The following is a 71239-nucleotide window of genomic DNA, read 5'->3' as shown; positions in this document are numbered from 1 at the left end:
TTTCCATAATATTCCCCATGGCAACAAATGAACCTCACATACTGGGGACCCAAACATCTGATTATGTTTGATATTAGGTTTACTCTCTCTATAAACTCCCTATGACATACATGCACAATCACGCTATGTGGGTGTATTTGATGATGTGAATACTTGAATGTTTTTCGGCACTGTCCTGTCATCTCAGCTTAAATGTGTTGGTGGGAGTGAGGGACTTGTTGGTTGAAATGTTAGTGTTGTACAACAGAATAAGGATTACAGATCAGCATGTTTCATACATACTGGAGGGAGAGGTAATAAACGATAAGGTAAATGTAGTTCAGGGCATTAAATGCCCATTTAAGCCATCAGTCAATAGTCAGTAACCCTGCATTTTATGACGTTACACTTAAAATTTAGCCTTACTTTATTTTTTTACTTTTTTGTCATTGTAGGCACCAAAACTGTCAATTTTTCTGTAAAACATCTGGCATATCGAAGTAATTATATTCTAGATATACTTGTCCAGTTTCGTCTGGAATGCGGCCCAGACCACCTCCTAAAGTGGTTTGAGCAATCGGATTTATATCCGTCTCAACTGCGTTTTGGAGGGCATTTACACCTGGCCTTTTCATGATTGGATAGCTATCTGATCAGACTAAACGCATGAAGTGACCAGGTGTAAACAGGCCCTACAAGCGTGATTGAAATGACTTTCTGGAAGAAACAATCCATATGCAAAGATTCCCAAATCAAAATTTCATGTTCTGCCAGGATGAGAAACTGAGCAGAGCGTGCATAATTTATATAACCACAGAAAAGCAATTAAAAGATTTAATTTTAACAGTGAAATTAGACTCCCTTCTCCCTTACCCCTTCTAATTTAACCCCAGGTCCCAATGGTCCCGCTATGAAAAAATTAGGTCTGAAATTGTTATAAATTTCCCGTGTGACAAATTACAGAGTAAACTAATTAATGTACCTGTTGGTCACCGGAAGGTTTTTTTTAAAGGTCAGATTCCTAACAAACACATCTGGAGTGCCTTTCTTTCCTGCTGACATTCACATGCCATTGTTCCTTGCTTTTCTTTTTTGTTTTCCATGCGAGATCAAGCCATGTGATAATTTGGTTAATTCAGCTGAATGTGACAGTAGCAGTGTAGCAGTTCTCTCCCACAGGGCTAGAAATAGCACAACCATTACAAAATCCACATCTCAAGGGAACTGAGTGGTCACAGTAACAAACACCTCATTTTGTGGACCCTGCATTAAGAATTGCTTTGGGAGTTGTCTGTAACACAGGACTACCTCAAAGTTTAAAGCATTTAAACTCTCTAGGACCACCAGTACTGCGTGTGAAAATGACTACAAAACAGTAAAGAGATGAGAAGAGGTACATCCCAAAGTAGATCAAGGCAGTTAAGAGGACAAATATTAATGTGATGTCTGTATGTGCTATTATGTAGCCTGTATATGCCAAAGGATATGAAACCGTTTGTGAAGAACTAAAAGACTCTGACCACTAGTGAAAATGCTACTGTTCTACATTTTAATATTAAGATTTCTTTATCAGTATAATCATTTGAGTGGAAATTTAAATAGAAAAATAATCATGAATTTCAGTTTTTCTGTTTGTCCCTTTTGCTTTATTGACAGCAGCATTTAGGCTGATCAGTGTCACAAATTTGATATTTTATTTATTTATTTACAAATGCAATAGAAATAGTGCAGACAATTACAATAACATTTCTTTATATATCTATATTTCTTTATATAACATTTCTTTATTTCTTTATATTATAGATATTTCTTTTTTAATTTCTGTTTTTTTATTTAAATGAGATTTTGGTAACACTTGAAGAGTTTATTTGCAAAAACAGATCATTTTCAAAAATCATGTTTTTTTTTATTATGTTATCATGTTTGTATTGTGTTTCATTGTGTTAGTAGTATTTTTAGTTATTTTTTACCTAATCAAAATAACCCAACTGCAGTTTGATTGAGATTAATTGGAATGCACAATGAAAAAACATCATTTTAGAAAACTATTAAAAACAGAGTTATCTGTTTTTGCAAATGAACTCTTTACTTTCTTTTACAGTGTCCTTGTTGCTTATAGTAATAAGACTAAAGTATGCATAATTACATGCAGAGCTGGGTAGGGTAACACTTTATTTTAAGGTGTCCTTGTTTCACGTTATGTACTTACTATTATAATAACAATAAATTATGCATAATTACATGCAAGTAACCCTAAGCCAAACCCTAATCCTAACCCTAACCATATAGTAAGTACATGTAGTTAATTGCTATTACTCAGTACTTAAATGTACTGAGTAACACTGTAACAGGGACACCTTAAAGTAAACTGTAACCCTGGGTAGTTACTGATTACATGTAATCTGGATAACATAATCCGATTTTACAAAAAGTTAAATACTTTTAATTTGATTAAATAACATTTTAAAATACTCATAATCAGACTACAGTTACTTTTTTAATGGATTACTTGATAACATATTATTTACACAATAGCAATAAATTATTCAATTATTAATTTCCCTAATTCCTCTTTTTCATCTTTTAAGTTTTCCTTTCTAAAATAGCCTACTGCTCATATACACTTAGAGAGTCTACCAGTTTTGAGGACATACACACAGAGATCAGTCATAAGTCAGGTGGCAACACATTAAAATGCACAAATTCATGAATCCACAAATTCACAAACTTTTTTGTCATCAGATTCTCTTCCACCTAATATATTTACTTGAAGTACACATATTAAGAATAATTAAGGATCACATTTGCATGTTCATTGGTTCTCTGACATTGGTTATGGACACATGAAATGCAGGTAAACAAATATAACAATATTTAATTTTCTTAGTAAGTTTTTTATTTTGATTGATTTTAAAATTATTTATTTTAATTTAACATTTTTTATTTAATTAATTATTAGCTTTTCATTAAACTCATAAACCCCCCTGCAGTTCCTTCACAAACCCCAGTTTGGGAAACCTTGATGTAATATAATGTTTAATGCACATCATGTTGTTAATAACAACAAAAATGGAATATATTTTCTTACTCTTTGTATTTTATGCTAATATGGTATGAGATTATCTTATTTAAATCAATCTGACAAACAAGTCATTTCAATAGTAATCTAAAAGTAGTCTGATTACCTAAAATGTAATATAATGGATTACGTTACTAACTACAATTTTTGTCATGTAATTTGGAATCAGTTCACAGATTAAAATCTGTAAGTAATCAGCCCAGCTCTGATTACATGCAACTACCACTAAACCTAATATTTAATATATATTTAATTCTATATTTAAGTAGGGGATTATGCATGGATAGCTGTGCATTAAATGATTTTAATGAACGACGTTGAGGCCAAGAACCACTCGATGCGAAGTGGAGTTCATTAATTTCGTTTAATGCACAGCTAGCCATGCATTATCCTGCTTATACCATGGTCATTTGCCAGGATTTAAAAGTTAAAGCTGTTAATGATGTTTCGCAGTGCAATATTTGACCGGAATGGTAAAAATGACGGTTATTTTTGTCAGCTACGGCTCGTTAGCTCTACCATTCTGCCCGCTTCAAATCACACACAGAGATGAAATAGTGCAGTAAGATCACATTTATTTGAATTAATTATTTATCGATCGATCGAGAGAGAGAGAGAGAGAGAGAGAGAGAGAGAGAGTTGTGTGAGCCTACCTGCGTCTGTGCGTCTTTCTAAACAAGCTGTACTTCAAAAACAGCTATTTTTTTCACCTCGTTGCTGAGGAATGTAATGTAGCAATCTAGTATCTAGGCCATTTTATTAAAAAAAGTCGCAGGGCAGCATTGACAACATGTTTGTGTGTGTGTGCAGTGCAATCTGCGAATGCGATCCCCGACCTCTCTCTCTCTCTCTCTCTCTCTCTCTCTCTCTCTCTGTGTGTGTGTGTGTGTGTGTGTTTGTGTGTATAAATTAAATATAGAACGGTGATTAAACTGTCTTGGAACTACCTGTGCATTAAACGGTTTTACTGCATACCTGCCAACCAATCAGAATCCAGTATTCAGACAGACCATGGTATAATTATTATTATTCAATACTTAATTCATTTTATAATAATTCATTTTATAGTTACACTATAACAAGGACACTTTAAAATAAAATACATTATTTTACACTGTCCTTGTTACAGTGCAACTGTACATTTAAATACTGAGTAATATTAATTAACAACATGTAGTGTTAAGAATAGGGCTTGGTTTAGGGTTATTACATGTAATTATGCATAATTTACTATAGTAAGCCGATGTGGTGTCTGTAACAAGGACACTGTAAAATAAAGTGTTACCAAATAAAGTATAACCAAGATTTTAATCTGACAATTTCACTGTTTTCAAACTTTTGGATCTCACTGCTTATCTTGAGCCTTTTTATGACATTTATATGAAAAACGCAAAAAAGGAAGCACCTACCTTAGTGTAAACCCCCCAGGACAGTTCAGTCTCTGTTACCATGACAACGATCCCAAACATACCGAATATGAGGGCATAGTCACTAAGCCGCTTGCGCTTCTCAAAAAGTGCCCTCCTGTGGCCCAACTTGTAGCCAATATCTTTATTTTTTTTCTGTGGTGCGTTGCCACTCTCTCGGACCAGGCTCTCATTGGACGCCTTGCTGGGGTCCTCGCCAACACCCTTCGATCGATCGAGAGAGAGAGAGAGAGAGAGAGAGAGAGAGAGAGTTGTGTGAGCCTACCTGCGTCTGTGCGTCTTTCTAAACAAGCTGTACTTCAAAAACAGCTATTTTTTTCACCTCGTTGCTGAGGAATGTAATGTAGCAATCTAGTATCTAGGCCATTTTATTAAAAAAAGTCGCAGGGCAGCATTGACAACATGTTTGTGTGTGTGTGCAGTGCAATCTGCGAATGCGATCCCCGACCTCTCTCTCTCTCTCTCTCTCTCTCTCTCTCTCTCTCTGTGTGTGTGTGTGTGTGTGTGTTTGTGTGTATAAATTAAATATAGAACGGTGATTAAACTGTCTTGGAACTACCTGTGCATTAAACGGTTTTACTGCATACCTGCCAACCAATCAGAATCCAGTATTCAGACAGACCATGGTATAATTATTATTATTCAATACTTAATTCATTTTATAATAATTCATTTTATAGTTACACTATAACAAGGACACTTTAAAATAAAATACATTATTTTACACTGTCCTTGTTACAGTGCAACTGTACATTTAAATACTGAGTAATATTAATTAACAACATGTAGTGTTAAGAATAGGGCTTGGTTTAGGGTTATTACATGTAATTATGCATAATTTACTATAGTAAGCCGATGTGGTGTCTGTAACAAGGACACTGTAAAATAAAGTGTTACCAAATAAAGTATAACCAAGATTTTAATCTGACAATTTCACTGTTTTCAAACTTTTGGATCTCACTGCTTATCTTGAGCCTTTTTATGACATTTATATGAAAAACGCAAAAAAGGAAGCACCTACCTTAGTGTAAACCCCCCAGGACAGTTCAGTCTCTGTTACCATGACAACGATCCCAAACATACCGAATATGAGGGCATAGTCACTAAGCCGCTTGCGCTTCTCAAAAAGTGCCCTCCTGTGGCCCAACTTGTAGCCAATATCTTTATTTTTTTTCTGTGGTGCGTTGCCACTCTCTCGGACCAGGCTCTCATTGGACGCCTTGCTGGGGTCCTCGCCAACACCCTTAGAGACGACCACTTCCAGGCCGGAGCTGTGAAGAGTCTGGAGCGGCTGGGTCTCAGAGTCATGCTCTGCTAGGTTGCGTCGTGATGCCGCCAGGCTGCCCAGTGGTCTTACCACTCCTCCATTGTACTTGCAGCTGTTCATGGCTATCTGAGGGAGTGAGTGAATGCTCTCGGTGAGGGAGGGCTTGGATCCAGCATGGCTCAGCTTTGTTCGCTCAGCATGTGCCTGTCAGCAAAAATCACATGCAGACAAACAGGTGTCAGCAGCATATACACTGAAACCCAGCATTAATCTACTCTGTTGGCCCTGCTCCATGACCAGAGTGACCCAAGGCACATTTCATCAGAAAACCTACTGTAGCATCTTCACACCACAGTTTAGCAATGACTAAATCCTAATTGTACAGTAAACAATCAATTGATGAATAAAGCCTACATTTATACATATAGTATTATATTAATCTTCTACTATCATCAAACTGTGAGGTCTGCTAAACAGTCATGGGGGGAAAAAACAAATAGAAAAGTTAGGATACTAATAAAAAGAATAGTATTTCGGTAACACTTTATTTTAAGGTGTCCTTGTTACATGTTACATGTACTTGCTATTATAGTAACACTTAATTGTGCATAATTACATGCAAGTAACCCTAAGCCAAACCCTAACCATATAGTAAGTACATGTAGTTAATTCATATTACTCAGTACATAAATGTATAATTACACTGTAACATGGTCACCTTAAAATAAAAGTGTAACCAGTATTCCTTTTTAGTTCATTACTCTGAAAGAATGCGATGGCAGAAATTACCCACACAAAACAGATGTGCAGCAATCGTGATGATTTGCGGCCTAAATATCCCGATATGGGGAGGTATAATGACATTTGGATGTGTCACTGTTTGCCTGGAGTGAGGAGTGGGCTTTCTGAAAACCCAGAGTGGAACTAAAATGTTTGGAATACTTTCAATTAGGTCTGATGAGATCATGATTTTGCGCTGATGATTAGTTGTCATACAAATAGTTGTGATTAATGATTTAATTGTCTGTTTTGTTAATGTCACTTACAGTGTAAGACTAATACATTATGGCCCGGTTTCACAAACGGGGCTTAGCTTAAGCCAGGACTAGACCATAGTTAATTTAAGATATTTAAGCAACTTTTACAAAAATGCCTTAGAAGAAAACATTACAGGTGTGCATCTTGACACAGAACAATGACACTGACATATTTTAAGATATGTCAGAGCAAGATATTTTCAGTTGAGACAGCTCAAACACGCATTTTAGTCTGGGACTAGCTTAAGCCCTGTCTGTGAAACCGGGGGTATATTTTTATATTTTAGACAATCTGGAATCATATAATTAAAAAGGATCTCATGAATTACTTTAGTGCTGTGAAAATTAATATATATATATATATATATATATATATATTCTCTTTTGGTTCAACTTTAATCTTCTTGGTCCTCTTTATATTCAAACTGTAGCCAAGCAAAACTGTGTGTAATATAATATAAATATAATATTCTTCTGTCTCCACAGAAATAAAATCAACAACTCATCTCCTCACCCAGTGACAACGTCATTAAAAACTGTAAGGACAAAAAATGTATAGCTTTGTGCGAATTATTACATTGCTTTACATGCTTAAATTTCCCTGAAAAATTATCACAATCTAAAATAATTGTGCAGATAATTAATCAATAATCGCAAAAGGCCTACTCCTTTTTTATATAGAAGCAATATCAAGGCTGCACTGATATTACAATTCTGACTAATACTTTTAAATATTTTAATATCATGACAGATAAATGATATATGGCTGATAGGCCTATTAAAATTATGTACTATTTCTCATAAATAAAATGATCACTAAAAAATAAAAATCAATAATCTGAAATGCTATACATGATTTTAGGCATTAAAACAAGAAAAGTAATATTTTGGAGTTGAGACTCGCTAAAGATCACATTACATTTTAAAAAATTAACATCAGTGTTAGATGATGGCAAATGTAATATAAATGTAAGTGAGTTTAACAACTTCGTCTTACATACACTCTTAAAAATAAAGGTGCTTCACGATGCCATAGAAGAACCTTTTTGTCAAAATGGTTCCATAAAAAACCTTAAACATCTGAAGAACCTTTCTGTTTGACAAAAGGTTCTTTGTGGCGAAAGAAGGTTCTTCAGATTACAAAAAGGTAAGAAAGAAATGGTTCTTTAAAGAACCTTTGACTGAATGCTTCTTCTATGGCATCGCTTGAAGACCCTTTTGAAGCACCTTTATTTTTAAGAGTGTACAACTGTCATTTCATAGCACTTCTTTCCTAAATGTTCTGAACTTAATACAACTCCACATTCCAAACAGCCCATCAGCTAATGTAAGTTTGAGTGTGTCAAATTTTTAAAGTCAGTACTATTAATAGTAGGCTCTGAACACAGAAGAGGCCACTTTGAAATTGATGGTATTAAAATCACTGCAATCGCTGCAGCGTTGGTGACAGGAGAATATGCCAACAGAATCATCTACCTTTGTATGAAAGCTATAATGCAAAAACACATCACTAGTAGGCACGTCTTCAAAAAGGATACATTTTGTACCGGAGGATGAGGAGAGGGTACTTGCAGTGCATTATACAAATTCACACCATTCTCTGTGCTTAGATGCGTTACACAACCTTGCAGTGTTTCCTTCTAAAGCAACTAGGACTGACCTGGTAAGATCACATTCATAAAGTATTTATTGTTGAAAAAAATAAATCAAGTGTACAGAATACAAATCTTGATACAATTTGTAACATTTTGATTTCAGGTTTAATCACTTTTTTATGTACTTTTCAAGACGTCTCCGTATCTTGATATTTGCATATTTAAGGGGGTGTTTACACAACACTATTTCCAACTAAAAACTGAAAACTTTTTATGTGTTTTGGCCGTGCCTTTACACAACAATGGCATTTTGGGGGTATAAAAAGGCAAATCTTTAAAAACGGGTTTCAAAGTGCAAGTTTTTGAAAATAATACCGTTATCATCTCCATGTAAACTACAAGAACACGAAATTTGTAAAAACAGTGACGGCATGCAGATTACGTGTTTAGTCTACAGGCAGGTGTGTAGTGTTTCTGTATAAAGTGGCATCGCCACCTACTAGCCTGGCATGCATAATACAGCGTTATTCTTTAGTCGTTTTCACAGATCCATGTGAACGGGGATTATTTTGACAACATTGTCGTCTGCATGAGAAATTTTCCAAAAGCGCAAAGGAAATTTTTTTCTGTTTTTAGTACAATGCCGTCATTTAATGGCATCCTTAAAGGGGATCATATGATGTTGCTAAAAAGAACATTATTTTGTGTATTTGGTGTAATGAAATGTGTTTATGCGGTTTAAAGTTCAAAAAACATTATTTTCCACATACTGTACATTATTGTTTCTCCTGTATGCCCCGCCTTTCTGAAACGCGTCGATTTTTACAAAGCTCATCGGTCTGAAAAGCAAGGTGTGCTCTGATTGGCCAGCTATCCAGTGCGTTGTGATTGGCCGAATACCTCAAGCGTGTGACGGAAATGTTACGCCCCTTACCATACTGTCAGGCCATGTTGTTGTCAGGCCGGATTATAATGACTGTCTTATACTGTCTTTTTACGCATTGTGTTGCATCGCGCCGCGTAAACATAAAACCATGTCTGCATTTGTGATCGGAAAAATGACAAACAAGCGCTACTCTAGCCTACACTGCTCAAAACTCGTGTTTGAATCATCAGTGGCAAATCTTTTAAATGAAAACGTACTTACAGTCTGTGAGTAAGAACAGCCGGCATTGTAGTCTACTCTCCCAGGATCAGTTGGAAGACCAAACAAAGTAGTTTCACTTTCTCAACTAAACACACGGGGGGCTAGAGTGAGCAGCGGCCGGCGGCCTAGAGTGAGGAACGGCCGGCGGGCTGAGTGAGCAGCGTCGGGCGGGCTTGATAACGGCGCGGCCGGCAGAATGGATTTGACGAAGGAGCGGCCGGCAGGCTTGCGGCAATCACATGTGACGACCCCGGGCTGGACTTTGCTTCGTCCACGGTGAAAGCCGATCCGGAGTTCCACAACAAAAAAATTATAAAAAAAAAATAGTTTCTGATCGCTGCTGAGGTGAAATGTTTTCTCATACCCCGTGTAACACATAACTTGTTATCACAATGGCATTTTGAATATTAGATATCAGAATGAAAAGTAATAATTCCGTTTTCACCAGGCTCATTCATATGTTTTTTTATACAATCGCCAGCGGGGTCAGCTGAGATAAAACTACACATTTCCTGACATGATTCTGTGATGCTGGACATTATTATGTCACACAAAGAAACAAAACACGGAGAATGTGGCCACTGGCCAAAGACACTGAACGCCTTTGTGATTATTTTCTGTACGATGGGCTGTTGTGGCTGAATGCCCTTCATGAAACCTTTAGAGCAAACTGATCCCATTTAAACGGACCTTTTAGTCTGGGAGGAAATGAGGTGGCTTGGAAGAGAAAGAAAGAAAGAAGATGGGACCTTTAAAGGGTTAAAGATAGCCCTTTCCTCTTCTTCCTTCTTATAAATGTCTTCCTGAAGCCGTCTTTTCTGGCTTTTTGAACAACAGCATTAAACCCTGAGGTGGTATGACCCTTAATAAACAGGAAAACCTCTGTGAGAAATGCTGCGGCTCTCTAATATATCAAAGACACATGCTGCTATAATGAGAATATTCATTAACATTTTCTTCTGATATCTCACTCTCTCTCTCTTTTTTACATACACTAAAGATGTCACAAATAATGCAGGGAACTGCACAACTATTTTCTTTTGACAAAGAGAAGCCATGGCAGTAAAACAGGTTTAGACATTTGTGCCCAATCGTATCAAACACTGCTTCTAGACTTCAGTTTGATATCAGTAACATTGTGTTAATACAGAGATAGGGCTGATGTGACACAAAATTGCTGATTGTTTTCTTTCAGGTCTTTAATTTTTCATCATATAATCTATTAATTAATTATATTAGAGAGGTTTATCAGATGTTTCGCATGACATTACTTCAACACCAGAGCAAGGATCACTGAGCAAGCAAAGAAAGGCCAGCCAAAAGGAAACTCTAAACACTGCGAAGGAAGAATGAAAAAGTATTTACAAGTAAAGCACAGAAGTATATGTTAAGCTTTTCAGAGCACAATGTCTGCACTTGTGGAACTGTGGATCACACAGGCCACAATAGCAAACTACTATTAAGTTTCAGTTTGTGTCACAGGATATTGTAACTGATCGGTTTTAAATGCATGCAATTTAACAAGCACACAAAACGTGCTATTAAATGTCCGATTAAAAAAAGAACTATACATGAAGTCTTCCCTCTTTTTTCTGTTGGGAAAACTGCCAGTGTGTCTGCAGAGTACAGCTGGACACATCTTGAGTGGAGCAATCATGATCTAAGGATCAATGCTTCATTTAATGATACAATTAAATGAAATGGAGCATAAATAAACGGACGTGTGGGACAGATATTGAAGGTTATTTGTTGCAGTTCCTCAGATGAAAAATAATGGATAGTTTATGTATTCCAAAAGTTTTATTATTTGCGTTACCGGAGCAACATGTCTTCCTTAAAAGGGGTCATATGATGCGATTTAAATTTGTCCTTTCTCTTTGGAGTGTTACAAGCTCTTGGTGCATAAAGAAGATCTGTAAAGTTGCAAAGACAAAAGTCTCAAATCCAAAGAGATATTCTTTATAAAGGTTAAGAGTCAGCCACACCTACCAAAAACGGCTCATTCTAACACGCCACCACATACCTACGTCACTATGTGGGAAGATTTGCATAACGCCGCCCAAATGTTCACGCAAAGAAAGAAGGCGTAACTTTGATTCTCGCTGTAGTATTGTTGCCGCCGCCGCATGTCGTGAAGACGCTGTGTGTTTCGTTGTGAAAGCGAAACTACTTTCTTTGGCCTTCCAAAAGAGGACGATATCTGCTTCATCATGCCTGGAGCTGATCGGTGCTGGTCGCTGAGGAAATACTTCAACTTCGCGCTGTGGATCGCCGGATCGGCTTTCACCGTGGACGAAGCAGAGTCCAGCCCGGGGTCATCACATGTGGTTGCCGCAGGCATCACAATATGGTAAGGGACGTAACATTTCCGTCACATGCTTGAGGAATTTGGCCAATCACAACGCACTGGATAGCTGGCCAATCAGAGCACACCTCGCTTTTTCAGCTTTGTAAAAATCGACGCGTTTCAGAAAGGTGGGGCATAGAGGAGATAGAGGAAAATAATGTGTTTTTTGAACCTTAAACCGCATAAACACATTTCATTACACCAAATACACAAAATAATGTTCTTTTTAGCAGCATCATATGACCCCTTTAACAAAGCTTGTACACAATAGAGCACAGTATTCAGAAATACTAAAGGTCTCTGACTCCACCTTGCCCGCTATATTCTGCCCAACTGATAAGACTCTCTGTCTAAATGAATTTTCTTTGACTGTATACTCTCATTAGTATACTTCCTTTCAACTATCTAGCATCAGATATCAAGAGTTTTTTTTTTTCTTTCTTTGAAAAGGTCAGTTTATTTTTCTTCCTTTGTTAGCTTTCTTCCTGCCGTACCGGTGCTGCACTTGGGTTAAATCCAACCTTGAAACCCAAAAACAGTGTGTTTGGAGTGATTGGTGAACCATACTAAAACATATTAGTGAAAGGTGCAGTGTGTGTAACTTGTTGAGGAAACTCATTTTGACTTTTCTTTTCATGTACTTTTCTGTATTATTTTTATATTTTACAAATCCATTTGGTGACACTGGTGCACAAATTACACTCTTTAAGGTCAATTATTAACCACGATGTAGAAAGAAAAGAATCTAAACAAGGAAAGGTGATTTGCTTTACAGATATCTGTGATAAAGTGTGTTTTACTGAAGGGGCATTGTTTCCTGATAAAGAACGATGATAAAGACTACTGCAGGAAATGGATTTGTGCTGATTTTGATCTTATCCACATTTTAATCACCACATTATTTGTCTATATATTCTATACGTATAAAGCCTTACTCTATGGGACTTGGCTACTACCACCCACTGTGATCGACCTAATAAAGGTATTTCAGCACCTGAGAAAGAGCAAGATAATGAAGACCTGAATGGAGCCTCGGTGAGTGGCATCAGATAACAGGGTCAGAAAAATAAATGGAGCCCTGGGAGCTGTTCGAGTCTTTTGAATGATCTGCAGATGAAGGCACTGGCGCAACAAATAATGAGGGCATCGTTTGGGCACACTGTAAAAGTGGCACAAGTGTAAAAGAGTCATGCAACACAGTTATCTGCAGTACACTGTAAAAATTATTTCTTGAAGTTAAAGATTACTGGAGTGCTTTTTCCTCTTTCTTTCTACTTCAAAATTTCATGTTAATTTTAATGTGTTACTTACTGTTTCTTTAATTAACTGAAATTTACTAGCAATTTCTGAGTGAAAATTGTTTCTACACCACATTTGTTTCAGCGTAGTTTCACTTTGCTTTAATTGTGTCCAAGTAAGAAGAGATTCAAGTGTGTTTTTATTTTTTTATACAAATGCAAAACTGAAGTAACTGAGTACGATATCATAACTTAGTTACGAGCGAAACTGGATCTCATTTTAGACTATGTTCTGTCCTGTGACAGACGGGTGCTCAGAGGAAAGGAAGAGTGAAAATTGATATCAAATCCATCAAAATTCAATCACAAACCTTTGAGCCTTTTTCTACAATTTCAGTACTGCATTACTTACTGCATCTCTTTGCCTTAGTATGGCTGTAAAGATTAGTTGAAATTAATTTTTAAGAATTTAATTTAAGACTTATATTAAATTGTTGAATTTTCAAGTGGCAATAATGATGACCAACCTTTCTATATTTGCTTTTTTTTCACTTGAATTGTCATGTTTAACTATTTTAATTCTCGTTTGGGCACTGCAATAAGACCCTTCATAAGAAGACAAATATCAAGTTTTCGTATGCCCTACGTTGTCAAATTAAATGTCTAAGTGTTTGTGTCTGTGTGTGCGTGTGAGATGGAAAGAGAGAGAGATGTGAAAAGCAGTGGGTTTTTATGTCCGCGTGAGCGTATGGATGAGATGCAGTGTGCTTGATGTCATCGTGTTGATAGGCTGCATTCGAATACATGTTTTAGCAAATCAAATTAGCTTAACATGACGATTAGCTATTCATTTCACACAGAACAACAACATACGACAGGCGTGGCCGCATAAAACGCAGCCGCGTATATTCTATATGAGTGACATATTGAAAGATGTGCTAGTGGCCATACATAAATAACCCACCTTGTGTTTGCCTGCGCGATTTTTCCTGTCCTCCTTGTCGTGGGGCTCTGGCCACAGTTGACTGCTGGAGCCGTACGGGGGGCTGCTGTTTTCACTGCTCGACACAGACGAGTTCCTCTCTAGCGCTCGCTCGCATCGATACAGCTGGCAGAGTGCGGTTTTCCCCTCCTGGTATCTGCTGCTGCCGCCGCTGCTGCTGTCTCTGTCACTCCGCTGATGCTGATGCTGATGCTGCGACAGCAGCTCCTGCTTGTTTCTGCACACTTGCCCCGATCCGCCGATGCAGTAGTTGATGGGCAAGCTGCTGCCCAACAGTAACTGAGCCTGAGGCTCAATTAATTGCCTCTCCTCCTCGGCTTCCTCGCGTGCATTTATCTGTCCTTGACCAGAGTTTGGCAAGAGTGGCTCAAAGGAGGGGTCCCTTTGTTGATTATAACAGGGTTGCTGCAGCAACTGGTTTTGGTCTCGACGCCCCCCCTCCCCGACGCGACGCTGTACGATGTCTTGTTTGTAATTAGCACTCTTTTGGCGCGTATCCCGCGTATTAGAAATGCGCGAAGGCAGAGGCGGCGGCGGCGGCAGATCTGATGGGGAGGGCTGCGGGGAAACGGAAGATCTGTGCTGAGGAGAATGGCTGCTCTGCGAGAGCCCCTCCAAATGGCACTGAGAGGCAGATGAGGCCCCTGGAAACGGATGCGGCTGACGGTCACCGTGGCCGGTCAAAGGCAGGCACTCGGCGTTCCTGGCGCCGCTGTCCGGACAGGACTGTGCATGTCGGCTGTGATGTGAGGAGGTGGATCGCTCCTTTATCGATGGCGGTGGGGGCGGCAGACTAAAGAGCGGGGCGACTGGACGAGATCCTTCCTTTTGACTGTCACGAGCGTCCGCGTCGTTGCTTTGCAGCTGCTGGTGGACAGCTCCCGCGTGCCGATGCCGCATCCCCTCAATATCCGCGTCTTGTTGTGGTCGCTCCTTTGCCTTGAAAAGCACCGACACCCATTCATTGCGATGTGCCCCAAAAGAACCGAGCTGCCTCGTCTCATTGGTGGACTCGAGCGAGCGAGACCTGCCTCGTGACGTCATCGCCGAGATGAACACCGCCCTCGTGTGAAAACCGCTTTATGTTTACAGTTGATAAGATTAAACCTGAGATGCGAATTGGGCATTAGCAAGGTCATGCACGCGGCGAAAGATGGATGTCTTGGCGGGATTGACTTTTTCATGCCTGTGGCACTGAATGACGATATTAAAAAAGAACAAGCATCAAACACTTCAGGGGACAGGTGCACCTCTTTGATAAATTGCTTTATGTTGTTATTATTATGGCGTAATGTACGTCCAAGCCTGCGCGTACATACAATGGTAACCGAGTGTTGAGTGGAAGCTTAGGCGATAGTTAAGCAACAGGCCTATCACAGGAGCATATTCAGTCTGATAGTGAAGTGTTCAAATGATCACGTTTTATGGACAAGGATTAAAACAATGAGTGAATCATTCAGACATCGTCTGTGAATCAGTTTGACCAAGTGTAGAAAAATTTGCTCACAAAGATCATTAGCAAGAGGGTATTAGCCAACAAAAATATCCATTTAACTGAATAATAGTATAGACTATTCATTACAGAAATGTATAGGCTATGTAGGCTATTTTTCATTTTACTATCCCTACATTCACTGATATTTCCAGGTTTTCCATGACTGCGGGAACTTATAGCCTAATTCTAAAACGTACTTTTTAGACAAAAATTTTACTCTAAAAGACAACACTGCTTAAAAAAACTGCTGCTCACTACTCTGCACTGCTCACGTCTAGAATGCCATGAAAAGAAGACTGATACAGTGCTGTTATTCCAAATCAATAAACCGGAACTGGCTGTTGTATAATGTGGAATAAACACACTTGAAAAATACAAGGACGACTAATGAAGAATGGATCTTCCATTTAAACACAAGGTGCTCCGTCCTTGACTGAAACACACTTATCAGAAACACTTTAGTGGTTCATTCTAGAATAAAGGTATTATGCTGTCCTCAAGTAGTTCGTTTTTCATAAAACAAAAGATAATGCATATTCCAATACCAAAAATGCATTAAAGAGTTGGACACTGCAAAATTATGAAGCTTTTATCTGATTCACTGCTGTCATATACCACAGAAACATTTTCAGTCAGAATCATTTATGTGCATGCGATTGTTAAATATTGCTCAACAAGTGCAGACAAACAGTTCTTTAAAATAAAGAAAAAAATAATAATTTAGTATTTTTGAATAAATTCTCCACCTACGCACACTCCAGCTTGTACAATAAGAGGTCTCGGTATAATTTTCAATCTGTAATCACAGAATGCCAATTCATCATTTAATTTCTGTGTGATAAAAGTCTACATTTTACATGTTAGAGATGAAAGACTTCAAGCATTTGTGAACGCACAGATATAAATAACTTTCTTCATTAATAGCAATGATAGTTTACTGAGGACATCCTATTATTCTGGATGATTATGAGAATGGAGATGAGTGTTGGAAAGAATGAGGATAAAGACGCTCTCTCTTTGGTCCTGAAATAACCACAACCATGAGAGCTGTGGATCAGGTATTGCTTACATTGTGCGGACTAAATAGCCACAAGGATAGTGAAACCTGCAAATCACCTTCAATCCTGGGACTAACTGTCACCACATGAAAAAAAAAACAGCTTAATAAAACAACATAAGAAATAAATTTAAATTAAATTCTATAAATACAGAAAGATTTGTGTGGCATTTAGGGTAATGGAACAGAATTTGCAGTAAAAAAAGAAAACAGATGTCATAGAAAGCCCCAACAGAACAAAAAATGTGGTTTAACATGGCTGTTATTTTAGAATCCTTTTAAAATTCAGGCCAAATTACTTATTTTATCAACCTAATTATTATATGATATATTATTATATGATTGTATGATAACAGAGCATTTCAGAAACTAATTTCTGGCATGCAGTTATTTGACCATCTAATTAAAATGAATTTTTTTTTTAATTATTTGCTCCTATAAGTGGGTGAGCAAAAGTCATAAAGTCTGACCATTTATTACTAGAATAAAGCGACTAAATAGAAATATCAATACTGATTATATCAACAAACTATAAAATAAGAAGTTACCATTTTTAACTGTTGTAATATTTCGATACATAATATATCCTAATATTTATCATATTTGAAGATTTTGAGTAAAAACTAAATGTTCAAATCCCGTTATTTCATATAGGTCGAGGTTTAGTCACAGTGTATGTTAGATGGCATGTGCACAGTAAATGTCAAGGCATTTTGCAATCCTGTCTATAATTTTTGATAGATTCACACTCCGTTATTGTATAACATGCAGTGTTATACACACTGTTATCAAAATTATCAGTAAAAAACAGCTGTGAAGTTTTGTATCGTATTTTTCTCAAATATGGATAGAGAAGAATTGATCAGCGAAGGTCGATTTACTGTAGTGCATCCCAAAATGAAGTACGACAGCCTGCTTGCATGAAAACGTAAACTGAATCTCTCTCTCTCACACACACACACACAGACACACACACATATGTAATGCTTCAAATGCCTCTAATTTGAATAAGAATCAGGCAGACATTGCTGTCAGAGTTTGCAATGGACGGTATGCACAATTCAATATGCAGCATACAGTTCCTCATATCTGATTGACTGAGAGACATTGCCTCTGAAACACGCATCACAGGGCAATACAATCTATGGAATGTAATGAGAATGATATGACAAATCAGCTTTCACATACAAGGATATTTTAAGGGGAACTGAAGGAGCTGAACCGAGCTGACAGAAGTCGTGATCCACAAAGATTATTATAAATGCCTAGTGGGAGAGGACGAGGACCAGACTTAATACGCCAGACATGTTTGCTTGTCAAAACAGAAATTGCATTCAGTTTGCTCAAGCACATATTAAAATTGTACATTTTATGCCAATATACAAAAAAAGCAAGAAATTACAAGTTGAAAGATTTGTTTTTTAAAAACAGACAGCCTTGATGTATTTGCATTGTAGCTTGAATCATGCAAGACCCGTTCAGTTCTATCCCTCACACTGGATAAGAAATGTATTTTTTTATTTTATTCATTTACAAATTCATTTTGCTTTTTGCTGCTTTGTTAATGTTGCAGTTGTCAAGAACGATGAGGAGAGAATATTTTCATACTGATCAGCTTGCTATGTGAAATAGATTTAGCTAGTAATGCCACTATAGTTTCAAAACTAAATAAGGCCATAACTTAAAAGGATATAAAAACACAAATTAAAAAATAAATAAAGTATGGGGGGGGGGAGATAATCACATCACCAAATGTGATTATAAAACAAATGTACTAAAAGGCACTTGGATGCATGGAGGGTGTCACATATTTTCCATCTTCCCTGACAAAGGTTGTCTGTATAAATGAAAGGGCAACATTAAGATAGGTCAGAATAAATCATCACAAAGATATGCTTCAAAGGCCTGGAGAAACCTTCTTTCATCACTTCTGGTCTGCCATTTTAAGGCTAATACTAACAGAGGGAACCACATGAAATACCAAATGTGAGGCGGTGAGCTGTGGCATTAAAACTTAAATGTCCAGTAAGTTACAGAATCTCCACTTTCTTACCTTACACTTTACACATCTTCATTCAGATCCTTTTGAACGCTCTTGACAATGACATCAGCACAATAAATAAGATGATATGAAATAAATACATATATATACCGGTTCAAAATAATAAGCGGTCGCAGTTTTTCACGAGTAAAAAAGGTAGTCCACACCGACACAATTCCTCGTTGTCCTGTGTGGACAGATTCTCGGTCTAGTGACGGGCATGCCCTCCAGCGCGTGAATATGCATGCGACCGATGGCGCGAGCGCTCTCCGTGTCTCCTCTTCACTTTCATCTCCAGAAATTACATTAAAACTTAAATGTCCAGTAAGTTACAGAATCTCCACTTTCTTACCTTACACTTTACACATCTTCATTCAGATCCTTTTGAACGCTCTTGACAATGACATCAGCACAATAAATAAGATGATATGAAATAAATACATATATATATACCGGTTCAAAATAATAAGCGGTCGCAGTTTTTCACGAGTAAAAAAGGTAGTCCACACCGACACAATTCCTCGTTGTCCTGTGTGGACAGATTCTCGGTCTAGTGACGGGCATGCCCTCCAGCGCGTGAATATGCATGCGACCGATGGCGCGAGCGCTCTCCGTGTCTCCTCTTCACTTTCATCTCCAGAAATTGAACGTTTGCTTCTTGAAAGGTACCGTATCTCAGACCGGAGTATAAAAGAAAACACTTCCCCCGCAGCTAATTAGGCTATACACGTCGTGACTAATTGAGGAAAAAAGCACAAATCCACGCGAACGTGTGCTTCACCCGCAGCAACTAGAATATTGGTCGCGAGATCCACACTGGACCGTCACGCCGTAGTATTGATCGAGGATCGTGAGAGGAGGGTTATATGACCTTGTGACGTGTTGTAAATTGATGGGGGGATCCCTGCTCTATTTTTAGATCTTGGTTGTTGAGAGACTAGCGGGGGTGGATGAATAGGGTGGGGGCTCGGGGGTTCCCGTGCACGCACGAACCGCAGCAAAATTGATCATAGAATGATACTCATGCAGCTTTCGGAATAAAAGGATTCTACATATGGACGCACCATTGATGGAGACACCATTTTGCTGTTCTCTGATAAGAACTGTTGTTGCCTTTACATCTTCATGGTTTCTATAAATGCATTGAGCAAATTGTAAAACAAATACATTTTTGTAGCACGTGGATAAGCATGTTTCAGCATGTTTGATGGCTTTTTAACAAAGCAATGAGGGTTGTATTCAATCCTGGGTTATCATGTTGTTATTTTTATTGTGCATAACATGCTTATTATGTTTTAATTCCTGTCACATTTTTGAGTATCATTATAATGTGAATCTTTGCTGATACATCACATCCTGTGTAGATTTATACACATTGCTGCAGCTGGAGTCTGTATTACTGGCGCATATGCGCAGTGCAGGAGTGTATGTCACAGAATGACGGACATTTTGCATTTGTTTGCAGCCTGACAGTATATTTAATCTGGAAGACTACTTTAGTATGGAACATCAGTTCAATGGCATGTGAACTGTTTTACTGGAAATTGTCAAGTCAAGTACAGGCCCATCACAATATTTTGTCTGCAGTGTATCTTTCAACAATTTCTGCAATTTGTAAGTTGAGAATGCATTTCAGCCCAATATTACACAATACAACTGTAGCCGATATAGTTAAGGTGCATCAGAGTCGAGAGTAAAGCATGACTCTTTTTTCAATTATCTTTAAGAGGATTAGGAACATTTGTGCATGAGGTTTGCCCAGGGGCCATTATTTGACATTCGAGCAGCCTGTCACTTAAATTGCAGTCTCCTTTCACTGAAGACATACCATAGCAAGGATACAGTGACTTATATGTATGTCTAGCCTTGATTATCTGCAATGCATAGTGGGACAGAGAAAGACCATATGCATGATTTTGACACAGAGTTGGGCAGGTTCTTTTCAGTGTCATGGTTGGTGTTCTTTTCTTGTTAGAGTTATACCCTCATTCTCCGCACATAAAGCCTAGGCATCAGTAATACTCTCATTTTTGGAGTGAAATCTGCTTTCACAGAAGATTATGTGTACTCTGCAGGAATTTATGATGTCCTAATTAAGCCCTCTCCGTGACTTTCACAGCTGCACACCTGAAGGAGAATGAGAGTCAGTCATCTTAAAATTCACCTCACTGCAGTGAAAGCCAGAACATATCTGATATCATTCAATGTCTTTTCATGAACTATTGACAGAGATCCTGATTTACTATTGTAGACGTTCTAGATATAACCAAGATAGTTAAAAGGATAGTTCAACAAACCATAAAAGTTCTGTCATAATTTACTCACCTTCATGTTATTCTCAACCTTTAGGACTTTCTTTCTTCTGTGAAACACAAAATAATATATTTTGAACTGTTTTTCATTGTCCGTACATTGAAAGTCAATGAGGTCCAAAACAACATTTTGGAAGTCATTGAACCTTCATTATACAAACTAAAACACTGACTATTTTCAGAGCAAAGAAAGTTATACAGGTTTGGAACAACTTGACTTTAGGAGTAAAGGATGACAAAATTATCCTTTTCAGGTGAACTATTCTTTTAAAATAAAGCATTTGATGGGTAAATACTTGTAAAACCTGCAAACTGTAAAAATATAAATCAGTCATTGCAATTCCAGGGCCTGTAAGAGTGCATTTCACCAATTTTCTTGTTGAAATGCAATACAAGGTAAAAATCATGTTCAAATCTCAGGCTATTTTTGTTTATTTAATTTTTTTGGTCATTTTGGAGACTTTTCACTTTCAATATACATATATATTGTATAAACCTCATGTAAACCCAGCTGATGTATCAAAAGAAATCCTCCCTAGCAATCTCTATATAATGACTCTACGAATACTTATTCAGTAATCATGAACAACTAGAAAAGCTGTGTTCAATTCATTGGTCTAATGCTAACTGTACAAAGATTTTCTTGAAAAAAATGTATGATAAAAGTCAGCTGCATTGAGGTCTATTTTTCCTTTTATTTTACAGAAAAACGTGTATCCTTGGCAGCAATTCGAAGAGTCATAGCAGGTTATAGCTGAGGAAATAATATTCAGCACTGTACCGCAGTAGCTTACTGCGCTAATCTATAACATATGCATGCAAGACAGCATTCAATTAATATTAATGGATTGTGTTCTCTTTGATTGCTGAGAGGGACCACACGTGGTGATCAAGTCTCAGTAGTGAAGCAGAGCCTATTAAGAGATCTCCTGCGAGGACATCCCTCACAGTGTGTGCACTATATCATTGCAAGTAGTACTTGTTAGGATGTCAGGCAGTGAGCCAGTTTGTGTATACAATCAAAATCTTTGTTGAATTCAGTGAGCTGTATTTCCTGCATTAAATAGCAACAACCTAAACTGGGCTCAGTACAGTTAATAAGCATACTGCTTACTCACCGAGCAGCTACTGAGGGAATACATGTGTGAAACGGGGATTTCTGTTGCTCTGGTGTTTTACACGGTCACTTGTGAGGCATGAACATTGCAGCGGCCTGTAGTGGCGTTGCAGCTCAGCACCACTGCAGTACACCTCCACTGCAGCCTTAATTATGCATGGCAGCTGTAGTGAGAACGCCCACTCACTCACAGGGGAAGTGCAGGGGCAGGAAAGCAGATAAGAGGAGTGTAGAGTGGGAGTGGGTGAAGTCTGTTTGCACTGCCGATGGGATGTAAGACTTGAAAAAACAGAGACTGTATATGCTGATAAGCTCTTTCAAATACAGTAATCAGGTTTTCACAAGATGTCTTCTTTCTTTAATAAATGAGGCTAAACAGGGCTCCATACTAATATGAGAGCAGTAGAACCGGTGCCACCAAAACTCGCACCAGCCCCCGATTTGGTAGCACCGGTGGAGGGGGAGGAGACAAACTAATAATAATCACAATATTACTATTGTATTTCATAAAAAAACTAATATTTGTCTCGTGAAAATTGCACTGCCGATGGGATGTAAGACTTGGAAAAACAGAGACTGTATATGCTGATAAGCTCTTTCAAATACAGTAATCAGGTTTTCACAAGATGTCTTCTTTCTTTAATAAATGAGGCTAAACAGGGCTCCATACTAATATGAGAGCAGTAGAACCGGTGCCACCAAAACTCGCACCAGCACCCGATTTGGTAGCACCGGTGGAGGGGGAGGAGACAAACTAATAATAATCACAATATTACTATTGTATTTCATAAAAAAAACTAATATTTGTCTCGTGAAAATTGATTTTTGACAGTAAAGCACTGAGTTTGAGTTGGGATGCTTGTAATTTTACCTATTTATAACAGTAACATCTTTACGAATGTAAAAACATTAAAAAAATTAAATGTTTTAACACATGCGAGTAGAGACTGTACAGATTGATTCTGCTTTGTTTTTGACTTTCCACAGGTAAAACTATGCATGGCTACTATATTGTACAAAAATTATATGTTCTATAAAACTATATATACATGTTCTATTTAACTTTTAAAACTATTTCTAGGAAAAATATAACTGCAGAAAACTGCCATAGCTTATTAAAATTACTGTAAATGCCATGACTCCTGTAATATATTTAATACAAAATACATGACTATATTAATATCATCATTCAACATGAATACCACATTTCGGCCAAAACAACATGGTTACAGTAGTGTGACTACAGTAAATCAATAGTAAATGTCAAAGTCTAGTCGCAAATGTGACCATTTGCAGTCTGGGCACTGCTGAAGGATTTTTAATTTAGCAATTTAGGGGTAAAAGGTGAAAAGTATTAAAATAGTTATTAAAAAAAAAAAATTTCGCTTCAGACATTTTGCTACCTAAATTATAATAGTCATATCATAATAATCATAATCATAATAGGCCTAACCTTACCTGAAACAAAGCGCTCTGATGATACTTGTGTGTTTCACGGTGAAACTGGATATTTCTGAGATTACAGAATTATAGCTAATTATACATTAATCATGGCCAGATTTACCTGATGATTTCAGAAAACAATAATTCACAGCATCTGCAATTAATTTATACAGATATATCCCTCTAAGGTACATCACAAGTCCCTTATCTTCATTTGTCCTGGACTCTTGAATAAATGACAGAGGCCCAGAGGAGGAAGATGAAGACGTGCTATCAAGAGCAGCTGTGGCACAGCAGCTGGTCTGACAATGTGTATGTGGCCTGAATACACATCTCCTCATCTAAGGTGCCAGAAGAAGGTCACTGCTTGTGTGTGTGCAAACATGTTAGCATTGATTATTTATGAAACTATATCATAGACATTTTTAAACAGCGTCCATCGATTTTTGTTTTGCTTAAGTTTCCTGTTGCCTTATTTTAAGCAAACTACTTTGATTTAAATGTGTTGAATGATTTAGTTCACTGTAAACAGCAAAACGTTCTTTTGATGCATTTTTATAAAGTTTAAAGTAGAAAGTGATTTTGACGTAGGCTAATGCTTTTACTACTAGTGGTACCCCCTCTAGCGGTAAGTTTGTAATAAGGCATATTGAGCTACTACAGTTTTCAGACAAATTACACCTGCATAATTCATTTGCATTCCACAGTGATCAAATAATTAGATGTTATTTTCTATGTTAAAAATATAGTGCACCATTTACTATTTGAATTCTGAGAGTTTATTTTTGTTGCTATTGATCAATACATTGATCATAGCCTGCAAGTTCACAAAAATGTAATTTTTCAAAGATTATACCGGACACTGTCTTTGACTCTTTTGATTTATTGCACAAAAGTCCCTGTCCTACTAAAATAATTCACCAATCAAATATCACCAGTCTACCAGTCTATGATTTCTGTATATATATATACATATATACAGTAGATAGATAGATAGTCACTATAGATAGTCATCTCAAATATATAACCAGCTTTAGTATAAAGTATGAAATAACACTATTTTCATTCAATTACATATATATATATAAATCTTCTACCAACAATAATAATGATGGTAACATTTTACAGTCATTCTCATTTGTGCATTAACACACAATATATACAGTAGATAGATAGATAGTCACTATAGATAGTCATCTCAAATATATAACCAGCTTTAGTATAAAGTATGAAATAACACTATTTTCATTCAATTACATATATATATAAATCTTCTACCAACAATAATAATGATGGTAACATTTTACAGTCATTCTCATTTGTGCATTAACACACATTGAGAAATACATTTGTTACAATATTTATTAATCTTTGTTAACATTAGTTAATAAAAATACTGTTCTTTTTTTAGTTCATGTTAGCTCAGGTCTGTTAAATCGTAGCCTACATTAACAGTTACAGCTTTTTGATTATAATAGTGTATTGGTGAATGCTAAAATTCACTTTTAACTTAAAATTAACAAGATTAGTTCATGTTAGGTACCTAATGTTAACAAATGAAGCCATGTTACCATAATGGTAACTTAGATACAATGTTTAATGAAGCATAATTGAATGTACCACATGCAGCTTTAGGGCAGAAGACATCTGAGCTCAATATCCGTCCTTAGCAGTATTGAATCAGTTCACTCATGGTACATCCTGAAGTACAGCAGACGCCCGCTGGCCCGACATCACGGCGGGTCCTGGAGGACATGCTGAGATCCTGCACAGTGGTGGAGTGTTCCAGAAGCTCTGCTGGGGGGCTTGTGTGCTGATGGTGGGCTGGACGCTCTGTCACGCTCTCAGGGGAGTCATGCTCCCTCCACTGCTTATCCTCAGCAGTCAGGCTCCCTTTCTGGTGCGCAACGAGATCCCTGTCGAGCCAGTTTTGTAGATTCCCTGAAAAAGGATATGGTGTATCAACATGAGATGTTTCAACACAGATAATAAACAAAAATAAAAGGTTAATGAATTGATAACTACATGCATGTCTGAAGAAGGCAAATCTACTATGAGGGTTTGCAAAGTGAAGGTCTGAATCAGGCGCGTTCCGTTTGAGTCGCGAGCTTCCACACGATGTGACCACCATCCGAATGAACTCACGCCCACAAAGCTTCACTCGTGCATCTTGACCCTCAGTCTTGGAAGTCTCGAGAAGAATTAAAAAAGCTAAAGATGCAAACCACTTCATGTTCATGGTGTTTCATGGGGTGATCAAATTGGAATGCACATTCAAGTGTGTTCAGGAACTGCAGGCTACTTACCAAACCAATTTGGGGGGTTTTTATACCACCCCATCAGACCTTTGGCATGCATGGCTCTACAAGCATCTATCTGGCCTTGCATGAAGAAAATCATGTTCTGATCTTCGAGACCTTCAAGCTGGAACGTATTTCAGATAAAACATGTCAGCTGTGATATATTGTATTGCCTCAAGGAAAGTTCAAGGAAAATTGTGATAGCTGGTCACATTTTTCGTATTTACTTCTAATATCTCTTTTATGAGTTTTCAGAAATGCGTCAATGAAATGCTTTTAAATATTATATATGGGCAAGTTGCTTCCATATTAACCAATACATATCACTAAATCTCGAATACATTTATTGAATGGTTATGATCATATTAATATGCACCTTATATCTGAAGATCAACATTTGTGAGATTTAAACAGTTCCAATTCTTTAGATAACAATGATTTGTGAATTTATTGTTGGATATTGATTGCATTTAATGTCTATTTGTTAATGGAATGTATTAGTGGACACGTTCATTCATTTGGATTGCTAGGGTAAATATTTTTTAAAATATGTAAATATAGATGTACGTTTTTGACTCTACTAAAGCATAAAAATACCATAATATGCTTGCAGATATTTAAAAAACATGCTAAGGTAACGTAATGGTTTATCTGAAAAACAATGCAGTCAGTTTTTTCCTTTGAAAATGTGCGTTGCTGGGCCGGAATGTCGGTCTGTTTTGGTTTGTGAAACCCGCCCACTGCCAGTTTACTCAATTGTATTTCGGCACCCCGGGTTGCCAGTAAGCGGAAAACACAGCGTATTTACTTTCAATCATGGTCAAGTGCGCTCGTGACTGTTGGTGTCGTCAATCTGGCAACCTGCGTGTGCGTCAAGTCTGAGGAGGAGGAGGAGGGGCCGGGTGAAAAAAAACCCTCTCCAATATTTTGAATTTGGACTGCAATACCTAGTTCAACCACTCGGTGTCAATCTTACATACAGCACCTTTAAGTGAAAAGGAAATGGGACAGAAGCCGCCTAGTGGAATGTTGTTGCTAGTGTTTTTCTTATTATGTATTTTGATCATTATTATAATGAATGTAGTTATTATCAGTGTTGGGGAGTAACTAGTTACATGTAACGGTGTTACATAATTTAATTACAGAATAAATGTAACTGTAATCTGTTACAGTTCATATGTAATTAAATTACAGTTACTTATGAAAATGTTAATGATTACAAAGGAGGGTTACATCCGAATATTTTCACACACATACAGATTTGATTGATTTCTTTAATACCAATGTTTCAGGAGTTTAGAACACAGAATAGGACACATGTTTATTTGACAACTGTTTATGTACAATATATGCTTTATTTTTTAAGAATAACAGTTTTTTTCCCAAGGCATTGTTAGATGCCAGTGTCATAGCTATGCAAAGATTTGATTTCAAAAACTGTATCATAACCAAACGATATCTTATGATTTTAAATCTGTATTTAACCTCAAAACAATCTCAAAGTTAAAAGAGGTGCTAAAGTCTGATTTTGTGGTAGCTGTGCTATAAAATGAAATTATTATAATCTTAATTCAAGTGATGAAGGATTTTGATAGTCTTCCGTGTTGTTGAGTACTGTAAGGTTAACCCTGCCTGCTTTAAATGTTAATTATTAATAAAAAATGATTAATAGATTAGACATTTTTTGGAAAAAATTTGAAATATAAATTTAGAAACGTAATCAAATGTAATTAGTTACATTACATTAATAATGTAATTGAAATAGTTATACTACTTATTACATTTTAAGTAGGGTAATCTGTAACCTATACATTTCTAAAGTAACATTCCTAATGTTATTTAATAATTTTGTGAATTAGACATTTCAAACATCTTGACATTCATTATCAACTTTAGGCCAGTTGAATGGAATCATTTATTATTTCCCTTATAATATATTGTGATATACAGTATGCATCTTCTTTAATCTTTAAGTTATCTTTAAATGTTTGAATTTAACAGGAAATTTACACTGTGGGCATCTTACCTCGTCTTCTCACTTTTACATATCAAGATCCTTAAAATGATTATGCTAAACAATATGGCTTCAGGGCACCTTCTTGAATGACCTTTAGCCATTCATTTTAATTTGATATGCTGATGATTTATTTGTGTTCGCTGTTGGGGTGGGTTAAACAACAGAGGAGGAACATACAGTATAATAAATAACAAATAGATACATAAGTTATTCCAGTATTGTCTGAATTCACTATGATCCCATAATTGACCATTATGCAGTAAATCCCTGCTGTCTGTCAGTGGCAGAGGATGACCTTTGCTGTTCAACAAAGGCCACTAACATGCAGCTGACAAGGGCTCTTGTCTTTACATTCCCTTAATTGAAGTTGAACATTTCACTCAAAACATTGGCATCACGGGTCCTCTTGATCCTTAAATCCTATTAGACATTAAGTCAGATCGCTTGACTTCTCACTGACAGTAGCTTACGTGCTCACTTAGCACTTAGATTGTATTCAGAGAAGACAAAAAAATGAAGATGTTAATGGGAAAACTCTGAAAACAATACAAACAAAGCCTTTTGGAAAGCAACTCCTCTGAGATTCGCATTGTGCATGGGCTAAATACAGAAAATGTTACTGGTTTCATTTGCATAGTTTCATGGAGCATACAGCTTTTTTTTACTAATGAAAATTTTTTTCTTATCTTTTATTAGTTTTCCAGTATATGCAAGTTGCAGGAATATGTTGTTATGTAAAGGGACTTTGTTATCTAAAGGTTTGATGATATGATGATAATATAATGTATTAAAGGAAGGATATAGGATTGTACTGCATGGGGTAAAAAGAAAGGGGAACAGAAATGAACAAGATTTGTGTTATCGTATGGCTCTGGCTTACTGCAGATAGCGTCTTATAAACAACAATCATTACAAATAATAAAACAATTGGGGAAATCACCCTTCAGACCTTCCAAAAACAGTCAAAATATGTGTCGTGCTAATCTGAACGGGTGATAAAGTGCTTACTGAAGACTATGCAAATACAATGTTCATTATTATTATTTTTTTTCTGTTTTATCAGTCTTTGAAAGCCACGGTATCCAAATGCATTTAGCCTAGAATAGAAACTATGTGAAAGCAACACTCCAAATACACCAAAGGTGTCTGAAGGCCACACAAGTCTCACTTGATCCTCGGAAATCCTTTTTGTTTTAATTGAGGAAGAAATATCTTCAGAATCTCAGGATTCATGTATGTAATTTTATAGAGAGGCAATGATGGATCAAATCATTCTAATAGTTTGTGTTGATCTTGCAATTAACAGTTTGCAGTCTGTGATGTGAATCCTTTTTATTTGAATCCATTTTTTTGCCTGACAAATGAACAGATACTGCTGAAAATCAGCACAAGCTCACTGAAGCTCCTCAGCGACATGCCATTTGTAAGCCATTTTAAAGCTAATGGCTTAATTTTCTTTAACCTGGCGTTCACCCATCTTTTAAATCCTGATTTAATTCAAGGCAGGCTGGGAACCTGAGCTCACTGTTCAAGGGCAGCGAGGCAGTCGAGGTGACAAAGACGTTCAGTGATGACACTGGCCAATGTGATGCCTATTGTCCTCATCAGAGTCCTCAGCTGGAGGCTCGAAGCAGTTCTCTAATTTTCTTTGCAGTCTTTTCTTGAGGTTCAAACCCCGCTGGACATTTGTATTAGTGTCCTCCTGGGCCTTCAACTTGGCATAATAGTCAGAAAATTTGTTAAACAGGATGGAGATTGGCATTCCGTTTAGAATAATACCGAAAGATATGCACCCGAAGGCCACCACTCGACCGGAGTAAGAAATGGGCACCACATCTCCATATCCCACAGTAGAGATGCTCACCTGTAACAGTGTAAAGAAGACTTTATTAAAACAATGTCTTAAATACTGGGCCAGAACACAATAAAATAAAAGAGAGAATTATGTCTCCACGTGAGTTTATCAGCTTAGGTGAATTGGACAAAGTAAATTGGCCATAGTGAGTGTATGTGTGAATGAGTGAGTGAGTGTGTCCCAGCACTGGAGTTGCACAGGTTAGTGCACTCTCAGGGCTGGGTTGTGGCAGGAAGGGCATAAAACATATGACAAAATGGTTGTGCGGATCTCTCCGCTGTGGCGACCCCTGATAAAGCGAGCAAGCCGAAAGGAAAGAGAGAGAGATGAGTTTATCAGCTTAGAATTTGGCATGCAATTCAACGTGGTAAGACTTAATAAGCCCCAGGAAGTTGATCAGCATGGATGCCTCCAATTGAGCGGCATTACAAGGTATTATATAAGATTAAACACAGCTGCCAGAGGATAAGGACTAACAATTTAAAGAGGATAGGAGGATACAACAGCCACAGCAAATGATGATAATGAAGGGGGGAAAAACACTCACATGCAAGTGATGCACACAATGATGCCCAATTGTTTTATTTGTTCTTTTTTATATTTGTGCATAAAAAATGATTCAAGTAAGCTTATATATGTTTAAACCCAAATGTGGACACCCCATTCAAAAGAAGGTTTTGCTATATAAACTACATCTGGTAATAGGTGTAAATTAAGATTACAGCTATCCCTAGAGAAACATTTTTATTAAAAAAAGTAGCACAGCAAAGAGCTTTGTTTATTGAGTGTGGTACAGTGATTATTTTAATACTATTGTCATATTTATTCATATTTTGAAATAGATTTTATTTTGATGTTTTCAGTTTTAGTTATTTTGTTATGTGCGTTTGACATTTTTATTACTTTATAATAGTTCTACTTAGTTTTAATTTATTTTTAAGTTTAGTTCTTCAACTTCAACTTATTTGAGTTTGTTGACACAGTAACAATTTAATTTAGTATTTAGTTTTTCATCAAGTATTTATATTTTATTTCATCTTCATTTCAATTCAATAACTTTTTCTAATATTGTATTAGATGCAGTTTTAGTCAACAATAACAACACTCTAGTGTGGAAGACTGATCTGTACACAGCCCAAACCTGATCACCATTGGTCCCGTGAGCCCACTCCATCGCCCCACATCAGTGTCTGACCTCACTGATGCTTTCGTCTCTGAATGGAAGCAAATCCCCACAGCCATGTTCCAACACAGAGCTGAAAGCCTTCCCAGAATAGAGGAGGCTGATATAGCAGCAAAGCCCTAATAATAGCCATGGTTTTAAAACTATATGCTCAGTTAGCAGCAGTAGCACACATAGTTTTGGCAATGTGTATGTATATATGAATTATACTGCAGTTCTGCTAATAGTGATGAATGATTTGAGACAATTTGAGACCTACTCACCGCTGCCCACCACCAGGCATCTGGTATACTGCTAAACGGTGTACCTGCAACATCCTGCTCCACTGAGTGCATTAGGGCGGAGAAGGTGAAGATCCCCATGATAATGAACATAAACAGGCAACAGACCTGTTCAAAACACTGGCGAAGAGTGAAGCCAAATGCCCGCATGCCAGTCGAGTGCCTCGCCAGTTTCAAAATGCGAAAGATTCTCATGAGTTTGACAACTTTGAGCACTTTGCTAACTTTGCTAACCCTCGCCATTGTTTTCAGATCATCTTGAACGCCAACATCTTCCTGGTCAGCAAAAGCCTCAAATATCAGCTGGATAAAGTAAGGCATGACAGCCACTAAGTCTACAAAATTAAGTGCACTCTTCAGAAAATGCGTGACGTCGCAAGTTGTCAGCAAGCGAAGGAAGTACTCAAAGGTGAAGAAGAGAATTGAAGTGATCTCCACGCACTCCATGTAGGTTCTTCCATAGATTTTATAATCTTTCAGTTCGCTCACAGTGTTTAGAGTCATTGCTACAATGGAAATGAGCACAAAGAGGCTGGAGAACACAGCAAAGGCCTTAGCAGCCATCGAGGAGTATGGGTTCTCCATCAGGTCCCATAGCATCTTACGAATACCACCAAAAATCATTGTTTTGAAACCCTCCTCATCATGCTGGGGCTCGATTTCTGCCATAAGCTCCTTGTTCACTTTCAGCTGGTCTCTTATCTCGTCTAGTTTCTCCCCGTAGAGAATGCGACAACAACGAGGAGTGTCTCTCAAGTGCAAGCCCCAAAACTTCATCTCCTCCTCAAAATTGACAGGGCAAAGACTCTCCATTACCCATAACACATTACTACAATAGAAGTGGAAGATGTAGTGGAAGAAAGTAGGATCCCGGTCAAAAAAAAACTCATTAGTGAGCACACAATAGTCATCGCAGAGCGTTAGCTGCTTGACAGGATCTCTGCACAGGGCTAAGCTGCCTATTCTGGTTTTAGGGTATCTGGTAGCCAAGTGCTTGGGAATGGTAAAGAGTTTTCCACCTACGTTAACATTGATTACAGTTGAATGACGGTGTGGCATCTTTGCAGCTTCGGTCTCACTGCCTTTCCTTTTTTCTTGATCTCTTTTGTCACTTGCCTGAGGTGATGGAGTATCGAGGTTGTCCATCGATGTCCAAGGTTTCACAGAGCTGTCTTGTGAAAATGGAAAGGCACTCTCTTCTTCTTCTATACTCTGTGAAAAGCTGGCATTAAGTTTGACACTTGCAAAAAGACTTGAACGTCTCTTTTTTAGCTTTTTCAGATGCCTTCTTGGATGATCCATTATGGTTGCTTGAAGAATGGGTAAAGAACTAAAAAGAGACTAATTTCTTGTTAGTAATAAAAGCGGAAAAAGGCAGATTTTACATTCCAAGTGTACACAAGTCCCACTTCCCTTTAAAATGCATATTGGTTTGCAGCTTCAAGGAAATTTCCAGACAGATTGAGAAAACATATCCCACTGCTTCCAGCTTTTTAGAGTTAGCAATATAGCTAAAAAGAGAGAAAGAAAAAGCAACTGTATTTGTTTCGACTCAACTGAAGATCAAGAGTTGGGACGTGCCCCACCTCACTGATGCCGTAATCCCATTGCTGTTCTTTCTGTCCTCGGCAGAGTTCAAAATACAGTCATGAAGATTAGTGTTGTGATTTAAGGATTGAGCCCTTGGAAGAGGAAAGGCTAAGGATAAATAGCAGTTGCAGGGATACTGTAAGGTTATTAAATGCTCACAGCAAATTTCAGTTTATTTTGCTTTTAAGTAACATATGAGTCCAATATTGTGCTCAGTCTGATATGTAAGAAAAGAGACTAATTTCTTGTTAGTAATAAAAGCGGAAAAAGGCAGATTTTACATTCCAAGTGTACACAAGTCCCACTTCCCTTTAAAATGCGTATTGGTTTGCAGCTTCAAGGAAATTTCCAGACAGATTGAGAAAACATATCCCACTGCTTCCAGCTTTTTAGAGTTAGCAATATAGCTAAAAAGAGAGAAAGAAAAAGCAACTGTATTTGTTTCGACTCAACTGAAGATCAAGAGTTGGGACGTGCCCCACCTCACTGATGCCGTAATCCCATTGCTGTTCTTTCTGTCCTCGGCAGAGTTCAAAATACAGTCATGAAGATTAGTGTTGTGATTTAAGGATTGAGCCCTTGGAAGAGGAAAGGCTAAGGATAAATAGCAGTTGCAGGGATACTGTAAGGTTATTAAATGCTCACAGCAAATTTCAGTTTATTTTGCTTTTAAGTAACATATGAGTCCAATATTGTGCTCAGTCTGATATGTAAACAATTCAGTGCAAATCCAATATGAAAATCCTTTAATCCCATAATTTCCTTATCTTGTTCTGTATTCTTTCCTGTTTCATATCCTCTCCATGTGCTCTTATGCACATTTTACCATCATTGTGATTAGACAAAAACTAAATTAACATAAACAAAGCATATATCTATGGTCATAGTTAAGCCTATATAAATAGTAGTGCTGTCAAATGATTAATCGCAATTAATCGCATAAAAAATAAAGTTTTTGTTTGCATAGTATATGTGTGTGTTCTGTGTATATTTATTATGTATATATATACACACACATAAAGTATATATATTTTGAAAATATTTACATGTATATATTTATATTTCGTATCATTTATATTATAAATAAATATATTTAATATATAAACATAACATATTTTTCTGAAATATATACATGCATGTGTGTGTATTTATATATACATAATAAATATACACAGCACACATACATATATTATGTAAACAAAAACGTTTATTTTGGATGCGATTAATCGCGATGAATCGTTTGACAGCACTAATAAATAGCTTGCAGAAAAACTTAAATACATTGAAACCCGTTGGATTGCCTTCTCATAAACTGATGGACAATTCTATATCAGTTTCAATATTTGTTTTGACAAAACTACAATAATTATGTGTAACTCAAGTAAATGTTATACAAGTGCTTGACAAGTTCTTTGCCTAGGTCATATGTCTCTTCTGGTTTTAGGGTGTGTGTCGATTTTTCTTCTTCTTCTTCATTTCAAATCATACTACAGATAATTTTGACTTTATTTATTCATTTTCTGTTTAATTACCACATATTTAAGCATGATGATTAAGCACGTTTTTTTTAGCATGATAACACTTTTAACATTTTTTTTACATATCCCGTTACTTCACAGAATCTCATAGACCTGCGTTATTAATACTATAGTCTACAATATCGTATGGTCGAACCTATGTTTAAAAATAATCATACTGACATAATCAAAGAACGCACTATCTTCAGCGTGATTTGTACAGTTGTATACTCTATAAAGAGTATACTCTTTGGTTGTACGTACAGCTGGTCCTGGATCAATAGGGCGAATTCCAAACGGCTTTTTTGCGCCCTTGAAGGGCACTTCGGGAAGGGGACGCCATTTGTAGGGACGTTCCAAACGACAGTGAACAACTGAATCCCTTCGCGAAGGGCCCTTCCAGAAGTCCGTTATCGAAGGGAACATGTGATGATCACTTCACGGAAGTGATTTCCGTTTGTGGTCATGTGATCTTCAGTTAGGAGATCTTGCGACGCATTTTAATGCAACGATGTGGTTGATTTCGACACACATGTAAGTAGGATAGGCTAATTAAATTGGTCTTTTTTTCGTCAGAAATATTATTTAAGATGGTTGTGTAAGCAGGTTTAAGCAGATTTAGTGTGAAAAAAGCTGAATAGTAAATAAGACACAATTAGGAAATATCTGAATCAAATAATAATAATGAGAAGAAATATATATTTGCATTCAACTGGTGTAGTGCCGAATGCTGCACGCACGCGCAGCGTTGTCAAGGTAACAAGAGCGTTCCAAACGCTTATACGAGACAGTATGACTTCCCTACACCCTTCAAAGAACACACTTCAAGGGCTCTGCCCTTCGAAGGGAGTAGGGCATATAGGGATGCTCACTTCGGTTTGGAATTCGCCCAGTAAGTTCCCTGATGATCCCGGAACCGGAAACAGGTTTGTTGTTACTGTAAAATTATCTTTTTATTAACACAGAATCCATTTTTTAGTCTATTTGCATTTTATAAAACTATACCAACATATAACTGAAAATAAAACCTGATCAATTGAAAATGTGCATTTTACTGTGGGTATATAAAACCCGTCGAGACCACGTGACTTCCTTTCCGAACTAAACTGAAATCATGGATGCCAGCCGCGTGCAGCCCATCAAACTCGCTAGAGTAAGACAAAAATAATTTAATGAATATTTCCGGTTGAATCATGCAATATAATACGCGTAAGATCAAAGATATTTAATTTCAAGTCTCATTCCTACAGTACGCTCAAAAATATAGCGGTGTGTGTCGTTAGGCCTGTAGTTAGCATTAGCATTAGCATATTGCTATCCAGCAGGTTTGATGGCGAACAGCTGCGTATAATGCTGTTTTCACCACACATCACGTTTAATCATGTCAGTTATATCGGTGTTAAACGTGTTTTTTGTTACAGGTTACTAAAGTGCTGGGAAGAACCGGCTCCCAGGGACAGTGTACCCAGGTGAGCTCAGACTGAACTCATGCTCCGTGTCATGTGCAACACGAGCAGGGACGTGTTTGCGGATTATTTGATTAAGAAAAATATCATTTTATATCCTGGAATTTAATTACGTTGTGTTTTCTAATAAGTCACTTTATAGGAGTGGCTGTATTTTGCAGGAGACTAATATCCTAGCTTGTAACTGCACATGTTAGAATCTATACATTTAGTAAATATTGTAAATGTTTATGCTCGGTATGACACGTTATTAAAACTTGTTTTCCCTCTCATAATTTTGGTGTAAATCTCTAGATATTGTAGTTGGACATTAAAAATGTGATTTGTTGCTGTCAAATTTGGTATGCAGTTGAATTCATTTTAAAGTATCAGTTTGATTCTTTTTCTTAAGACTTAACACATTGTCCTTCCACAGGTGCGCGTTGAGTTCATGGATGACAGCAACAGATCCATCATCATCATAATTTTGGTGTAAATCTCTAGATATTGTAGTTGGACATTAAAAATGTGATTTGTTGCTGTCAAATTTGGTATGCAGTTCAATTCATTTTAAAGTATCAGTTTGATTCTTTTTCTTAAGACTTAACACATTGTCCTTCCACAGGTGCGCGTTGAGTTCATGGATGACAGCAACAGATCCATCATCAGGAACGTGAAGGGCCCAGTAAGAGAAGGAGATGTCCTGACACTTCTGGAGTCTGAAAGAGAGGCCAGGAGACATTTATATTTTATATTTCACATACTGTTTAAAAACAAGGCCTGTTCACTTGTTACTCTTACAAAATCATTAAAAAGTTTAAAAGAATGTTAATCTCATCGTCTAATACAAATAAAGCTTGTGAATCTACTTATTAGATACTTTGAAATATCTCCATGTTCAATAAATGATAGTGCTTCTGTGTTTTTGAAAACCATGAACTGTAGTCTTAATAAAACAAGTTGAAATCACCCTTACTCAACTAAACTAGTTCATTGCCTAATGACAGTTGCCCTAAAGGAGTAAAGTCATACCACTCAAACAAAAGACATCAAAGTTTGCATTAAACTTCCTCCAACATCTGAAAAGAGGAACTGGGGGGAAATGGATAGAAATATGTTCTTGTAAATTTACATATTGACTGTGATCTGATATGAAGGTGTCTTCACTGCAAATACGTGCATGGCATAGCATACATGTTTATCCAGAGACAAATTCCCCCCCATCTTGATGCCCCTGAGGTCTCATCTTTCTCTCAGGGGAGAAAAACAGGGGTGACTGTCGGACAAACTCACCAGGGTTTGTGATCTGCAGTAAACACCCTCATGGTGTACAATGAAGACATAGGAGAAAATGAAACAACTGATACTGAATTATTCAGTGCTTTTATCATATTGATAGATGAAGGCCAGCATCCTTTGCAGTGTGTTACTTTTGACAGTTAAATTGGCTTATGTTTTAATTCCTTTTTTGTACTACTGTGCTTCTTGTTAATGTGAGAATCGACCCTGACATGTTACATCATAGACATGTAACCTTTGTTCAATGTAAGTAGGGCAGCTGTGCCCCCACGTCCGTTAAATAACATCACTGTGCCACTGGAGCATTGAGTTTCCCTTGGGTCAGTGAGCAGAGAGGTTTGACCCTTCTCTGTTTCCTTTGTGCTGACCAGGCGCACATTTTAACGGTGCAGTACTACAGGAAACGGCAGTGATTTACTGCTGCCGGCTCTGTGACGGACCCTTGTTTATGATGTTCATTTTGAGCAGCGAAGGCCCCAAGGACAGTTTTAATCATTTTCACAGAGCACAGAGGTTACTACAGGACAAGGATCCTTTGACCTCAGCATAAGTGCACAAAAACATCAATCCCTAGACTTTGTATCATTTAATTAAATCTAATTGAAGTACACCGGCCCCAACTGTCCACAAAAATATTAAGCAGCACAACTTTTTTCAACATTGATAATAATCAGAGATGTTTCATGAGCACCTTATCAGGATATTAGAACGATTTCTAAAGGATCATGTGACACTGAAGACTGGAGTAATGATACTGACAATTCAGCTTTGCATCATGGGGATGAATTACATTTTCAAATATATTAGATTTACATTTATATTTAGCAGACGCTTTTATCCAAAGCGACTTACAAATGAGGACAATGGAAGCAATCAAAATCAACAAAAGAGCAATGATATACAAGTGCTATAACAAGTCTCAGTTAACTTAACGCAATACACGTAAGGCTTTTTTAAATAATATAATAAAAAGAAAACAGATAGAATAGAAAAAGAATAGAGCAAGCTAGTGTTAGAGGTCTTTTTGCTTTTGTTAATTGTATAATAAATGAAAAGAAAACTTTAGAAAGCTAGCTTTTTTTAAAGAATATAATTAGAATAGAGAGTGCTAGAGTTAGAGGGTCAAATAAAGATGGAAGATATGTGTTTTTAGCCGATTAAAAATATTTGTATATTAAAACAGAAAACAGTTATTCTAAATATTTTCATATTTGACAATATTGCTGTAATTGAAAAAAAAAATATTTCAAAATATTACTGTTTTTACTGTATTTTTGATCAGATAAATGCAGCCTCATTGAGAGATGTATTCAAAAACAAGAAAAAAAATCGTATCAATCGCAAACCTTTGTGCACATCTTCATCAGAATATTTTTCTTATTATTGTAATGTTTTCACTATAACGAGGAACCAAATGCACTGTTCTTTAGTTGTAGTTCTTGTTTTGTCTCAAGACGACAGCAGTATGTTTTTCACCAAGCTAAGCCAATAGAAGTGAAACAAGGCAAGGTTCAAGGGCACTTGATGTTATGTTCTGATGTTATGGTGAACATGCTAAGGTTGAGAACTACGAATCACAAACAAGCCTGATTAGACAATACATGGCCTTATAAAAAAGAAAAAGTGTAATCAACAATGCTGGTTTTATCTGTGGAAAACAAGTCTGCTATCTAGATTTTACTGTTATTGCTTTAGGTCACTCAAGAGTTTATAAATTTAGGCACAACCATATATGCATTAAAATGAGTGATAATGTAATAATAATTAAGTGTTGCAGTTATGTAACAGTGTCTGCACGTGTATAATGGGATGCCATATATCTCTGTGTGTCAATCTTGTGTTATGAGTTTTCCTGCACTCAGTCTGTTTTGTTTTCAAGAACAGGTTACTAGACACCAAAAGGAACATGACTGGAAACAAAGACCACAGTATTTCAATAACAGGCTGTCATATTAGACAAAGCAGAAAGCATGACCTCATGCACGAATCAACTGTCGCTCTTAGCCTATTTTTTTTCTTCTTTTTTTCTTTTCAGCATGGAGTTTCTTGAAAATGGCATCAATAAACATGATTTTGAAAGGAAAAGTTCTTGCTTGCAGTAATGGAACAGTTGCCGGAATGTACATACGTGCACTTTATTATGTTTTAGACAACAGTTAGTTGCCATATTCTGTGTCTCACTCCACTTGTCTGTATTCGTGTTTCAGCAGGGCTAATGCATTAGCAGAGGAGATTATCAGCGACTCTTTGCAGGTTTGTTTGTTACGCCAGTAGGTGGCAAAAGTCATCAAATCTTTCATTCAACAGATTCGTTTCAAAACACTGACTGACTTTGAAATGAAACAATACTGCAACTGTAGCTGTGTCTGCATCCGTAGCCCCTGTGAAGGTTGAACTGAGTATTGTTTAAATGGGACGGTCTGTCTTATGTAAGGTTGCTCTTGTCGCCCAGCAAGTACGACAGCTAAAGTTTATGAGCAAGTTTACAGTTTGTATGAGGCATGGAAATGGGACATTCTTCGTTGCAACGCTGTGACGTATTCGGTCTTGGAATGCGGCCTTCAAGGATACAGTCCCTAAATTGGGACACAGCTTCTGGCTGTATTTGTAAGAATCATTAACTGATTCACTGATTTATTCATTACCAAAACTCCACTACTCAGAGACGTGACGGTTTATTATTTTGCTTCGGATTTGTATGGAACTATTTTGGTTGGTGGTGCAAAAGTAGATAAATACATGCTATAAAGAAAATATAGATATAGAAACATCGTATCTTTAAATGAAGAACCAGCAGACATTAGATCTCACATTGGATTCTCTGGTTCTTTGGTTCTCTGAAAAAGTCACCAACATCTGAGGTAGATTTTCTGTACATGCCATCCAGTTCCCACAGAGTTAAACATCTTTCCGCTTCTGGAATATGTATAGACATGTGGCATATCATCTTTGCAGATCATGGAAAAATGCACTGTCTGCACGCTCCCAGATTTCCGTTTGCTTTGCCACTTGTCTAGGACTTCTTAGGGGATTAAAGGTTAACAATTCCCTAATGTTTCACAGGGGGTTGACTATAGCAGATGTTCTGAAAGTTAAATAGATCCCGACTAGAAAGTGTTTTCTAACATGTTGAACTCCAATCAAGCTTCACTGACAGGAATGTTACACGATGGGCTGCAACCTGATTCTAGAGCTGACAGGGCATCCAGGGGTGAATATGCAAGAAATATTACATTGTTTACAGATACACAAGGCATATATTCATTAATCTGGCAATTTCAAAATGATTGTTAAACATTGGCTCATTGCTGATGAAAAAGCAAACGATTTATGTGACAATTACTTTATTTATGAGTCGCTTTACTCCACTAGTCATTTCTCTAGAACTGGTTCTATGAACACCCAACTCCTCAAAAGGAAATCTTGTATGTGTAACAGGAAATTGAAAAGGCCTATGGTTTATTATTTTAAAAAGAGAGAGAAGTGAAACCTGTGTATAAAAAGCAGCTTGCATATGTATATAGACTAAATGTCTGGGGCGAGCGAATGAACATCAGCTACAATTAAAACCCAACTGTGCATGACATTTAATAGAAAAATAAAAAAGATTAAATGCATCTTAATGTTTTAGATTATGATACACTTTCAGTTTTGCCAGTCAGCATATGACTATTTTCCCCACAGTGCCAGTATATTATTGTTCAAAATAAATTTATAAATTCAAAAAAGAAGTGTTTATTGTCTAAAATCAATAATATGGTCCTGTGCCTAAACTTGTATGGATCAGTATCAGTGTACACAGCTGAAAACTGTTAAGACATTTATGCATCTGCAAAGTATGTGCATCCAGCGCTTTCCCAGTCTCAAAAGTTGAACAGATTCAGCGATGCACCATGCATACTTCAGTGTGAATGAGAATACAAGACTGCATTTTAAGTCAGTTTGTCTCTCATGTTTGCAGGATCTGAATGAATGCTCAACAAAATAACGGCATAACTGAAAGGGCGCAGGGAATATCAGATGCCGGCAAGAGTTCAGAACGTGGATAAGCGACAGCTGCTGCATCTTGTCATATCAGAGTGTCATATTAAAGTAACCCGATGGTGCCAAGCTGCTGTCCACTGCTGGTTTGATTTGATTGAGACATTACACAGTCGCTCCAAGCTATTTGACACAACAGACATTTACATATATTCCACAAGACAAAATTATATATATTAATTATATATAAATATCAAAAATATCCCATTTAAAGAATTATATGATCCTCTTTAATAGGGGTATGTGAACTTATAATCAGAACTGTATTTTTTATTTAATCTAATGTGAACTGATGATATTAAACATTTCATAGGATTCTATTCAATTAAATTTCTTATGGAATCTAGAGAAGTATATTACTTTATTTTCATGATAATGGCTTCTGGATGACTATATTTTTGCACAGTTGTGTTGTGAGTTTTACACTTTTTTTTTTTTTTGGTTGCAAAATGCCTGTGGATAAATATAAATTTATGGACCTAGAAATGACACTCTAAACAGTGGAGTCCAAAAAAGGTCAGACACAAAAAATATCTGGATTTAAAAATTGTAAATGGTAAATAAACAATGTTTTAGGATTAAAAACAATTTTTTTTAATGAACAGGAAATAGTTAAGATTTAGAATATGATCATCAGCTCAAGTTCTGCTGTCATTAAAAAAAAAATCTATTCAACTTTTATTCTTTCTTAATAATTACAATGAAGAAATAATAAAGAAAGGATCTTAGACCTTTAGACTCCACTATATGTAAGTCTTACAAATGCATACATCCGACTGTGTATCTGAATTTGTTATATAAGCAAAATGAGGAGGAAACAACACAATAGCTCCATAAAGAGATATGTACAGAAAGCATGTCAGAGAAAATATTCACTGCAGGCCATTTTAACCCTATAGGTGTTCTAGCCAGACAGGAAATGTGTTACTTCCAGTGGTTCTCAAATGTTTGAATGAGGCGGTGATGAAGGCCATGTGATCTGCAGGATTTGGGCTGAGGGACGTTAACCTCTATATTTGACCACAAGGAGGCAGAAGAATGTTCTCTGGACTATACTGCTGAATACATGCCCAGATGTGGTTTAGTGTCCACCCAGAACAAACTGTTCTGGAGTACTTGAGTTCTGCTCTGAGCAAAGAAGTTTTATTTTCAGTGTATTTCGGTTGATCTTTTCATTGTTTCCTAATCATTCATTTATCAAGCACGCAACATGTAGTTATCTATGTGTTATAAATACATAAATAGGGCCACTTTAACAGGTGTAGTTACAAGTTTCACATAGTCTTCAACATCACACTCATATAAACATCCCAAATCCTGTATGCAGAAGAGGATAACCACACTATGACGGTACAAATCTTATGACTGCAGTCATGCTCAGGATATTTAAAGTCACATTTACCATGCAACAGTATGGTTCCAGTATACACCACCGTCCTGTTAAATGTCCTATTCATCAAAAAACCTGCAAAAACATCAAGTAATGGTTTCCAAAAATATATTAAGCAGCTGTTTTTAACATTGATAATATTGAGAAATGTTTCTTGAGCAGCAAATCAGCATATTAGAATTATTTCTGAAGGATCACGTGACACTGAAGACTGAAAATTCAGCTTTGCCATCACAGGAATAAATTACATTTTAAATATATTGAGTTATTCTAAATATCTTCATAATATTTCACAATATTGCTGTTTTTCCTGTATTTTTGTTCAAATAAATGCAGCCTCGGTGAGCATAAGCAACGTGCTCATATGCCAGTGTTCATTGTAAATATGAGCTGTGAATAACACACAGAAGAATTTCTTGTAATACAGTCCTCTGGATAAAAAAAGCAAAACCGGTTGTGTTAAACCGGAGTCACAGATACAGTTTATACATGGGCGGCCACTTTTATGATGCAATCACCCACAGATATCATCTAACTAAAGCTGGAATGTAAATGTAAAAATTCTGTACTTTACAGTCCAGCATCAATTAAGGGAAATCAAAATGTTTCTGATATACGGATGAATGGAAATGAAGGCGAATAACTTTTAACCCGAAAGATCCAAAAGGAGAATAAATCATATGTTCATCATGTGACAGCTAATAAGAGTATGATTTATATGTTGTCTACTAAACCAAGACCTCAGTAATGCTGCTGTTAACCACTGGTTACTAAAACATTATTGTATTATAACTTCCTCAAAAGAAGTTCAGCCCTTTTTTTCCATTTCAACAGTGACTCAGTTAACAGTTTCCTCAGACATCTATAGCTTATGCACCTATAGCGCCTCTTTCGCAAAAACTCTTCTGTGATGCAGATGTTGCCCATTTAGAATGTGGGTAAAAGGTCGTCCCGCTGGGAGTGACACCATATTAGAGTCAAAAAATGCAGCTGTTCCTTTGGTTCCGGCAACGTGATTTGGGCGGATGACTAACTGCTGCCATCAGTGTTTCTGGGAAACTCGTAGGCAAATACTGACTATCCCTGTCATTCAAATGCTAATGATCCTCTTCAGGGCTACTGAGCATCTGAAAAGACTTCGGCTGTAGGAGAGATGCATATATGCCTCACAGATGATGCTTACATTAAAATCCCATGCCTAATGTTCTGACCTGCCAGATCTGTGAGTCTTTTGTTCATCAGTAACTACTGTTTTAAGATATCATTCTCTGTCTTTTTGTTAAGCAGCTCTGCAAGTACTAACCGAACATGCAGCCAAAATATCAGTGTCAAAACAATGACAGGTTTTGTGATTCAATTAAAGTGATCCACCAAAAGGCGTTCATGCCATTATGGGACCAGCTGAAACAACTGAGTAAGTGTTTGTTTTTTTGTTTGCTGCACGTCACTAGCATTAAGAAAGCAAACACACCCTGAGAGTTGTTTACAAGTACTGGAATGAGAAAATGCTTTGTCGATCCAGCATTAATCATGAAACACCCTTTAGGCTTGTGTTTTTCTAGCTGCATCGCATTACAGATTATACAAGCATTTAAAGGCATTTAATTATTACAATGACGTTTTCTGCACAGTTTTGAGTAAAGCCAAAGTCCTACACTATACTGTTCAAAAGTTTGGGGCCAGTAAAAGTTTTGAATATTTCTGAAAGAAGTCTCTTATGCTCAATAAGGCTGCATTTATCTGATCAAAAATACAGTGAAAATAGTAATATTGTGAAATATTATTACACTTTAAAATAACTGATTTCTATTTCAATATATTTTCAGATGTAATGTATTCTTGTAATGGCAAAGTTCAGCAGTCATTACTCCAGTCTTCAGTGTCACATGATCCTTCAGCAATCATTCTAATATGCTGATTTATGAACATACATTTTTTATTATTACTAATGTTGTAAACAGTTGTGCTGCTTAATATTTTTGTAGAAACCTTTATAAAAAAAAAATAAAAAAAAAAGAATTCTTTGATCAATAAGAAAGTTCAAAAGAACAGCATTTATTTCATGTTTATTTTATTTTTAATTTTTTAATTTGATTTATTTTTTTGTAACAAATTCTTTACTGTCTTTACTGTCACTTTTGATCAATTTAAAGCACCTTTGCTGATTAAAAGTATTAATTACTTTTAAAAACATCTTGCTGACCCCAAACATTTGAAGGATAGTGTACATAGTCATTCATATACGTCATCTCCATTAAACATATAATTCCAGACGTGATTAATGTCACAAACAATCAAGTCCTGGCTTCTGCTCCACTTCTGAATACCCTTTCAAATCCTGTTTTGACCATGTCTGCAAAGTACACTGTAAAAACAAGCAAATCTCTCTCAGAAAACCTGAAAAGCTCTCGAAAGCTGAAAGGTAAACTCTGTAACACTTGTGCTTTGATATCACCCCCTGGAATAAACACCAAGTCCTTTGTATCACAAGACAAAACAGCTAAAAACACAGGAGTATTGCTTTTCTATGGGAGAGACAAGCTCTCAGGCATCACCTAAAGAGGTATCTGAGCGTAGTCTTCAGAAACCTCCAGTGAATGCTGGCTTTCTGGGAGCGTGAACTTTCCCCTAATTCTCACACTGCTCTGTGCTCACAGAGGAACAGACCACAGTGCTCAGCTGCGGCACGTTCACCTCGTCTCTCTACACAAAGCCTCTGCCACAATAATGACTTCATACTGGGAAAACCCCGGTGTCCATTCACACCAATTCCACTATATTCTCTCTACATAATTTATATATGTAGTTTACTATGTAATGTATATTTTATAAATGTCCACTACTTGGACATTAAACAGGGCAGGATGTACCAAACTGAAATCATTCACATTTGATTTGTGAGATTTAATATGTCCTTTACAATTTAATAGTCTCAGTAGGACTGTTTGTGGGAATTAGTGTAATAAAATTGTTAATATAAATATAATGAATCAATGAAATCACTGACTAAAAGTCAATATAAGTCCACATACAAAAATAAATTGCTCAATATTCATTATTGTTGAAGACCTACACTCAATTTTCATTAAATCTTGAAAAAAAAATTTAATGAACAGGTTTTCTGGTTGCAACCGAGTCCATTCTTACATCATGGTCCACATTCGAAGCAAATATATGGTTAAGGGGGAGGAGGTTGAAACCTGAGCAGACTCACACACTCCCTCCAAATGCCCAACCAATCAGAACAGACTAGACGGCTCAGAAAGGGTATAAAAACAAGTTAGCCTTTCAACCGCATGAGCCTGTGCTCTTGAGAATACTGCGACAGCTAACCGGTCTCTACTACAAGTTAGAATAACCAGACAACCACAGACACAAAACGAGCAAGATGAAGGTACCACTGGCAAATCTGCTATGCATCACAGTCTTGGCGAGCTCCGGGACGAGCTTCCCGCTGGAAAGGAGAGGAGCTGCTACTGGAAAAGAAAAGAGAGTTCAGTATGCAGCATGGGATGATGTTAATGTGCTAGCACATGGGTTGCTGCAGCTAGGTCAGGGTCTTAAAGAGCATGTGGACAAGACCAAAGGCCAGGTGAGAGACATCAGCATCAAGATGAAGGTCTTCAACGTCACCATATCCGAGCTAGGCAAGCTGACCCAACAGCTTCAAGAAGACAGCGAGGCGTTGAAAGCAAAAGCCCAGAGTCTGGAAGAACGTGAGAACGTGGTCCTAAACGTGTCCATGGATCTGCGGGAGAAGACGGAAGAGCTGCTCAAAGACAGGAAGAAGGACCATGAGAGGATGAATAAGCTGGAAGAAAAAGTAGATGGCTTGATACAAGGAGATGGTTTGGAAGCTGCCAACGGCAACTACAGCAATGCCCGAACCATTCAGGTAGGTGAAAAAAAACTAATTTCAGGGCTAAAAGAATGTGAAGCATATCGTCTAGGATTTTAACCTTAGGCTAACAACATATCTGCCTGATATGCATTGTAATGTTTGGTTGTGCATTTGCATATATGTGTTAAAATCATATTCTAAATACTTCAATTAACTAATCAAGAATTATTTGGATAGGTTTATGTGGTTTTAAAAAAACCTGCATTTCCAATAGAGCACACGAGCCACTCATGGCATGAACTCAAGAGCCGTGTAGTAGCCTACGTGCAAGGTAGCAGCTGTTCATACAAAGAAAGTGACAAAGCCTACTGACCTCCAGGAAAGTTTGAAGTGTGTTGACTTTCGCCCCTTGAAACATGTCTTAGCAAGAAACAAGCTTAACAGAACCTTAAGTGTTTCATACGCATGCAGACGTATATAGTTTTTCACTGTCTGCAACTTCGCGAGTTCATGTTACTGTAACATAACGATGTACAGAAAAGAAAGCTGTGTACAAGACCGGTTATACTGGAAAGTAGGAACTTAATTGTCAACAACTCCATGATTATCGTTGTGGTCTGCTGAGGTTTGGAAATGCCATGTTTTGAGTGTGAATAAAGACTGACCTCAAACTATTTCTGATTTCAGTGGATGCTGGAGGCGCAAAATAAGCGCATTGATGATTTAGTCGAGCGCATCAAGCAACAGCAAGAAAAAATGGATAAACAAAATGTTCGAATTCGGACCCTCCAAAACCAGGTAAGAATACTACAAAATAAAATATAATGTAACTATGAAGTAGTGTGGTGTCAATATATTAAGTCTATGACTGCAAACTTACCCATAATATTCATGTAGATTCATATGAACAGCGAGCGGTCTTCTCTCAAACGGGAGGATGATGTTCATCTGAACGCGAGCTCTGAACAGCGAGATTCACCTGTTGGTAAGTCAGTTCATCATATTATGTTGTTACACCTTTATATATAATATATAGCTATATACTATATAATTAAAAGCTGTTTTTTTTACATATAATATCTTGAAAATGTTTCGTAAAAAAAATACACAAAAGTTACTAAGACACAAAATCTATATGCTGGCGAAAAGAAGTCTAATTGTTCCATTCACATAATGAATCTGCCTTATTGCACAGTCTCTGATAATTCAAATACACACAATAATAAAATTGCATCTAAAAAACATACAAGAGGAGGTTTTGCTCTTTATCAAAAAACATGCTGAGACTTGTGCCACTTGTTTTGCTCTTTTAGATTCATTACGTGCTGCATAATGTTAGGGAAACGATTTTGAAAACATATGGGAAATGTCTCATGGAAATAAGACACAACATTTCAAACATTTAACTATGAGATTTTTAGAAGTATTTTAACACTGTGTGTGAGGGTTGAAAATGGAAACTCCATTTCAAAGCAATGCCTACCTCTAAGTAGGTGAAAGGTGAACCTATCAGAAACACATGGGCCAGAACAGTCATCCAAACGAACACAATAAAGCCTCTCATGGCGAGTTCTGACATCAGTGGGATCCAAAGAATGCTTAAAAAAAAACAGTTTCCCTGGATGCCTTCCAATTGTGTGAGAGTTCATCAGTCTTGGACTGTGTTAACTCAGGGTCACGACTCACAAGCATGCAGAGATTTGTTTCAAATCTGGCCAAAAGCAAAGGGAGTTTTTTTTTTCAGATATAGTATATCCTGTACTTTAGATTAGATTTCCTGGCTCTAATCCACTGAACACCATGTACAGAGTGCATATTTTTGGACCATGAACTTTATACAGATTTTCCGTCGTGTGGAGATCACTCCAAAAACACGTAATTTCTCTCAGAAAACGTGTAACCTTTACCCTAGATCTGTCAGAGCCAGACTATCCCCCTTAGACCCCCCCCCACCCCACCCCCACTTCTACTCATTCACACAGACCACCCCTTTTATTGTAGTCAATGAGAAGTGTGCCAGACTAAAGAAGACCACTTCACTTAAAACCATATGATCACCACTTTGATCCTTTTAAATCTGCTGCATTCATTTTTTTTAAGTTTACACACACACACAGACAGATAGATAGTGAGTAACAAATTTAAATTTTATTTTATTTTATTTTTTCAGTTAATGTAGGGCATCCAATTTTTAAACGGACAGACAGTGCCAACATTTTTTGTAATTTTTTTGTCATCTGACTCGCATCTCACATAGTCCCTTGAGGGCCTGAGCAGTTGCTCCTCAAATAGCAGCCTCGGCATTCCCGGAACACTCGCTGCCCATGCATTGTGATGTCAGCAGAGGGGTGCTGTGCACGTGAAGCAGGCGTGGAGGGCTGAACTAAAGGGGGGCAGGGGGAAGGAATGCTTGTAGCTCTACTGAGGGAAGTCTCTGCTTGGGAACTGGGGGAAAGGTCATGTTTACACCCTCAATTGTTTCAGCCAGGTCAGAATTCACATGTGAAACTGCCTTTGTTAGGCAGATGTTTGCCACACTTGCCTGAGAAATATATGTCAGTGTGTATAGCAACACGTCAGATGACTTGGACTACTGCCCTGGAGTTCAAAACAAACTCTATGTTGGCTTTTGGGTTCTTGGGTGGCACGTTCAAGGTTCTGTGTTTGAGATAAAGATTAGTTCACCATTAAACAATGTGATAAACTTTTACCCTAGACGTGTGAGCAATTTCCATTTAGTGCCAATTTTAAAATCCCTGTTTGGATACAGGCTTGGGTAAAGGTCATTTGCAGACATGTGAACATTTTTGTGGTGTTTTGGTGTCTTTCAGCTATGGCTTCTGACTGTCATGAGTTGTTCCTAAGGGGTGAGACCACAAGCGGGCTGTTCACCATCCAGCCAACTGACTCAGAGCCTTTTGAGGTCTTCTGCGAAATGACACCCGGTAAGTGGCGCGAACCAATTTTCTGCCACTTTTATTTGCCATTTATCTCACATCCCTCTTAAAAGAGCATCTATTGCTTCTTTGTTCGTAAACCACATTGGATATCGCCTCCCCATCCCCCAAAGCATCACTCAGAACAGCTTGTAATCCTCTTGTTCTGTGCGTGTATCCACAGAAGGAGGATGGACAGTCATCCAGAGACGCCAAGATGGATCTGTAGACTTCGATCAACTTTGGCAATCATACCAGACTGGCTTTGGGAACCTAAATGGTAAGAATCCAATGTGAAATGACTTCATTTTGCATGTGACCAACAGGCTCTGAGCAAATAGCCACATCTGTCAGTACACTTTGATTAAGGTGTAGAGATTTACCCACTAATAAGGGTTGTAGAGTGGCAGATTAAGGATAGAGGATCAGATCAATCCTGGCTGGAGAGGAAACATTGTCAAATCCTGTTTCCCTAATGCCCTTAAATGATTTAATTGCAGAGTGACTAAATCTCCTGACCTATTGCTAGACCAGAGTACACAGAGTTCTTAAATATCCCTCTTAAATGTCACTTTCAGGCGAGTTCTGGCTTGGCCTGGAAAAGATCCATTCTGTGTCCAAGGGCGGATACTACATCCTCAAGGTGCAGTTCTCTGACTGGCGGGATGAAGTTCAGACCATCAACTACCCTTTCCGTCTGAACGGCGAGGAGAGCAGCTATTCCTTGCGCATTCTGGGGAGTCCTGCCGGGAACCTGGAGAGCTCTCTGTCCACTGAAACATCTGGAGTGCCCTTCTCCACCCGCGACAAAGACAACGACCAGAAGAATGACCTCAACTGTGCCAAACAGCTATCAGGTAGCATCATGATGCCATGGGCCATAAAAGGGTTTTTTCTTTGTCGCTAATGTTGTGGTTCTAATTGGTTTCTATATTTGGCTTTCCAGGTGGTTGGTGGTTTAGCAATTGCGGTCGCTCAAACCTGAATGGCAGATATTTTGTTACTCCTGCGCCAAAGCAAAGGCACCAGAGAAAGCAAGGGGTGTTCTGGAAGACCTGGCGCGGTCGCTACTACCCACTGAAAACCACCACCATGATGATTGCGCCTGCCGAGATCGAGAATAAGTCATAGAGGACCTCTGCTGAGATCCTAACCAATGATATGGGTGGAGAAACCACCATTCGTAACCTGCCAAAATAACGTGTTGGTGCTGTAAATGTCTAAAGCTCTATTAGGAGTGTCTTTGTTAGAACAGACGAAGTCTGAATCATGAATGTGGTGGACACTCAAATCCCAGTCTGTACAAAAATAGGATATTTTAATTAGAACTAAATGTGCCTGGAGCTCTGCAAGCAGCAGCATGTTTTATATGGTGCAGGCCACTGTAAGGATCTGCTACATGTTTAGACAAATCTGGCAGGGTGACGTCAAAAGACCTTATGGTTAAGCACCATTGCAAGCACTTTCCAAAGCTCAAAAGCTTGGGGAAGAAATTAACCTTGCCATTAAAATACGGACCAAATTAGCTATATAAGCTTGAGCCAGTACTTTTGAGAATGCTTATTGTAAAGGCACTGTTTATCTTAAGGCATTATCCACAGACATGCGTTAGTAGATCTGCAGAATATTCAAAGTTCATTGCCTGTCAATTCATTTCAAGTATCTAAATGTGGAAGTTATTTTCTGGTACGCACATGCTGTTTTTTAAAAGCTACTTGTGTATTTTCCTGTTTTGAAATCAAACGAGGAGTTCCTGTGGAGATTCATTTTCTCAGTCACATTGACTGCCTTTATATGTCTATAGCTGTCACCTCCATGTAAATAACAGAAATATACATTTTCTTCGTAGCGTTACCGCTGTATTCTTGCCAACTTTAAAAGGTCATGTTCTGATTTCCATATTATTTAAATGTTGTACAAAAATCATCATGTATTTCTTTATCTTTTTGCTTATAATTTATGTTTTCCAAAAAGTAAAGTGTTTTGCTATTGTTTTTATAAAAATGTTTGGTCTTGAAGAGACCAATAAAGACTGATTTTATTTTTTTTAAAACTGTCAGTGTCAGTGAAGTTTTGCATTAAACAACAAACGTAATGCAAAGTGAATGGGCTTGTTTAGATCAGTATGAAGTGTCAAGCAGACATATGCAGCTCCTTTCAGACCTGAGGGTTAAGTGCATCTACATGCTCATGAGACGGCAGGTGATGCTGGAATGTCCTGACGGTGCTCAAGCTTGCTCAGTGCCCTAGAGACAAGAAACATAATAACTAATATAATTGAGCAGATGGCTGCAATTATACTTACAAGTCATGCATACAGTTGAACTGCTATTACTTCTATTATTAAGAGTCAAAAACAATTGGAAAAAAGTTGTTTTAGTCTGAATTAAAGTTAAAATAACTCTATGTCCTTGAATGTTCCCACAGGAGTGGTGCCATATGGTCTTAATCACACGTGAACCTTACTTAGCGGAAATCAGCTTATTCTTCTGACTTGACTTTAAGTAACTAAAGTTGCATTGGCTTCCGAGTGTCACACTCAATGTTTCACACCTGAGAGAAATTCTTAACTTGCCAAATCGTCACTAATGTGCTTTCAGTTACTTACTTCCAGATGAGTTTAGCGTACAGTATTTAACAGTCAAATGCTTTCAGAGTTATCTTTTCATCTGTGATAAGATATTGTGTAGACAAACAGAAACAAACTGAAATGTGTTCAGGGTCTACATGCAAAATCCTGCTTAATAATAATGACAGATGCTTTTGACATTCACAGGCCTAAAGGCAACAAGATAATGTACTTTATATTGACAAAGGCCACATGTCTAGTGGAACTGACATTGTGAAACAAGGTCACTGCGTTCATGTATAGTATGTAAGTTATTAAGTTCATTATAGCCAACTGAAAACTAGGCCACTGCACAAACATAAAGACATGTTTCATTATATAACAGCCATTATGGTTCTTAAAGCTTCATTCAACAGTCATCCTGCCTATTAATGCCTTTAATGTATTGTTACAGTATTAAGAACCACTGGAGCAGAACATTACCAAGGAAACTGACAAATATTATTCAGTTATATGACACCTTTGATTATCATTAATCCTGATGACCACTCAGTACCCACCCTTTGCTGTTTTGTATTTTTTTATTTTAAATCTGTTTTGCATTTCACTAAAAATCATTGCACAATTTGCTACCAACATCTGATTAAGCCACATTTTAGATGAAAATATAATATACAAAAAAAAAAAACATGTTTACATAGTTAACAAATTGTAAATATTTAAACAAAAAAATATTTAAATAGTTAAAGCAAAAATGACATGGGGCTTTCTTTCTTGTGTGGAACACAAAACATATTTTGAGAAATGGCTGAGGGTGTTTAACCACACAATGGATGTCAATGGTAACCAAAACGGTTTGGTTCTTATTCTTCAAAATACTTCTTTTGCGTTCCACAGAAGTGTAAGAAAGTGTACAGATTACATGTGTAGTATAATGTTTGAATAATATTGTATGTATGGCAGATTGAGCTTTAATCTACCTGCTTCAACAGGAGTCATGAAGATAAATCAATCTGAAGCTTGAGGAGGTGAGCGGCTTGTCAACATGGAATGTAGCATTTCATTAGCAGGAAGACATTCATTCTGACAAGCTCACAGCAGGCCTGTTTGAGAAGAGGCACAAGTAAGGCATTAAAAGCACAAATCTGCACATGTGAAGACAAAGTGAAATTGTAAAAACATATTGCAACCTCAGGCAGCAAAAACTGGAGAAGCTAGAGAGATCTTGTTAAGCAGCGCCACCTGGTGCAAGCGACCAAACCAAAGTCACAATATCGACAGAGTAGTTTGCAGTAAAATATATTGAATTTATTAATAAAAACTGTAATATTTAGCTTTATAATATTTAGAATCTTTCAACCATATTACAAGCCCTCTATTACAAGGTAACCCTTATTGAGTGAGTTTAATTTAGGCTAATTCTGCATCCTGTTTTTGCACACCTTTCACAGACCATTTGTTAAACAAAATAAAAGTTTTAAAAAAGTTAAATATGATATAATTATTCAAATATATAATTTTTTTAGCAGGTGCTTTATAATAGCATATTCTTGATATTGTGTAGCTTATGCTGTCATTCTCACTCATTACCAAATGATGGCAGTATTACGTATTTTACGTACACATTTAGACAGTTTTTGAGACGAGCCCTCTTTTTCTCAAATCCAAAGAGTATGTAATAATACATAAATGCTTAGCTGACTCAGCACTGCTTGATTATTTGACTGACTGGATCATTAATTATGGATCCAGGATTGTGAAATAAGCATTTGGTTCAAAAGACTGCAAACGTTCCTCTTTCACAGGACTGAAAATGACATACTTGCTTTGTTTCATTTTCAAGTTTTCGGAGAGAATGATTCATGACAACAGTAACTGTTGTTCATCATATTTTATTATGAACCCAGTCTTTAATACATCCATCTAACCAGCTTATTCCATAAGAAAAGTAAAAAACAAGTGTTAAGCATACACAGATATATCCATTTATGTGATTTATCTGAGCAGACCTAAAATTTCCAATGTCTAGTACAAAGTGTCATTTGGAATGAGAACAAATACTGTGGAAAAAAAATAGTAGTGAATCCAGTTCCTAATTTGGAATGTTCAAGGCTCACAATGTTATACTTCCATTTCCTTTCACAATACTATAATCCAAAGAAAACAAGACAAGCTCCAGTTGTTCTGGCTAAGCGAACTGTAAAATATTTGATGAGAATATGAAACACTAATACAAAGATTAACTCTATAAAACACATTACAGATTGCCAGTGCGACAATAAAGTGTATTATAAAACATAAAACACATTCATCTCCTCTAATCAAGTGATGAAGTATAATATTTAGAATGTCAAAAGCAGAAATGACTCAAAAAAAAAGCTGCTGAAATGATAGATGAACCCTTCCTTTTTGTGCATGTCAAGAATGTGCTCTCACTTTCCAGCCTAAAATCACAATAACAAAATATTACTGGGGGGGAAAAAAGCTCTTAAATTAACACAATGGACCATGTAACTGCAGTAAAGGTTTGTCTTATATAAACCCTCACTAGTTTAACTTTTCACCTTTCAACTGTAACAGCAAAACTTCACCTTCATATGCTCAACTGACAAGAAAAAGTGATTTTAAACCCCTGAGCATGTTCAAATAATGAATCAGGCTCACGTAACGCTCTCTCGTACATAATATCAAATTTCTTCACAACAGCTTGATTAAAACAGAAAAAAAATAAATACAATTATTTGGGATTATGTGAATAACTTCACAATAACCCCCGTCATACTTGTGTTTAACAACAAAGTAGAGATCAGCATTCTCACCAAAAATGAATCAAATAAAAACTTAAACAATTAAGGAAATACTAAATATTATTATAGTGGTTGTGCAATTAAATGACTGTCACTTGAACCATATAAAATACAAGAAGTATCAATAAACATAACACTTAACTGATATGTTGTGCAAGGCTCTCGCTTCAAATTAATAAAACAATGTTTATTTAAAAAAAAAAAAAAACATGTTTATACTTAAAACATAAGTGATGTTTAATATTGGTCACTATCACCACTATCCGACAGATGGCACGCTCACTGTGGTGTAATGGAATGCTTTGGGTCTTTTGTTTACAAGGAAGTATCAACTTCCCTTTAGCTTCTTATTGAGACTCAATGCCTGCGATTGGTTGTTTCAGTAATCTTGACCGTCAGCCTGATAACCCTGGTAGCCCTCGTCTTGGTAATCCATGTAGCCAGTGTCAGCTTCTCCGCTTGCGCTGGGTGCACCTTTGGGGCAGTACTTGGCATCATAGATCTGACGGCCAAGCCCGAAATTCTGCCCGCTTTGGTTGGCGCCTTGAGCATAGCCCATTTGTAGAGACATTGTGGAGTTGTCACACTTGTCAGTGCCTAATTTCTGGTCGTAGATGGCACGACGTGTTCCTGGAGCTGTCATACCAGACTATACCAAAAAGATGAGAGTTATTTAATATTATTCATATACTACTATTATTATTATTATTGTGTTTATTGATATTTTGAATTAGCTAGGGATGCATCGTTACCACTTTTTCCAGTACTCGCCCGATACGATACTTTTATTTTTGGTACTTGCCGATACCGAGTACCGATACCAATATTTTCATTGCATTTGCACATTTTTTAAATATTGGGTACAGAAACCAAAAGAGTATGCATAATGTTAGTTGGTTAACTTCATTTATCAAATAGATACAGTCAAACCAAAATGTATTCAGACACCTTCAACATTTCTCACATTATCACAGTTTATTCGCTATAGTTTAGAAAATGGTAATAAATATGACAAGAACTCAGAGTTAAACTGTGTCAGAACAAATTCAGCTTGATAATGTCAGATAACTTTGATAGAAAGGTATGTAATGGATTACAATAAACCAAAAATTATTCAGACAGCTGTCAATATTTACACAACTATCAATACTTTGTCGGGTGACCCTTAGCCTTAATGACAGCATAGTCTCCTGGGCATGCTGTCATCCAGCTTCATGCAAACCTGAACAGCAATTTTTTCCCAGACTCGGTCGGAATAATTTTTGGTCCCATATTTGTATAAATTTTACTGTTAGGCCACTGTATAAAGAATTTTTGGGTATAATATATATATATATATATATATATATATATATATATATCACAGTTTAGTTTATTTTGCCATCCTCACTTACATAAATAAACTATAGTGTCCTACACACTAGTAAAAAAAAAAAAAAATCAAATCATATTTGGTCTCTGAATAATTTTTGGTTTGACTGTATATCCTTCTGTTATTTTCACACTTAATTATGCCCATTAAAATGTATTTTACAAGTTTTTGTTATTTTCACAGTTAATTTTTTCTCTCTCTATGGTAGCCTTCATCTTTAATTTAATAGCATTAGAGCTGCTCCATTGCAGCGGCTTAGTAAACTGTAATCACGCGATTTGCTGTAATAATGCAGGGAACCACTCGCTATAAATCTCCTACCTGTGATATTTTCATAAATAGAAGTCGCGTTTTTTTCCCCATCTGAAACGTGCAGCGATTTATTTTCCAAAGCCACTCATATAATGCAGAAACGCTCAAGCAAGCAAAACACGTATTTGTACTGGTGCAGAATGAGAGGGACAAGTACAGTACAGCCTAGCGCATTTCACACCGGCTGTTAGTTTCACTTTCGCCAGAAATTCGAATTTAAATGAAAATAAATGACGTTTATAGTGAATGCCCCTATAAATGGTCTTATATTTACGATTTAGTTTTAATCCAAATGATGCGTGCTAAGTGAGCGAACATCAGTAAAGATCACACAACAGAAGTGCGCGCTCTCTCCCTCTCCCTACCATTAAGTAACTTGTGCATTGTTTTACTTACTTCTTTTTGACATATCCGACCGAACTACAAGCTTTCCAGTGATGTCTTTGAGAAAGGGATGTTCACTCGACAAGCTCACGCATCTGCGCCGCCGCATGCTCAATCCACTCAGCGTGATATGCTTACCAGCTGGCGCAACTCCATATAATAACTCCATTCTGCTGTCTGTGTTTCTTTGTCTGAATATGGCACTTATCACATGCCGTGTGGTATTGGCGTATTTTAACGTGTATGAGTACAGGAGCTCAGTATCGGGCCCGATACCGGTGCATCCCTAGAATTAGCTTTTATATATATATATATATATTTTTTAAAACATTTCAAACATTTTCATCTAATATTTATTCATTTCAGCTTTATTTCAGTTAATGAAAACACTTTTTAATAGTTTTAATTAATAACAACACTGATACAAATGAGATGGGCAGAAAATGAGCGATAAGAATGTGTTTGTCATTATTTTTTTTAATATTCCATTTAGTTTTAAATTTACTTTTCAGATTTTAGTAATTGTAGTACTTAAATATATTGTATTTTAGTTTAGTTTAGCAACAGTTCCAAAACTTTGGAATATTAAAAAGTTTAACTTTTTAATCCATTTCATTTCAGTCTTTTTACTTAAAAGTAAAAACGTTGTTTTTTTTTATATTTCCATTGAGCTGTAGTTTACTTTTAGTAATTTTGGTTCTTCAAACATTTTACACCAGTTAGTGGCCTAATTTCAGTCCAATTTAATTTCTTTTAATGCTTTTTTAAAGTAAAAAAGGAAAACAAAAACTATCTTTTAATATTTCCATTTAGCTGCTTTAGTATTTTTGGTTCTTCAAACTTATTTTACATCAGTTAGTGACAACGTTTCCAAAATTTGTTTAATTTTTAAGCTGAACATTTTTCCATCTAATATTTATATTTTATTTCAGCATAATTTCGTGCTTTTTGATGGTTTCAATTTCAGTTAACAATGACACCACTGATCAGAATGAGTAAGCAATATCATGGGACACAGGGAGGTTAGTACTTACTTGGCTAGCACCCTTGTTTGTGCCCATCTGCAGACTGATGGTTGAATGGTCCATTGGTGGTAGAATGTGTGACTTGGGATCATACAGGTGTCTTCTGGTTCCATAGGCATTCATTCCAGCTTGACTTGCACATTTATTTGTTCCCATCTATTAAAAGATATGCAAGTGAGCTACAAACATTGTCATGGTACTTTCCAGGTTAAGCCGAATCAGTTCTGTATTACAAATGGTAAATAATTGTGACTCATATTCAGATGGTTTAAACTAACAGAAACTCATACCTGTAATCCAATGACACATTGTCCGGCTTTCATTTTCTCCTCATCAAATGCCCTCTCCTGTCTCTCTGCATACTTCACTCCAATGTCTACACTTGAGTGGATGCCCTTGGTTTTAGCCTGTAAACACAGGGAGAAACTCTAATTACAGACTGAAATATCAGAGTTAGGCTGTTCTCCTGTGAAATTATATGATTCAACAGGGCTTACCATGCCAGCAAGAGCCAGGAGGGTGGTCTGAACCTGTGTCATGTTTCCGTTCTCAAACAGATCATTGGCTTCAAAAATATCATGAGGCTTGAGCCCGTAGGTGGTGATCGCTTTAATGAAGTTGGTCAGGTTCTCCAGCTGCAACAGAATAAAATAGCTGAATGCAAACAGACAAAAAAAATAACCTTCTACAACAAGAAGGTTCTGCAATCTTATCAGCAGTTTAAATAAACACAACAAACAACGGTTTAAAAAAAAAAGTTCAATGTCAGAACATCAATAGTTCAATGTCTCTAGCTTTACTAAAGCATTCAGGAATAAACATTTTAGAGAAGTGGAAATGGTCAGCTCACCTGATGCCAGTTTTGCGATGACTGGTTGATCTTTTTCACAGACCCTGGCTGAAGTTTGTTTATGAGCCTTTAAGGAAACATCAAGACCTCAAGGTTACGCAAGGTTGTGTTGTGCAATTACCTTTGAAAAGACATGATGGGAGGCCACATTGAAAGCACTGAAACACAAACTTACTCGCAGAGTATGACACCGTTTTTTAACCCTTTCTGAAAGTCATCTCCAATTGAGCGCCCAGTAATGCCCTCGATCCAAATTCGTAACTCTTCCTCTTTCTGGGGGTCATATTTCTGTGCAATCTAGTGGGGGGGGGGGGGGGGGGGAAAAACACACTACAATCAGACTATAATACAGCTCTATGCTCATTATTTCAATAAGAACACAACATCTACATTATAATTTCTTCAATGCCCCACGATATAAAAAGAAGCAACATGTAGGTGAGTGATATAATTACATTTATGACTTTATATATATAGTCAAACATCAAAATAAGGAAATCAAAGGCCTATCTAACTAACGTCAGGACTGCTAACTGATACTAGAGTGCTAAAAATCACATCAACCACAATCAGGGAGAGGAATGTGAACCAGCAGCAGCTTTATTGTGAGCACAAGCTGCGTGTTTTTCAGGCCAGATTACAATAACAAGATATTTGAGCACTGGAGGCAACGCCCCAAGAGTACTTAGACATTTCTTTGCCGTTTCCGCGACTTCTTTTGCGTTTTACTTGCTTTAACTTGACAGCCAGTTGCCATCAATTAATATAATGAAATCTGCATTATATGAAGCACGATTGATATTTAACCTTGTATCGCAACACGTGTGTTCCATGTTAACACTACAGGAAGTTTAGGAAACTTTTGTTGATCAACTTTAGATGCAACAGAATGAGACGGAGCGATTTCTATTGCATAAGAGCTACAACGCGGCAAACAAAACATGTCTATGTTTTAACGAATGCTTTAAACTAGTTTGTTAATTATTCCACGTACCTTGCTTTTCACTTCTGCTGAAAACCCGTATGCTGGACCTCTGTTGAACTGCGAAGACATTGTGTCAGCTACAAGAGCAGCCACAGTTGCAAAACAGATTGTCAGGAACCGAAAGAAAGACTTCGGATAAAGTTTGATAGTTTTGTCTGCTTTACTATTTTAGCATAATTAGATCCAGAACTTCCCTTCGGTTACCTCGCCACCAATGAGAACGCGCGCTCAATACAGACTCCGCCTCCTTTTGGCCTTCTTGGTCCTGATTGATATCAAAAACTCCATATATGGCACTAAAGTACCAAATTCCTTTACAATGGGAGTATCCCTGTGTCCATCCTGGTATTCCAGACTCGCGGTAGCTGAGGAACGAGTCATCTCTGGGAATAAGGCAGGCTACTGAATGATGTCACTTGCATTCATAAAATATTTCTCTGAAATGCTGAGGAAGCAATGCAATACAGGACTTGGCCATCCAAGAAGTAGATGAATTTGTTTCTTCATCAAAACAGAAATTTAGCATTACATCACTTGCTCACCAATGAATCATCTGCAGTGAATGGGTGGCCTGAGAGTGCAAACAGCTGGAAAAAAACATCACAATAATCCACAACTCAAGTCAATCCATCTGTAAATGTTCTGTGAAGTGAAAACTGTTTGTATACAAATCCACCATTAAAGCATTTTAACTTTAAACCATCACTTCTGGCCAAAACACCAGTCCATTAACCTTAATAAGGCTTCCCCAAGTGAAAAAGTCCATCCCCTGTGGCAATCGCACATCAAATTCTAACCGACATATTTGTTTAGAACTGTACTGGACTGTTTTTGCTTGTAAATGGTGCTTGATCTGTGCAAATTCCTCTCCCGATTCAGACAATTTATTAGGATTGGAGGACTGGAAGCGACTAGTTAAACACGTCTTGATGGAGTTGTCTATTACAAACACGCAGCACAAGCCAGTAATTGAACTGATTACTTGTGGATTATTGTGATGCTTCATTGCTGAGCATGAGCATGAGCATCGATGGGCAAGTGATGTAATGCTACAAGTTACAACCCCAATTCCAGAGAAGTTGGGACGTTTTGTAAAAATGCAATAAAATCAAGAATCTGTGATTTGTTCATTCTCTTTACTTTGATTTAATTGACAAAAGTACAAAGAAAACATTTTCAAAGTTTTCACTGACCAACATAAATGCATTTTGTAAATATGAACAAATTTTGATGGCTGTAACACATTCCAAAAAAGTTGGGACAGAGGCAAAATAAAAGTGAAAAGGTTATAGAATATCCACTTTAAACTGTTTTGAAACAGTTCACAGTAAGCAGTAAGTGCGCTTAGTTTCAAGTGAACGCTCAAAATTTGGGTAACACTTTACAATAATTAACTAACACTTTAATACATTGACATTTATTACAGTAACATTTACCTTATTGTAAAATGTTACAATTATTTGTTATTAAAGCATATACGTTCACAAAAACCCTTAAATTAAACAGAAAAGCAAGCAGGTGCATAATTTGGCACGGCAGCCAATACAAATAATTAATTACCGTTTCCTTACCTAAATCCTGCGTTTTGACCAGGCTCGGTTGCAGAATCACATCACTTTGTGCTTCTGAAATTAGGCTATTATCTTGTTCTATATGTAGTAGTTAGCTATCTCTGTGTCGTACGTGGCCGCTTGCCAAGCATGATAAACACGTTTTATTTAAATTCTGAATATATTAGCGTATACAGCATGGAAAGAGTGCTCCTTTTATATTTATTAAAATCTGTCACTCATTCATCACAATCTCACAAAGTCCCGTTTTAACCAATGAATGTGACCACACAATGAAACTTTTTTTAATGAAGTTACGAGCATGATAGAACTCAGCACCGGACAAAAAGAGGTGAGTGCGTGGATTCCAAACTAAACACATCTGACTGCCCAATGCGTTGTAGAAATAAATGTCTGTGATTGGCTACTTTGCTCCCCTCTGCGAAAATGCATTGTAGAATAATTTGTCGCTTTCCAAAACAGAAGGGCAGATACACTGGATTGTTTGCCAAATCTATTTCGTTATGCTATTATTACGAAGAAACAGATACTAGACCAGGAGGTTTTCCATCTAAAAGCAATCAGTTAGACTATTTTACATATGAAACTAAAGTCCGGCTGTCCCCCTCGGTCCGGAGGGGGGACACAGGGAAGTCCCTCTGGTGCCGGGCCTGCATGTAGGGCAAGGCAGGAAACGTCAGTTGAATGTGCTTGACCTTTGAGCCCTCAGATAGCATTGCATAAGAAACCGTCATGTTAAATATAGCCACATGGGCTCAGGAGTACTTCAGAAAACTGCTGTCACATAACAGTCTGCTGCTACATCAATAAATGCAACTTGAAACTCTGTTACTCTAGGTCTAGGAAAAAGCTATACAACAATTTTATGCAGCGATGCTGCCGGGTTCTCTGTGCCAGAGCTCATCTCAGATAGACAGAAAGACAGTGGAAAGGTGTGCTGTGCTCAAATGAGTCCACATTTCAACTTGTTTCTGAAAAAAATGGATTTCGAGTTCTCAGTCCCAAAGACCAAAGGGACCATCCAGACTTTCATCAGTGACAGATGCAAAAGCAAACATATGTCATGGTTAGTGGTAATATTTGGCATTTTTCAAATATCGACATCGTTCGTGGCGGGACTTTTATTTTGACGGCGCTGAGAACGGCAGCGCCTGAACACACAGTGCTCACATTCTCCCTCTTGTTCGTGTCGTCGTTAACAGTTCTGTCCACGGACAGAAGTCTGTCTAATAATCAGATAGAACTGTTAAACAAAGGAATTAAAATGTATACAAAAAAAGTATTATAACGATTGCTTTTATATTGTTAGTAATAGAAAGGAAAACATTATAATACTTTCTCGTTTACTGTCAGCATTCAGCAAATACGCATTTATATAATTTAAACAAATCTTTGAATGACTAATGAACATCTAATTTCAAAAACCTTGCAATCTTTTAGTCGAATCCAGCTGTGAGATCTTATGAAGTGTGCATTTGTATCCTGCACGATCGCGTGTACTCTGCATGATGGTAGGTCCGTGCAAATTGAATGCGGACAGGCGGAGAGTTCAGCTTCACTGAGACGTGCGATCGACAAACTCATCGGTCCCTATCGAACCTATAACAAAAGTGTCCCTCGCGGGTCAAAATGACCCGAAGGCCAAAAATGACACAAATTTTATTTTTGGTCCAGAAAGCTTATATTGGTCCATTTTTATGATTTTTTTATGTAGGTTTTTTTTTAAATAATTTTTTGGTGATTTTTATTTTATTCACATTAAATTCAATTATGCTGTGCTTCATGCTTTTGCCCAATGTCATATTCACTGTGTGCTGTATGTAAAATGAGCGTTACCTTGGCTTTATTTGAAAAAATGTGATTCCCAATGCACACAAACTTCCCAGAATACTGAGTGCCCTGTTGGTTACAGTGTTTACTTCCTTTTTAATTATATTTTTATTAAATATTTGTGAAAAATACTGTCATTTAAAGTATAATCATGTTTATTTTACACATTTATTTTTTAATCCATTTTCAAATTTCTTAAATATTAAATAAAATTATATCGGCCATCGGCCACCCTGCTTTCCAAGATATCAGCATCGGCTGTCAAAAAACCAGTATCGGTCGACCACTAGTCATGGTATTGCATCAGTGCAAACGGCATGGGTGACTTGCATATGTGTGAAGGTAGCATTGACATGGAGGCATATATTGGAGTCCAGATGATGTCTTTCATGGCAAGTCCATGGTTATTAGATCAAGACAATGCCAGCTCTCAATCTGCATGTGCTACAACAGCGTGCTTTCGTGGACTCAGTGAATGTGCTAGACTGGCCTGCCTGCAGTCCAGATCTGACTCCTATTGAAAATGTATAACCAGTCATGAAATGGCGAATCAGACAATGACAATCACAGACTGCTGAGCATCTTCAGCCTTGTTTCAAGAGAGACTGGACAAAAATGTTGCTTGCAAAACTTTAACAATTAGTATCCTTAATTGTTCCCAAACAATGAAACATTGTAATTAAAAGGAAAGTTGATGCGACACAGTTAAACGTGCCTCTGTCCCAACTTTTTTGGAGTGTGTTGCAGCCATCAAAATCAAAATTTGTTCATATTTACAAAATACATTTACGTTGGTCATTGAAAACTTTGGTACTCCTATTGAAAATGTATAACCAGTCATGAAATGGCGAATCAGACAATGACAATCACAGACTGATGAGCATCTTCAGCCTTGTTTCAAGAGAGACTGGACAAAAATGTTGCTTGCAAAACTTTAACAATTAGTATCCTTAATTGTTCCCAAACAATGAAACATTGTAATTAAATGGAAAGTTGATGCGACACAGTTAAACGTGCCTCTGTCCCAACTTTTTTGGAGTGTGTTGCAGCCATCAAAATCAAAATTTGTTCATATTTACAAAATACATTTACGTTGGTCATTGAAAACTTTGGAAATGTTTTCTTTGTACTTTTGTCAATTAAATAAAAGTTAACGAGAATGAACAAATCACAGATTCTTGATTTTACTGATTTTTACAAAAAGTCCCAACTTCTCTGGAATTGGGGTTGTAAATTTCTCATTTTCATCAGAAATGTACCTGTTGCTATGAAGAAACAAACTCATATACATCTTAAATGGCCTGAGAGTGAACTATTCTTTTAAATGTTGACTAAAGGCTTGTTCACAGAAAGAAAGATAACTGTAATCATAATTATACTGGTGTCCATTCCGTTCATATTTTTGTTATAAGCAAGCTGCAGTTGATGTCATCTGCCATTTTAAATGCTGAAGCTCTTTAAATTTCAGTGGATTCTGATTCAATCAACTGGAAAAAATATTTCTGAAAGTTAATACCATGATAATGACATTATTGTTAAAGCTGTGGTGCAAAATTCCTTATTCTCAAACAATTTGAATGATAATTAGTTATCATCTTTGGAATAAAATTTGGTGTGTAAGAGGCCATTCAAACAATGCCTTTTTACAATGTCCCATCAAGCACGAAATGCTGCAAGATGCGCAAGCTTGTGCCGTTTTTCACAGCAAAAATGTGTTCTGTGTGAATGGCTAAAGCTGCTAAAGAACCTGAAACATTCTTCAAACATTTCTGTTGGGTTCAGCAGAAGAAAGTAAACCAGTCAGGTTTGGAATGACATGAGGGTGAGTAAACGAAAGAATTTTCATTTTGGGTGAACTATCCCTTTAAGACAAGATTGAGTATGTGTGTATAGTGCAACCACTTTTGGTTAGTTAACTTCATTTAAAAGGGGTTTCCATGACACAAATAGCAAATAGATTACAATAACACTCAAAAAGCATATTGCATAGGGAACACAACACATTTGGTTTACTATCGATTGATTTAGCACTACAAATCGTTTCCTGAAAAGGAAACATTAAATTATAGATTTTCCTCTCATGAACATGTCAATCATGTAGGTTTGGGACAAGTAACCTTGATGGAAGAAAGGGTACCATGCTGCAAAGAGTTTTGATCATTTTATTTTTTCGAACAAACGACTGATGTTAAACACTGAACAAATATACTGATCAAAAATGATCAAAGAAGTCTCTCCTCTAGTTTTAAATTGCAAATTATATTTGCAATACCCTAACCAAGTGTTGAGCTCTTAGATGGCCTTTGCTTCAAAAATGATGCATATCCCTGGAATATCTGTCATGGTTTTAAGAAAACATAAGCTGTACTTTTGAAACCAAGTGAAGCTAGCGGAAGCCTTTCCAAACTTTTTACATCAAAGGCACATTGGTAGGACAAAGGTAGCAGAGCACAGTGTTTGCAAGTCGGCAGAAAATTGGTTTCACCCCCTTCACAAGACGTTTGTCTTCAAAACAATGGCAAGGCATTTAAAATAATATTGAATAAAAAAAAAAAAACAACACGATCAATGTCAAACTGAAAACACTGAATGAATAATAGGACCACAACCTATAAATCTAGGTCTATAGATGCCTGTGAACAGCAACACAAATGATTGGGTCTTTCATTCAAAATGCTTTGTTTCCTCCCAAATTAATTTCATTCACTTAAAAAAATGAAGACTTAGAAAGGTTTTACATGGATTAAAAGAACTATGTACAGACAAGCAGGATAACGCGCATATTTATTGACACATTTATAGCACAATGCGTCCATATGAGAAAAAAAAGACCATATGGCAGATGCCAAGAGGTGTTTCCTTCTGTACCACCTGAACAAAAGTCTAAATGCCATACATTCACTAAGGCTCTTCAAATAAGAAAGTCATTGTTGAATGGTTTCAGTAAGGCAAACAATATCTAAAGGAATGGTAACAAGTATATTTCCAGCATATTAACATTTTCTTGCTTTCCTGTTCTCACAGTATGAAGATGAAAAGTAGCACCCTCTGTGGCCATTCGCTGCGTTTTCTTCTAGTACATGACTACTTTCTCTTTTTCGACATATTTATCCATATTTTTCTTTTTACAATTATCTAGGCAAACAGATTTGTTTAAAATATTGTTTTATTTAACATCTAAAAATAGATTGCTTTTCTCTCATATGAAAATCACATACATTTAAATAAATTGAGAAAGAAATGTTAAGCGAGAAATGACGGAATGGAATGTCGGTATCTACTGCAATTAGCACACGTATGTGAGAGCCGCTGTGGGAAAAAAAATTGTATTTATATATGCCTCATGTATATCACAAATAAGGGGACAAATGTGTGATGCAAACAGAAAAGCCTCAAACATATCTATCTGCACATCTTAGTGGATAACCTTCTGCTAGGAAAAAAAAAATATGGAAAACAAAAATAGTCAAATAAATAGATGCATACATGATAAGAAACTTTTATAATTTATTCTTTGTCACATAAAGCTTTTTGTAACTGCCAAAAAATGTTCTCGACTTGCTTTTAAACATATCTGTACTGCTCAATGCTTGCTCAGACCCTCCTATTCACACGTTGTGCAAGAACTGGCCCAGTGAAATCCCTGCGAGCCATTATATACAACCCTTGTTTGCAAATTCTCGTTGGTAGCAGCACATTACAAACAGGACGCCACTTCAGTTCTTTCTTGTGGAAAACTGAACTCGGAACAACCGCCGTTGGTTCGTTCTTTACACCTGTAAGACGAACCTAGTACAAAGTGACGAGGAGAGTTACTTCGATCTCCTTCGACTCACAGTGGGAACATTGAAAACTTTTCCAAGCTCTGTTCTCTCAGTCTAGGCAAACATATGGCAGGATGTTCAATTTACTCTCATCGCCGTGAGGATCCAACGATATACACTCTGTCCAATCAAACCAGGCTCCCTTGGTGTCATAACAACCGTTCACGCCTGGCCAGTGTTCGTTGTGTATTCTGAGAAGGTCCTCGTTCGTTACGTCCCTAGTCACCCCGGGTAGTTCCGTTACGGAGCTGCTCGGTACTAAAGCGTGCGTTTTCCGGGACTCTTTGACGCCGTGTTCCTCTCGCTTCAAATATTCAGTCATGAAAAAGTGTGCCCCGTGGGTCTGTGCTCCAGAGGATGTGAGAACGTTGCTCTGAAGGTTAAGGTACGATTGAATGATTTCATTTCTAGACAGCTCTTTCCAGTTCGTCTGTTGAAAGGGGTTGGGAACTGACGTAGGGGTCTTTTGCTGCGGCATCTCAGTCCTCGCCGAAGGCTCTGCGATTGGCGGGCCTTGGCACTCTACATCATGGTGGGATTCTTTCGGAGTGAGGGGCTTAATCTGTCCGGTCACCGGGTCGAATGTCAACCTGCGCTCTTTTAACCGCACGGGTTTGGCCCTGTCCTCCGAGGACTGCCCCTGAAGATTTACAGTGTAATCTCTGGGTCTGTATTTCTTCCGCTTTTTGCCTTCCAAGTTTGAGGTTGCTCCCTCCCGCTCACCCTTGGTCTCCGTGCCCTCTAAGCTGTGTGTGGTAAGCGAGGAGTTGGAAAGCGGCTCCAGTGTTGCAGTGCTGTGTGGGGGCTGGGAGAGTCTATCCGTCGATCTGTGCAAGTGCATCGAGCCTTCCAGCCCCACAGATGACGGACCGTCGCTGATGCACACCTGGGCCGGCGACGTTAAAGGCTGCAGCGTGGGCAAAGGAGAGGGCACTTGGGCTGAATTCTGAGCCGGGCTCGAGAGAGTCCCTTTTGGTGCATATGTTGAAGACCTCTTGGCCATCGTCTCGTGCGTTACGCTGCGCGGACTCGAGGAGTACCGAGGGCTTTTGGGCTGATGCTGCCCACCTCCGTCCATTCTCGCGTGCTGCTGCAACACTGATGTTTTGAGTAAGGAGGAAGTGCTAGGTAGTTTGGTAAGCCCCGGAGAGCTGGGATGAGGCTTCACAGCGTTGACAGGGATTTTGTTGTGCCTGTCATTCTCAAGGTGTTCCATGCGGATTCTGTCAGATGATACATCGTCATCTTTATCTGGGAGTGGCTCGGGGCTACCCCTAATTCCATTTGATGGTGGGGAAGAGGAATACATTGGCTCGTAAAGGGACGTCTTTGTCATTTTGGCCAGCAGATGCGGACTATCCCTTTGCTCCCCCCGCCGTTTTCGGCTGCTGGATTTCTCTGCCTTTGGGGAGTATGTGTTATGGATGTCATTTCTGGTTTTGAGCTCGGGAGCGACCTTGCTCGGAGGGGGGACCATTGGAGGCGTGTCTGTCCGGCAGGGGTGAGCACCGCCATTGGCAGAACCCGGGACATTTGGCGTTCCTCTCGCCGGAGTGTCACTTTGGCCGGGCTCGATCAGCTTCTGCCAGTTCCGCAGGAGTTTCTTGGCACGTTTGGCAAGGTCCTCATCCTTTGTTTTCTTTCTCACATCATTAATCAGCTTTCCCAAGCGGGTTTCCTGCATTGAAAAGGAAACATCAAAGAAAAGTCTCAAAATTGCTTATTACAAGTCTTCTTAAAAAGCATTTTTCTGTCAAACTAATACCATGCAGTGTTAATGAAGAGTAATGATGGACAAGATATTATCTGGTTGATAAGTCTGACATTTCCGGGTACAAACGCTCTATCAGATCCCAACAGCAAACAACAAACAGGGCTAATACATAATCATGGTGCTCTTTATACTACCGAAAAACCATTATTCTAACCTTTATTTCAGTAACAAAATCTCAGTTAGCCAGACAGTAATTTTATCTTTTCTGAATTGGTAAAATATTGTTGTCTGGGAAATAGCCAGTTGAGCCTATAAACAATAGTGTACACCATGTACCAAGGACAGTAATCACGCTTGAAATATAGTAGCGACTTGGACCCGGAAAGAGCATTTGATGCGTCATGTCTTAAGCAGATTGATATTATGTTATTGATGATCAGTGCACATCTTTACCAACCTCAAGTGCTTCTTTGGTGATAGGATATTTCTCCAAATTGGTGATAACATCAAGAACTGCAACCATGTTACAGATCTGTTCAGGAAGACAGACAATTTAACATACAAGCCTGATGTGACATAATACAACGAAATGTTGTGTAAGATTATAGGTACAGAAGAATGTTGGAATCATGTTGTAAAGGCAGGAAGTGTTCAAACTCACGACTGGAATACACTTAATCAACTTTGCTAGAATTCTTCCCTAATGTGCTGTCTGGCAAAGTCAGTGCTAGTTGCTGAAAGTCAGTCTTCAGATTTTGACAGATTTCACAGAAAATCATGATGAGCAGCACAGACTTTTTAGCGCCAGACTATGACTCCTTCCAGTCAGAGGATATCAAACGATTGATATTTTGAGAAGATTTTAGAGCACATTTCATTTGTCACCTAGCGTCTCCTAGCAATGAGGTGCATGTTTCTGCATGAATTTCAGAATGACCCACAGTGGTATAGACCGCATTTACATTATATGGTTCATGTGACCCAATTCCGATTTTACCTCCCATGTGGCACAGGTTGTGGGATATGACCCATGTACGTGTAAGCAGGAAAAAAGCACATGGATTCCGATATTCTCAGATTGGTTTCAGGTCTCATTCATTTGTAGAAATAAATATGATATGAATGATACATGCATTTGCATCTGCCATGTAAGCGGACAGATCAGATATTCCCGTCAATGCGAGTCGTACATCATTGAAAAAGCGAAGGTGGCTAATGACATCAGCTCAGGTGGACACTTTTCCAGGTCACTACGCAGTGTTGCCAAGTCCATGGTTTTCCTGCAGAATTGGGTTACTTTTAAACTGTTGCTGCAGGTGGTTCTTTGGTCCGCGGGTTAACGTGATCTTTCCCCCTGCTATTTCAACTGCATAAAAACGTGATTGCAGGGCTCGCAAAATCGCTAGCCCGACGTCCCGGGGCTATTGTGTTTTCCAGTCGGGCTACCAAAATGTATCAGCACTCTGGCCGATGGGCTATCTTAAATGTAGATCTCCCGCGGGTCCGAGTTGTATCAAACTTAAGGCCATAAAAAGTTTTAAAGGTTAAATGGTATAAGAAATTATAAAAGATTAATCGGACGGTTTTTGGCATATTTTAATTAATCGGCATCGGCCGATTGTGCTGCAAATTATACCGATTTATAGGCAGGCACATCTGCGGGCAGCTAAGCGTTGTTGCGGAACGCCGGAGAAGCTCCCTCTGGCTGCGTGTGAGACGGAGCAACTCACACTCTGCAGCCGCTTCTTGTTCACACACAGCTTCAGCTAATGATGGCAGGGCAAAACAGACAGCGTAATTACGTTTTACCCAACTAGAATTGATGCTGGAAAGTTATCATATTCATAAGTGCAACAAGTCATTTGCATGTGAAAGTAGAAACATGCAATTCAGACGAATCTTCTGGGCTGATTATAACGTGCACATTAACTTTCCTCGTGAAATGTGTGTGTAGGTCTGACAATAGCATCCACGATGCCATCGCTCGTGGCCAGTGCACTCTTAAGCAGTTATGAGCAGCAGGTTGTGTAATGTGTGTGAACTTTTTTTTATCTCTTGGCCATTTGACTTATAGCAGTGTCCAGTGTTTCCCATACACTGAGTTATTACTTAGTTGAATAAACTGAGCACTGCACGTTTCAAAATTAAAATGCAGCACTGGTGTTTTTATATGAATGCATCTTTGAAAATAACCCACCGTCTTCAGAAAAGCTTCGGTGTCATTTTCATTTCGTCTTTCCTGTAATGCCTGATAAAGTAGCGTTTGTGAGCGCAGTGCTTATTTGATTACAGCCGTTACCAGGGAAACCGCTATATCTCCCGCTCCAACAGCACCTCCTGCTGGCAGAGAATCAATTTGCATGTGCAAGTCTGTGGGAAACACTGGTGTCTGTCAGCAAACAAACAAAAAGCATGCTTCAGATCTGTTTTGAGAAGGTGCTTAAATTTTGAGCCATGTATTATTACTCTGAATTAGGCTACTACTACTATTACTATCTTGTACCCTGCAATAATCATTTACTCAAACTCACTTTTATGAGATGGAGGAAAAAAAGAAAATCGGCCAAACATATCGGCCAAAAAAAAAAATCGGCATCATACAGTGGGTACGGAAAATATTCAGACCCCCTTAAATTTTTCACTCTTTTTTATATTGCAGCCATTTGCTAAAATCATTTAAGTTAATTTTTTTTCCTCATTACTGTACACACAGCACC

General features: G+C 37.5%; 7 protein-coding genes across 12 annotated transcripts in view; 2 read left to right on the top strand and 5 right to left on the bottom strand.

The window, feature by feature from the left end:
* The window catches only part of LOC107585128 (small conductance calcium-activated potassium channel protein 2-like), a 31056-nt gene extending 15937 nt beyond the window's left edge, over window positions 1-15119 (bottom strand). For all 4 annotated transcript variants that reach the window (XM_016272009.1, XM_016272026.1, XM_016272017.1 and 1 more), the window contains exons 1-2: window positions 14081-15119; window positions 5507-5956 (exon numbers count right to left, since the gene is read on the bottom strand). In XM_016272009.1, coding sequence (XP_016127495.1) covers window positions 5507-5956; window positions 14081-15019 — 1389 coding nt within the window. In that variant the 5' untranslated portion in view covers window positions 15020-15119. The remainder of the gene's footprint in view (window positions 1-5506; window positions 5957-14080) is intronic.
* A 10131-nt stretch (window positions 15120-25250) lies between these two features.
* insl3 (insulin-like 3 (Leydig cell)) lies at window positions 25251-25823 on the bottom strand. 2 transcript variants are annotated; one of them, XM_016274052.1, is made up of 2 exons: window positions 25637-25823; window positions 25251-25525 (listed from the first exon to the last, which is right to left on the bottom strand). In XM_016274052.1, the coding sequence occupies exons 1-2, from the start codon at window positions 25821-25823 to the stop codon at window positions 25251-25253; spliced, it is 462 nt and encodes a 153-aa protein (XP_016129538.1). The 2 variants fall into 2 exon arrangements, 1 of the variants encoding a protein (XP_016129538.1); XR_001609381.1 differs by having other exon boundaries at window positions 25450-25525; window positions 25610-25691.
* A 2745-nt stretch (window positions 25824-28568) lies between these two features.
* Window positions 28569-32809, bottom strand: LOC107585115 (potassium voltage-gated channel subfamily V member 2). 2 transcript variants are annotated; one of them, XM_016271989.1, is made up of 2 exons: window positions 31203-32809; window positions 28569-29765 (listed from the first exon to the last, which is right to left on the bottom strand). In XM_016271989.1, exons 1-2 carry the CDS (start codon window positions 32520-32522, stop codon window positions 29466-29468), a joined length of 1620 nt encoding a protein of 539 aa, XP_016127475.1. In that variant the 5' UTR covers window positions 32523-32809; the 3' UTR covers window positions 28569-29465. The 2 variants fall into 2 exon arrangements, with proteins under 2 accessions (XP_016127475.1, XP_016127483.1); XM_016271997.1 differs by lacking the exon at window positions 28569-29765 and adding an exon at window positions 30795-31058.
* Window positions 32810-35381: 2572 nt separating this feature from the next.
* LOC107586079 (40S ribosomal protein S28-like) lies at window positions 35382-45122 on the top strand. Its single transcript, XM_016273305.1, has 4 exons — window positions 35382-35480; window positions 35749-35796; window positions 36398-36550; window positions 44994-45122. Exons 1-4 carry the CDS (start codon window positions 35442-35444, stop codon window positions 45120-45122), a joined length of 369 nt encoding a protein of 122 aa, XP_016128791.1. The 5' UTR covers window positions 35382-35441.
* A 640-nt stretch (window positions 45123-45762) lies between these two features.
* Window positions 45763-51324, top strand: angptl4 (angiopoietin-like 4). Its single transcript, XM_016271976.1, has 7 exons — window positions 45763-46397; window positions 47031-47141; window positions 47241-47328; window positions 49175-49288; window positions 49464-49559; window positions 49858-50136; window positions 50226-51324. The coding sequence occupies exons 1-7, from the start codon at window positions 45891-45893 to the stop codon at window positions 50408-50410; spliced, it is 1380 nt and encodes a 459-aa protein (XP_016127462.1). The 5' UTR covers window positions 45763-45890; the 3' UTR covers window positions 50411-51324.
* A 3532-nt stretch (window positions 51325-54856) lies between these two features.
* On the bottom strand, window positions 54857-59757 carry cnn2 (calponin 2). The gene is made up of 7 exons (XM_016271963.1): window positions 59593-59757; window positions 58774-58895; window positions 58599-58665; window positions 58246-58383; window positions 58039-58155; window positions 57758-57904; window positions 54857-55304 (listed from the first exon to the last, which is right to left on the bottom strand). Exons 1-7 carry the CDS (start codon window positions 59650-59652, stop codon window positions 55035-55037), a joined length of 921 nt encoding a protein of 306 aa, XP_016127449.1. The 5' UTR covers window positions 59653-59757; the 3' UTR covers window positions 54857-55034.
* A 6721-nt stretch (window positions 59758-66478) lies between these two features.
* LOC107585090 (mediator of RNA polymerase II transcription subunit 26-like) lies at window positions 66479-69112 on the bottom strand. The gene is made up of 2 exons (XM_016271951.1): window positions 68980-69112; window positions 66479-68486 (listed from the first exon to the last, which is right to left on the bottom strand). The coding sequence occupies exons 1-2, from the start codon at window positions 69043-69045 to the stop codon at window positions 66858-66860; spliced, it is 1695 nt and encodes a 564-aa protein (XP_016127437.1). The 5' UTR covers window positions 69046-69112; the 3' UTR covers window positions 66479-66857.
* Between the last annotated feature and the right edge of the window lie 2127 nt (window positions 69113-71239).

The sequence above is a fragment of the Sinocyclocheilus grahami genome, unplaced genomic scaffold (assembly GCF_001515645.1).
Source record: "Sinocyclocheilus grahami isolate Dianchi unplaced genomic scaffold, SAMN03320097.WGS_v1.1 scaffold5.1, whole genome shotgun sequence".
Taxonomy (NCBI): Eukaryota; Metazoa; Chordata; class Actinopteri; order Cypriniformes; family Cyprinidae; genus Sinocyclocheilus; species Sinocyclocheilus grahami.
Note: the sequence above shows the minus strand (reverse complement) of the source record. Positions and strands in the feature narration are given on the sequence as shown.

Coding starts and splice junctions, on each gene's coding strand:
- insl3 (XM_016274052.1), bottom strand. CDS start 25,823: ATGAACATGAAGTGGTTTGCATCTTTAGCTTTTTTAATTCTTCTCGAG. Junction 25,526..25,636: donor TCACTTTGCAAACCCTCATA/GTAGATTTGCCT, acceptor ATCCTTTTTCAG/GGAATCTACAAAACTGGCTC.
- LOC107585115 (XM_016271989.1), bottom strand. CDS start 32,522: ATGGATCATCCAAGAAGGCATCTGAAAAAGCTAAAAAAGAGACGTTCA. Junction 29,766..31,202: donor ATGCCTGGTGGTGGGCAGCG/GTGAGTAGGTCT, acceptor ACACTGTTACAG/GTGAGCATCTCTACTGTGGG.
- LOC107586079 (XM_016273305.1), top strand. CDS start 35,442: ATGGATGCCAGCCGCGTGCAGCCCATCAAACTCGCTAGA. Junction 35,797..36,397: donor CCCAGGGACAGTGTACCCAG/GTGAGCTCAGAC, acceptor GTCCTTCCACAG/GTGCGCGTTGAGTTCATGGA. Junction 36,551..44,993: donor ACATACTGTTTAAAAACAAG/GCCTGTTCACTT, acceptor TTGTATCACAAG/ACAAAACAGCTAAAAACACA.
- angptl4 (XM_016271976.1), top strand. CDS start 45,891: ATGAAGGTACCACTGGCAAATCTGCTATGCATCACAGTCTTGGCGAGC. Junction 46,398..47,030: donor GCAATGCCCGAACCATTCAG/GTAGGTGAAAAA, acceptor TTCTGATTTCAG/TGGATGCTGGAGGCGCAAAA. Junction 47,142..47,240: donor TTCGGACCCTCCAAAACCAG/GTAAGAATACTA, acceptor ATATTCATGTAG/ATTCATATGAACAGCGAGCG.
- cnn2 (XM_016271963.1), bottom strand. CDS start 59,652: ATGTCTTCGCAGTTCAACAGAGGTCCAGCATACGGGTTTTCAGCAGAA. Junction 58,666..58,773: donor AACGGTGTCATACTCTGCGA/GTAAGTTTGTGT, acceptor GTTTCCTTAAAG/GCTCATAAACAAACTTCAGC. Junction 58,384..58,598: donor CATCGCAAAACTGGCATCAG/GTGAGCTGACCA, acceptor ATTCTGTTGCAG/CTGGAGAACCTGACCAACTT.
- LOC107585090 (XM_016271951.1), bottom strand. CDS start 69,045: ATGGTTGCAGTTCTTGATGTTATCACCAATTTGGAGAAATATCCTATC. Junction 68,487..68,979: donor TCACCAAAGAAGCACTTGAG/GTTGGTAAAGAT, acceptor TTTTCAATGCAG/GAAACCCGCTTGGGAAAGCT.